Source organism: Pecten maximus, chromosome 14, assembly GCF_902652985.1.
Source record: "Pecten maximus chromosome 14, xPecMax1.1, whole genome shotgun sequence".
In the NCBI taxonomy this organism is placed as follows: Eukaryota; Metazoa; Mollusca; class Bivalvia; order Pectinida; family Pectinidae; genus Pecten; species Pecten maximus.
Window position 1 is genome coordinate 18116816 of NC_047028.1, and position 54443 is coordinate 18171258.

A 54443-nucleotide genomic window follows, 5' to 3' on the forward strand; every position below is an offset into this window, starting at 1 on the left:
ATAGGTTGTGACGTTTGACATTTTCTTTTTTATATTTTTTTATGTATGGCTTTTATTTTACTTCCTGTCATTGCCAGGTGATTGTGTGTGTTTACATGTTTTTAATGACAAATGACAAATCTGTCGGGTAGGCAAGTCTGTATTGTACTGTAACTGTTACAACAGGCCTGTAGGCGTAGTCTGTTTGTTACAGTAACGGAGTTATATGTTCGCTCAGATGAAATGTCTAATCGTTTAACCGTGTAGCCCTATTGATTTACTGCTGATATGATATATATTTATCTAAGAATGTATGTATTTTTATAGTTAAGTCCAACGTTTCAAAACCGACACCGACGATAAGGACTGTCGGATGTGAACACAAGCAGACGACGTTGTGAGAGTTGTCCCCCTTGAACGCAGATTAATCCGCGCGCGTGAAATGCTATGTAAGATAGATTTTTCTCTCATATCTCGCCATGTTGGATAGAGTTTGCCCATGTAAGATAGCTATGTAAGATAAATCTATCTTACATAGCATTTCACGCGCGCGGATTAATCTGCGTTCAAGGGGGACAACTCTCACAACGTCGTCTGCTTGTGTTCACATCCGACAGTCCTTATCGTCGGTGTCGGTTTTGAAACGTTGGACTTAACTATAAAAATACATACATTCTTAGATAAATATATATCATATCAGCAGTAAATCAATAGGGCTACACGGTTAAACGATTAGACATTTCATCTGAGCGAACATATAACTCCGTTACTGTAACAAACAGTTAGACTACGCCTAACGTTACAGGCCTGTTGTAACAGTTACAGTACAATACAGACTTGCCTACCCGACAGATTTGTCATTTGTCATTAAAAACATGTAAACACACACAATCACCTGGCAATGACAGGAAGTAAAATAAAAGCCATACATAAAAAAATATAAAAAAGAAAATGTCAAACGTCACAACCTATGAAATGGTTCCGTTTGCGTCAGCAGGGGGCCCTGGAATTTGTTTACTCTACGGTACTGTCAGTAACTGTTAGGCCTACTCAGTAACCTGTGTATTTGGAAGTTGGGAATTGGCTCTTAAATGAACGAACATTCGGTAAAAATGACACCCCTCGATGTTCATATAAAAAATATTTATTTCAATTGTAACTCAGAGTCTATATTTGTGTAGAGTAACCATGAAAACTAACTGCCATCCTAGCCTTTCAATATGATCATCGTTAGCCTATCGACTGACCTACCTTCGTCATTCCATCAAGACAACCGGTTAAACACATATAATCCTATGTCACAGAAAAGATCGAATACTCGTATAGAGTCACTGTTCGCTGGTTCACACACGAAGTTGCCAAAATCACAGTGAATTTAAAATTACCAGCCACGAAACATCGCCGCGTTATGGCGATCGAGATCGACATCACTCTCATTGAACTATGAATGGAATTCCAATGACAGTCGTGACGTCATGCAGTGACGTAGTATTTTATAAAAAAAAAAATTTGACTTGACATTTAAAAGTACAGTGTGTTCTGTGAAATGATTAAATATGTCGAGGTGCAAATCAAATTATATGTGAAGTTGGGAAACTCATTTCAGCGTTGGCTTTCAGTATTGTTGATAGAACTTCTTTTTCTCGGATGTTGACAATTTGATCACGGCCACGTAAAAGTCGGTCAAGTTACGGTAATTTTTATCGGCGAATTGTTCATTCGTTCATCACTTAACCACAAAATGAATGAAATTTGTGTGCAAACACTGTTTGCCAAAAATAGGGTATGATCTTTCAGAATATCACAAGTATATTTAGTAAAAACGTCAAATAAAGAAATTAAAAAATTGAAGAAAATGGATGGCTGAGGGACACTTTCGCCAGAAATTCGGTAATGATATGAGAGAAAAAGACTCTTTCATTATGTGTGTATGTAGGATAGGGATATTCCACCCTCGGGATCACAAAATGTGGTAAAACCCTCGGCAAGCCTCGGGTTTCACCACATTTTGTGACCCCTCGGGTGGAATGTCCCTATCCTACATATACACATACAATGTATGAAAGAGTCTTATAATCTTACATAGCTATCTTACATGGGCAAACTCTATCCAACATGGCGAGATATGAGAGAACATGACATCTTCGTAGATAAAACGCAACCACATGTTTCCAGTTCCATATCCTTGTATTAACTGACAAATATATCTTTTACATGAAGAGAATTCTAGAAAGGGGGATAACTCATACAATACGAGTTACAAAGTATCTCCCCCTAGACCACACCGTTACAATAATGTAATCTCATCACACCCATACTACCATACATGTACACAACAGCGGACTGCTTTAGGGAAATACCGAAATAGGCTTTTATGAATGATCTATGACTATGTATAACTGAATCTCATATCTCGATACGTTTTACGTGTAAAAGAATATGGATAATAGAAATGTCGCACGAGTCATACAGGGATCATGTCTCCCTTCATTATATGTTGTGAGTGTTGTGCCTGTATATAGTTTGTTTCGTTTTTGTTTGCACTGTATAGATATGCACTGTGCTGATGAAACAAATGGTTTAAAGTAATAATTAAAGAACATGAACATGAACAGGACCCAAATATGAATAATGAAGAAGCAACAAAACTAAGAAGTATTTAAGATGACCATAACATCCCCTCATCTGTAATGGAGGTTTAATGGTATTTCACTGGAATCACGGACTTGCATTAACAAAGTAAGTTCAAGAGGAAGATCTGATTCTATCACTTATTTACTCAATCCATGAAGATGTCTCTTCGGTGTATATAAGACGTTTATTTACAAAATTGTGCCCACATCGTGACATGTGTGTATAGTCAAATACATATTATGAGATTAAGTAGGCCTTAACAAATCTTAATATCAATAGGTCGCGTGCTTAGCATATTGGATTATCATAATTTTCTATATAGTTGTATATCTACGGTGGTGATTTAATCAATCGTACCGATAATAACAAGAATTCAAACCATTATTTTGAATTAAAACAATAGATCTAGTGTGTATTGCAGAAGAATAATGCCGAAGACAAAAGATTAAAATCTGTTGTCCTTAAGCGGCATTTTTTTTTTTTTTTGAAAGGTGGGGTTGGGTAGAGCTGCTGTCGTGGAGACTTTCTTCAGTTATAATCGTTTCGAACCTTCTAGTTGATAAAATGTTCACATGCAATGCCAGTTACCATACGATACAATGATTATGGCACTTTGTTTCGACCTATATGATGATTTGTGGTAGAAGACAACCAAAATAGATCGAGGCCAGAAGTACCAAAACAAAAGCACAGAATACTCAACAGCGTCATGAATAGGCCTACTGCATCATTGATAAAACTTTGTATTGCGTTCTCGCGCAACTTTAATCCGTCAAATGTGATTGGCTAAAATTACGCGACGTTTCAGAACACTCACACGAGCGTGCAATGCGATGCTTTATGTTAAATGGAATAAAACGTGATCAAATGTAGACCAAGCCGCATCTAATAAAATAAAACTGAAAATGCAATAAAAAAATGTTATGATTTCAAATGTTGTTCAACTACTGTTGCAATATAGACAATATAATCATATATTATGTTCAAATAGATCTAGATCTAGCTTAGGCGATCTTCCATTTTTGCGATTTTCGAAGTATGAGAAAGTAGATCTCATTTGCCTTATTTCTGAAAATGATAACCTGTAACAGGTTAAATGTATACAATCATATCAAGTCGTAAAAACACTAAAAAAAACATATTGATTGTCTCAATCAATGTTTTGTTTTTTTATTTTATTTTTTGTTGTTTGGGACGCTTTGTAAAGTACAAACACATTCGGGTCTATAGTTAAGTATGAATTCATTTGAAATACACAGTAAGGTCCTAGTGGTTGAATGCTACGACCAAAAATAAAGACACTCACCCGAGTACGCTTCCGTTTCCTCCTAGAAAAGTAGGCAGCATTTCTGTCACTAATTCCAGACTTATGTTGTTTAACTTGAAAGTTTGTCTCCCTTACATTTCTTTTTCCAACTTTTAACTTTTGTTTATTTCAAAGATGTCTTTGTTGGTAACCTAGTTGATTTTCCTTTTCTCATCCTTGCGCACTTCCCTGTTTAATAAAGTCTGTACCAACAAGGCGCTTAAGAAAAGAAGCACTCGGCGCGCCAATATTTAAGTGTCTCGTAGATATCGATTCTAGCCAAGGTGAGCAAGATGGACGAAATTAAGGAAATGCAGATTGGGATAAACGAAAGTTGTTTTTTTGAAAGGTGGGGTTGGGTAGAGCTGCTGTCGTGGAGACTTTCTTCAGTTATAATCGTTTCGAACCTTCTAGTTGATAAAATGGTCACATGCAATGCCAGTTACCATACGATACAATGATTATGGCACTTTGTTTCGACCGATATGATGATTTGTGGATAGAAGACAACCAAAATAGACCGAGGCCAGAAGTACCCAAACAAAAGCACAGAATACTCAACAGCGTCATGAATAGGCCTACTGCATCTTTGATAAAACTTTGTATTGCGTTCTCGCGCAACTTTAATCCGGCAAATGTGATTGGCTAAAATTACGCGACGTTTCAGAACACTCACACGAGCGTGCAATGCGATGCTTTATGTTCAATGGAATAAAACGTGATCAAATGTAGACCAAGCCGCATCTGATAAAAAAACTAAAGAAAATGCAATACAAAAATGTTATGATTTCAAATATTGTTCAACTACTGTTGCAATATAGACAATATAATCATATATTATGTTCAAATAGATCTAGATCTAGCTTATGCGATCTTCCATTTTTGCGATTTTCGAAGTATGAGAAAGTAGATCTCATTTGCCTTATTTCTGAAAATGATAACCTGTAAATGTATACAATCATATCAAGTCGTAAAAACACTAAAAAAAACCCATATTGATTGTCTCAATCAAAATGTTTTATTTTTTTATTTTATTTTTTGTTGTTTGGGACTCTTTGTTAAGTACGAACACATTCAGATCTATAGTTAAGTATGAATTTATTTGAAATGCACAGTAAGGTCCTAGTGGTTGAATGCTACGACCAAAAATAAAGACACTCACCCGAGTACGCTTCCGTTTCCTCCTAGAAAAGTAGGCAGCATTTCTGTCACTAATTCCAGACTTATGTTGTTTAACTTGAAAGTATGTCTCCTTACATTTCTTTTTCCAACTTTTAACTTTTGTTTATTTCAAAGATGTCTTTGTTGGTAACCTAGTTGATTTTCCTTTTCTCATCCTTGCGCACTTCCCTGTTTAATAAAGTCTGTATCAACGAGGCGCTTAAGAAAAGAAGCACTCGGCGCGCCAATATTTAAGTGTCTCATAGATATCGATTCTAGCCAAGGTGAGCAAGATGGACGAAATTAAGGAAATGCAGATTGGGATAAACGAAAGTCCGAACGAAGTAACAGACCCAGAATTGACTTTGTATGCGGGTAATATTATGAACCAGCCCAACGTCATATTATTGGTAGATTGGTTAAGTGTAAACTTATAAAGCTTTGCTCGAATTCTCAGTATGTCACCTTCTGATAGACCACACGGGCACGTTACAATAATAGGCCGTATCACTATGTATACAGTACAGTACATATATATGAAATGATTAAGAATGTATGAGGGTCAGTATTTTATTTGTTCTTTTTTAGATTATGATTAAGCAAATTTTAAATAAGATGTGCGAAATGTGCCTCGACTAATGCAAACTTGTGGGAGTTCTCTCCCTTAAATTGTTTTAAGTTCACCAGGAACGTTCATATATATATGGCCTATTTTTCATTTATTTTCTCTATTTGCTGAACTGATCATGGACTTCAGAAGCCTTATCTCGGTGAGTACAAAAGTTTCATTAATCTGTTTCTTTACTCCACCACTGTAGCTTTACAAAGTGTGATAACTCAAAGTAAGTTTTGTGGATAGGATAAGGACGCATTTCTTCATAATAACATAACTCTGTAATAAGTGCTCAGCTATGCCTAGCCCGAGTTTCCTCTGGCCCTGACACCATGTCTGGTGTCAGGGCCAGAGGAAACTCGGGCTATATGGTGTCAGGGCCAGAGGAAACTCGGGCTAAGCTTTGCCCAATCATATTAATGTGTTCAATTTCATCAATGCAGCCAGGTAAAAAGCCAGGTTTAACGAAATGTCAATGCCACCGGGTCAAAAGTCGCAATTACATTGTTTAATCAAATTTGTATTTCTTTAAATTCTTACATTAAATGTAATTGACCAATTTCTCAAAAGAGATTAGGGAGGTTTTTTTTATCATTTTGTTGGTAAAAAAATTATCCATTTTCATACGTGGGAAACAATGATTTACCATGGCTCTTTACTTTGGCTTTGTTTCACTTTAATGATTGTGTGCTCTAATTTCATGGTTGAATATAATGGATCCTAATAATAATGATGGAGTTTTTATGAGCTAAGGCGGTTTTTCTTTTAAATTCAAAGCAGATGAAGGAGGGCCTGAGAACCAAGTAATTTATTTTTATTGTGGCCTTGATTGCTTTTTTTTAATTATGGACTAGCTCTAAGATTCACCTAGTTAATATAATTAGTAAATGTTTGATTTTTCGATGAGGTCGATCCATGGATTTGTCAACTTAAGAAAATATTAACTTAAGATAGAAAAGATATGATAATTTAATGATAAAAATGCTTTGTATATAATTATTTTAAACTGTAATAAAGTAATATTGGGAAAAAAACAAACAAAGTTAAAATTTTATATAGAAATAATTTCTGTTAAGAAACTCATGTAACAATGTCCATTTTTAATGTACTTTTTTTTTTAAGTTTGCAAGAAACACTTGATGAGGGCCAAAAGACCAGCAACATTGATGTACAGATGATGTGGCTCAATGTCATCAGGTGTCGACAGATTATCCAGCAGTTATCAGCCTCCGAGAGCAACACATTTTACTCTGTAATCACAATAGAAAATTAATAATTGAAATGTTAATGATGTAATGTACATGCTTACAATTGTCTGTCATTAATTAATTTACATGAGGTACCATCACAGAAACACTTGTTGTTTTGTTTGTTTGTTTGTTTTTTTATTTGAAAATATATAAGACTTTCTAGTAACACACCAGACAAAAATAGGGTAGATGAAATGGATACACAAATTATTTCATCTTGTGTTTTTATATACACTTGTAAAACAATCACCTGGCCATTACTGCACTAGGCCTGAAAATGTAAGTGAAGTGCAAATACCATGTTGATTTTATCTTGTATTTCAAATTTATTAAATTTTATTACCAAAATACATTTTTTTTTTTTTTTGTACATGTATGTGTAGGTCATAGGTGTATGACACATCAGAAATTTACAAATATTTTCATTTTATTTCAGTCAATGTATATATATACAACTACAGATTATAACAATATCCTGCCACTGCTTTTTAGGGCATTTTGCTTCAATTGGAGACATCTTTGGCATCTCATGTAGATGTTCTACAGAAGAAAATCTCCCAGCTCAACTCTGACACTCAGACCGGACATGTAAAATACCCAAGTCTACCAAGTTGTGCTGGGGATGCTGCCTCTATAGGTCGGGCAGAAGCACATACACCTTGTGGTTGGTCAACAATTATTTTTTAGGATAGAGAGTGGAGGCATTAATAAGTTATTCATAACTTTGGCAGATTCATAGAAAACTCTTGTTTTCATACTATCCCTTAGTAAGAGTGAGAGTTTCTCATTAAACGTCTATGTATATTGCATCTCTAATGAAGAAGACTTATATTTCTTTTTCTTTAACTTTGTAGTGTGTTTACTGTTTACCAATTACCATAGAAAATAGTTATATATGCAAAAGAAGTATATTCACTGTATACATTTGCTTTTCAAAAAACCAAAACGTTTTATATTATTTGATTTGATCAGATTTTTTTTATTATTATTATTATGTAGCCAGGGAATATATCTATTAGGACTGTTACTTCTACAATTATTATTTACTTGGAATAGAAAAAAATTATTAAATAAAAATATTTTAAATTCACAATTATGAAATCAAAGCAATGTGAATTCATGTTTTGTTGAAGATGACACTCAGAAACAGCAGCGCCGTATCGCCATCGAGGACACCATCATTACAAAGGGTGGTCTGACATTCCAGGACATTGCAGGACTCAACGATGCCAAGCAGGCTCTCCGCGAGGCCATTATAATGCCGTTACACTTTCCTCATCTCTTCACAGGTCTGGTAGTCATTTTAATAATACTTTAGCTAAAAATCAGTTTCAGAGTGTACTACAGACTGTACAGTGTATCATATACGAAAATACCATTCATTTTCTTCAAAACCCTGAAACCCCTTATCAATAATCATGAATGTTATCCTTTTGTTGTTGTTTTTATGTTTTTGTGTGTTATTTTTTTTGAAATATTAGAAAAAATAATCAAAATTATTTCAGATGTACACTGTATATAATTTTAAAATCTGATATCTGATACAACACCAAGAACACCAGGACAACCTTTTAAATCTAGTTTGTTTTGTGTAGGTGCCATCAAGCCTTGGCGTCGCATCCTTCTGTATGGACCTCCAGGTACTGGAAAGTCACGTCTGGCTCATGCCATCTCATCAGAGATCAACTCCTCATTCTACTGTGTGTCCAGTTCTGACCTCGTGTCCAGTTGGGTTGGAGAAAGTGAAAAGTAATTTAATAGTCCAATTTTAATCCACATGGATGACATCAGGACAATGAATAATTTTAAAATTAAAGGGAAGTCAAGATATAAAATAACATTTTGAATTTGATGATGCCATCTTTTAATGGGATATGAAACATTCATAAAATGCAGCCTCCCTAAAAGCATGTAAGAGTTACCTCCCCTGAGATCACTGATAGATATGCAAAAGTTGTCAGGAGCCATGTTGGTTTGTGACACCAAGAAAATGACAGAACGTATTAAAGTATAAAGGAAAGATAACTCATCTTATGTAATAAAAAGAAAAACGACAATAACATTTTAGTTTTTTGAAAAAAGTATTTAAATTTCGATATTTTCGTGAAATAAAAATGTCCAGAAAAATAGAACTCATACTTGTAGGTTAAGTCTCTCAATTAAAATCTAATTCTCCAGTGCAGTGTAATCACTAACTATTCACACATTTAAATATAATTATGGCATTGTTTCATACTCATTTCTTTTCTATTTCACTCTTAGGTGTGCAACATGACATTTGAAAATGGACATTAGAATATGCATTGTTAGCACTGATGTTCTGATGAACCTGAAAAGTGAGACAATGTGTAAATGAAGATATCACAAGACAAAACGTAACAATTACTAAATTTTCTTCAGGTGTCAGGTTCAGTGTTTATTCCTTGTCCAGTAATATAATATAATGATTATTTTCAGATTAATAAAGGAACTGTTTCAGCATGCTACCACTCAACAAGGAAGATCAGTAAGTACAAATAAAATTCTTCATGGTTTGTAATAAATTTGAAATGGCATATAGGCTAGTACCAGTACACTAAAAACTCATATGGGCTACATCAGCTCAGAGTAAAAAAGTCTGAAATAATACTTCTTAGAATGTTTTCTTAGAATTTTTTTTAAAGGAAACATACAACAACCATGCATATCAGAAAGGTCTGAAATCAGGGCTTTTAAAAAATCATTATGCCCAAGAACCTTGATATCAATTTACCTTAGGAACTTATCTTAAACTACTTTGATTACCAGGAAGATATTCCATTGCACTGTATGCATTAAAATACCAATTTATATGTGTGTTGCTTGTTGCACAGAAGTATGCATATAAATCTGAAATATGCACAGGGTTTATGTAATCAACAAAGCGAAGGAGAAACAAGAAATATCTTTAAAAAAGATAAACAACATAGTTTTAATGCTGGTGGTTATAATGTAAAACTGCTGGTGAAATAAATCAACGAACTAATGCGTTTCAGCACGGATAATAAAATTAGATCAGTTTGAATCATTTTTGGTAATAATAAGACTGCATTTGAATCAGGAATATGATTTTATTAATGTGTCATTTGAAAAGATGCATCCACTTATTTAGCTTGCATTCAATCTGAACTTTGTTTCGTTTTTAACTGCATATCTGCATTTTGCATTGACCGCTACATTGACCAATCATATACTTCATCTTGACCTGTAACGCCACCTGTCGCGTCATATCCAGGGCCAAAACAAAATTAGACGGCTATGCCGAAAAATAGTATCACCACAAGGCTTATTTCTATCCAGATTTATTTGTTCCTTAAAGGTGATATTTATAGATGAGATAGACAGCATCAGTCGTCAGAGGAACTCCAGGGAAGAGGAACACACAAGACGTATAAAGACAGAACTTCTAAAACAGATGGAAGGGGCAGATAACTCTGACAAGGCTGACAAAATATTCCTCCTCTGTGCCACGAACTGCCCATGGGAGTTGGACTCGGCCTTCCTTCGGAGGTTTCAAAAAAGGATTTATATTCCGCTACCAGACAAGTATGTTAAAGATGAATTATGGTGACATGTCATTTATTTAAAGTGGTTTCTTAAGGAATGCTACTACAGCTTGAATAATTGATTGAGAGTTTCCCCAAGTTATCTCCCCTTGTAGAGGAGTGTCTTATCTTTATTATAACCCCTTAGTTGATGAATTAAGAACACAATTCTTAACTTAATTCCATACTTCATATGTTTAGGGAGAGATGTTTAGCGCAGGCATATAACATTTAACTTAACTAGCAATATTGCAACATCAATGCAAAATAATGAAAAAAAAACATAACTGTCACCTGTATCTCATCTCAAGCCAGTCTCCAAGCTGAAAAGAATGTTTAAATGATGAGACTAGCACAATTTATTTCTATAATTCCCGAAAGTGTTTGCCTTTTATCTCCTCTGAGTGACTTTCTATATAATTCATGAGATATAATATATTTCTTACCTGAAGTTAATTGATATTCTACTCTATTAATACCCCTTTGTAAAGATGTCAAATGTTTGCCTTTTATCAGATCTAGACCTGTCAGTGACATGCTGTTGATTTTATGTGACATTATCTCCATTCATTGAATTAATATTTCGTCTATTATCTCCCCTTAGTTACAGACTTGTTAAAATCTTTGTCTCCTATATAACATCTTCCATTAATGAAATTATATTTTGTCAATTATCTCCCCTTAGTCAAAGTCATGTCTAATGTATGTCTATATCACCTGGTATTATTACGTATCTATATATGACATCCCCTTTAATGAGGCTTCATCTATCTGTGTGTACATTGAATTTACCTCGATCCATTCAGACATGCTCGTATAGAGTTAATGAAGATCCACACAAAGGGTAACAAACTTGACTTTACCAAGGAGGAATGGCGAGTCTTGGGCACCAATACCGAAGGCTACTCAGGCAGTGATATTGCCAATATGATGCTGGAGGCTCTTTTTAGGCCAATCAGGGATCTCCAAACATCCAAGTTTTGGAAGCAGCAACCAGGTATAACTGACTGTTCAGTCCAACCAGGTATAACTGACTGTTCAGTCCAACCAGGTATAACTGACTGTTCAGTCCAATCAGGTATAACTGACTGTTCTGTCCAATCAGAATTAAACCTTCACATATGTGACATGTTCATGTTTTTGAAGAATACCCTTGGCAATTAAAAGGTTTAAAAAAAGAAAGAAAAAGACAACCACAACGAGGGATGTTAATGAATAATAGCCTAAGTTTCCTCTGACCCTAACAGCAGAATCAAACAGACTTGGACATTTTATTTTGACAGCTAGCTGTTGGAATGTCTAAGTCTGGTGTTAGGGCCGGAGGAATCTTGGGCTAAATTAATGAAAGTATTTGCATGAAGCAACAATTAAGTCAGATATCCATGTTCGGAAATGATACGCAATGATATGTGGTAGTCCAGAGACCTTCAGATACATGTTAGTGTTATATATAACACTACCTGGCTGCTCATTAACCTGTCAGTAGTGTTACCTAGTAAATAAAAGGTATCATCGGAGACAATTTCGTTTTCATTTGAAAATAAGATTCACTTGCATACTTAACTTTTAATTCACAATCGGTCCCTATATCTTGCTTGATTCATTTTAAATTCAATTATTGCAGTCTATACATGAAACTTCAACATTGTTTACATCTTTTTATTAAATACATGTAGTGTGTGTATTTTTAGACAATTTTAGATTTGGCCATGCAGTTAAATTTCTATCAAGGTCAAAATCTAAAGATAATTGAGGATGAAAATATACTGTAGAAACATATGTATAATCGAAAGTGAATGTGTTGGTCCGAGTGATCTGATCTTGTCTTCCAAAGGTGTCAAGTTTAATGATCTATCAATTCTGTTTTGCTTCATATTTTGCATTTTATTGAAATTCTGAGATGGAAATGAATGTTGTGATTACTCCTACAAAAAAATGTATTTTCTTTGCCAGATGGTAGTTTCATGCCTATTGATGAGGGAACTGAGGGAACCATAGAAGCTAGCATTACAGATCTGCCACCAGACAAGGTAGGACCCATCAGGATTTCACAAGATGATTCTTTTAAACTCTAAATACTAAACAAAGTGATACATGCACTTAAAGATAACATTAGGATAAACCAGTGCTGTGCATCTTGCATAAAAAGAATCCCTTCCAAAATGTATAATGTATGCAGGTATAAAAACTTCTCCCACTCCCCTCCCCTCTTGTTTTTTCAGTAATGTTCACCCCACACAGTTCAATCCTACCAATCCCCCACTCCAGGTTTGGAAAATGTCAAAAATAACTTAATAACTTAATCAATCTTCATATGTGAGGAACTTAAAACCCATACACAGTACATCATTACGCTTTATGCCCTTACCTCAATGTACCCCAGATATTTTTTATCCCTCACCTAAACAGTACTCTCTATTGTATTTTCAGGTTATACCTAGAAATGTAGCGTTGTCTGATTTTATGAAATCAGTGGAGACACACAGAAGGACTGTCACTGCAAAAGAACTTGACAGATTCCAGGACTTCACTAAATTAATGGGAGAAAGTGGATAAACTCTGTATAGATCTGCAGCCAAAGAATCAAATTGATAGAATAGTCAAAAACCAAGGCTTGTTATCTTGAAATATATGAAGTAATCAGAAGTCTAAGATTAAGAGACACATTGTCAATGTGAAGCAGTTCAGATTGTCTCGAGATCCCTCCCAACACCACTTCTAACTATAAACAAAGTGGTTCTAATTGTCCAAAATATTCTGTACTTTTTAATTTAGCTCATGAGGCCATTTAAAATTTCCTATGCTAATGATAGCTGGATATGATCAAAGATTATAAAATTGTAATTTTATTTCCTTATTGGATAGCACCTCCTCTCATCATTCATGACCATTTTTTTCTTATTCAAATCATGGATATTTGGCACTAATTTAAAAACAACCCTCATATTTGCTAATTTAATACATGTTTAAAAGATTTTATTTTGTTGGTTGATTTGATTTTGTAGTTTTGAAACTATGCAAGTAGCAGAGATGATGTAAAAAATCAAAAATGATTTGTTTTGTACAAAGTTGTACATTAGTATGGTTGATAATTCGTTTAAGGTAAATGCCATGTATACTCCTCCTTTTCTCAGTAATTAAAACAATCAGTACCATATTTCAAATAATAAGTGGAATGTGCATTGTCAAAAACACAGGAAGTGTATGCTTAACAAAACCATCTACATTGTATAGGGACAAGTTTCTTTTTATATTTCTCTAGGGCCTAAAAAGATGTAGGATTTTGCAATTAAATAGGGACAGGTGAGCTTATTAGGTCAAATACAACATAGTGTATTATATAAATAAACGCACCTGTTCCAAGTATTACACTCCATAACTTCTTAGCATTTAGGAAATTACCTTAATTTCTTCTGAAAAGATACTGTATTGTATATAATAAATCTACCATAAATATTTTACTTGTTTTTCAATCAACTTTCATTTGTCAAGGGAAATAATATCTCTTAAACAAAGATAAGATTTTAAAGGATGAGAATTTTCCTAAATGTTGAGAAGTTTTGTGTTTTTGGGGTCAAACTGTAAAATACTGTAACTACACCTCATTTACATGCAATGCAATAATACATATCATTTATATTATCAATATGTATTCGAAAATAGAATTTATAAAAACATGAATTCTATACACTGGTACAAAATATTTTATTTCTCTAAATCATTTCAAAAGAAAAACATTGTGAAATATATTTCAAATAACAGCCATTTATAGAAGTATAAATATAATTATATTAATGAGTACAATTGTCCTAACATAGCACTGTGGACTGCCCTATATAAATAGTTTAGTGTATTTTGTCATGCAAAAAGCCCAAGTTGGTAGCCCATAACATCCTTAAATTAGGGGCCAGACAAAGATTGACATTTTTTACTGAACTGCAACAGTAATACAGGAGAGCTTATTACCAAACATGGGATAATTGTTGGATAAAATGTTAAGTTATACTGGTACAATTATAGTATTCAAAACAAGGCACCAAAAATAATTACCATACATGTTTGATATATAATATCATGTTAAGTTTTCATAACTCATACACATTTATTTTATCATGAGACCTATGCAACTGTAGATTCATCTGATTAAGACATAAATTATCTCACTTGTTAATTGTACAAGGATCAAAGGCCGAGATAATTTAACCTGTCTGTGAAAATAATGTTTTCATTGACCTGTATATATATTAAAGTTAAGACTCACAAACCCCCCAAAAATTGTTGTATTTTCAAATTCCAGTATTAAGCAATCTATGTATTCTGTTCCTTATAGATTGAATATCAACTACAGATTTCAGTTTTATTGAAATCCATGTACATGTTACATACTATGGTCAAGTTTTATTTTATGAAATTAAATTTTGAGTTGTATATATTCAGTGTAAACTTTATCTAATGCTCTCATATTAAATATCCGTTGAAGTAAACATACCATTTATCAATCATATCACCCATCCGAGTAACCTCTATGAAGGCAATGTATTCGCCAGAACATATGGTAGTATACTGCCTAAAGACTAAATTTCATTAAGAAAACTAATAATTTCCACATTCTGTGGAAAATAGAAAATCACCAACACTATGGCACATAAAAGATGTTGGTATCAAGTCCTAACTCAAGCTAGTGAGTTGGTGAGATCTACCAGATACTACTCATATAAAGAATACAACAAATGAATTCATTCTCTATGATAAAGATAATGTCAAGTTGTGAACATGCCAGTCAAATTCCCACTTAAACATCCGACAGTGTGAATGTACGTTTGATATATATATACACTTATCACAGCAGAATCCATCTATTGAAGAGACAAAAGAAATATGTACCACAAACAAATAAACATGACATGTATTATCAAAATAAGTAGATCAGATTGTTGAAGAAGAATCCTATCAGGAAATGTGTCTCTATCACATGGACAACTGGTACTTGTGACACACTGAAAACCAGTCTATATAATAAATATAATCCTGTGGTTCGACATTCCCTTGTTGAACTAAGACTGGTGTATTGTTTAAAAAAAATTGCTTTCCGTATTTTCAGCATTTTATGACATTTGCCAACAGCATCATCTCATTTAATACAGGATTCAAAATAAAGTTTGTTCAATACAGATAATGGTGTCCATATCCACTTACAGAGTGAAGCATTGGCACAAGGATCAGGCAAATCTCAAAGTAGAGCTCTATAAATCTCCTTAATGATGAATACAGGCCAGCCCTGGTCTCCTGACCTAGGACCAGTTATTAATGGGGGCAATGATGCTAGTCTGGAAGAGAATGAATACGACCCAGCCGTGGTTACCCGGCCTAGAACCAGTAATTCATGGGGGCAATGATGCTGGTCTTCAAGAGGATGAGGATGAATGTGACCCAGCCCTGGTCTCCTGACCTAGAACCAGTAATTAATGGGGCCTATGATGCTGGTCTGGAAGAGGATGAGGAGGATGAACGCTGTCAGTACCATTATTGAGATAAGATACGACGGCATGATCGGAATGCTGAATATCTTGGCCTGAAATTGTTTGAACAAAACGAAAATTACTTCAAATAAAGATACATGGTATTAGAAGCCAATAATCTAAAATACAGAGGAGCCCACTTATTTGCATATCGCTTATTTGAATAACCCGCTTATTTCCATAAAATTCTCAGGTCCCGATTTTTTTTCTTTATCTTTGTATTTTAATCCTGTGTATTTGCATCGACTAAAACACTGACTCCCGCTTATATGCATATAAAAATTCAAAAAAATCTGATATGACTTTGATCATCTATTCTAAGCTCTGACCTTGATACAGTACCCTTCTGAATGAAATCTTTACAGATGTGAAATTGACTAATCTTAAATCTTTGCATCTAGATCATCTGACCTTGATTATCTACCTTGTTGACCTTGACGATCTGTTTCGTGTGACCTTTACTGTACACTAATTTCAATCCTTTGCCCCTTGAACATCTGACCTTGACTATCTACCCTGTTGACCTTGACCATCCATTACCTATAACCTTCACACTAATTTTAATCTGTTGCCCCTTGATCATCTGACCATGAATATCTACCCTGTTGACCTTGACCATCCATTACCTATAACCTTCACACTAATTTTAATCTGTTGCCCCTTGATCATCTGACCATGAATATCTACCCTGTTGACCTTGACCATCCATTACCTATAACCTTCACACTAATTTTAATCCCTTGCCCCTTGAACATCTGACCTTGACTATCTTCCCCAGTGACCATCTGTTCCCTGTGACCTTGACACTTACCTTTAATCGTACTTGGCCTACAAATCCTAGGAATGAGTCAAGCTCTAGTTGAGATGATCCCTTGTACCCAAAAACTCTCATCTCTACTGCGATCTTTTTTATACCATTACACACAGAGTTCACCTTGGCCGCCTACAATAGAAACGACAGAGTTAGTCATTCCAGAAAAAGACTGCATACCTTTATACAGCTCTATCACAAGAGAGCTCAAGTAATGCACTCTCAGTTAATAAACCTTTCTAATCTGATACTGGGACATAATGAACACAATGAACATGTCGGGCTGACCTGTCTAAACTGACAATTAATGTAATCAATCTATTAAACTGTCTTATTTATAACTGGGACACTATAAACATATTGGTAGGATTAACCTGTCTAATCTGACCCTTGGTTACAATTAAATCATTGGCCAGATGAACCTGTCTTATATGACACCATGTTGGACACAGTGTATTGGTCAGTTTAACCGGTCTAATCTGACACCCTGTTGGATACAACATATTGGTCAGTTTAACCTGTCTAATCTGGCATTCTGTTGGACACAGCATATTGGTCAGTTTAACCTGTCTAATCCGGCAACCTGTTGGACACAGCATATTGGTCAGTTTAACCTGTCTAATCCGGCACCCTGTTGGACACAGCATATTGTTCAGTTTAACCTGTCTAATCCGGCACCCTGTTGGACACAGCATATTGGTCAGTTTAACCTGTCTAATCCGGCACCCTGTTGGACACAGCATATTGTTCAGTTTAACCTGTCTAATCCGGCACCCTGTTGGACACAGCATATTGGTCAGTTTAACCTGTCTAATCTGACACACTGTTGGACACAGCATATTGGTCAGTTTAACCTGTCTAATCTGACACACTGTTGGACACAGCATATTGGTCAGTTTAACCTGTCTAATCTGACGCCCTGTTGGACACAGCATATTGGTCAGTTTAACCTGTCTAATCTGATGCCCTGTTGGACACAGCATATTGGTCAGTTTAACCTGTCTAATCTGACGCCCTCTTGGACACAACATATTGGTCAGTTTAACCTGTCTAATCTGACACCCAGTGGGACACAACATCTTGGTCAGATTAACCTGTCTAATCCGACACCCTCAGGGGTCGACATTAACGCTTGTCCGATTGTCCGGTACCAGACGAAATTGATGTCGGACAAGTGAAATCATTAAAGTACTTGTCCGACGGGACAAGTAACAAATCTGTCATTGTGTTTTATTTATGTTATATTCTGAAGTCAAAACTGATTCAATACTCACTGTAAAATGAGTAAAAACTCCTTTAAATTGTGTTAACCATCGAACGGAAGTGAGTTGCATGCTTATTACAGCTTCATTCGGAACTACATAGAAATGATGGCAGACTTCCGAGGGCTCTCGAAAACATGTAATCGGTATCACTAGTATGTTTGAAACGCATGCGAATGCTGTACATGTGAGAGCATTGATACTATGACAGATACCGTCTGCTGGAATCGTAATAAAAATGAATCAGTTTTGATATAATTAAGGAGGCTACAGATGAAGCAGACTACCGTGCCCTAGAAAACGGTGACATGTTTTAATGTTTTTACAGTAGTAAGTTTGTTTAATAAGTTTAGTCGAACAGTTCTTCAGGAAAGTTAATTATTTTAAAGTACTTCATTCATCTGCTTTTAGGTAAAAAAAGGATGGTTTAGTAAAACTTAATAACTTGTAATAATGCTTTCTAGCTGTTTTATTGTTGTTAGTAATTATTATGAGTCAAAATTATGGCTTGCAGTGCTTACCTCTACACTATAATAAATCATCTCGCTGTTTACACATAACAGATGGAAAGTAGAAACACATGTAGGACAAGTGATTATTTCATTCGGACAAGTGAATTTATCTTATCACTTGTCCGAAGGGACAAGTGCAGAAACAAGAGATCCCAGAGGGATCTTGGCGCCCACCATTGAATGATCTTCATAGGTTCCATGTCAGATTGATCTTTTCTCTACTTTTCCCTTCTTCTAAGTCTTACTAATCTGTGTAAATTCAGAAACAGCCCTCTATAGCTAGTACTTTTCAAACAAGGGGAAGCTATATATAAAATTTAAGATTTAGCGATAATGGCTGTCTGTCGACCATATTGTTTTTGGATTGGTCCCAATATGCAAAACTAGGCACTGAGGGGAACCTACATATGAAATTTGAGAAAGATCCCTTGAGTGCTTTCTGAGAAATAGCGATAACAAACTTCAATTGTCAAAATCCAAGATGGCTGCCTGTCGGCCATGTTGTTTTCTGATTAGATTCAAAATGCAATATGCATAACTAGGCACCAAGGGGAACCTACATATGAAATTTGAGAAAGATCCCTTCAGTACTTTATGAGAAATAGCGATAAGAAACTTCAATTGTCAATATCCAAGATGGCTACCTGTCAGCCATGTTGTTTTCTGATTGGTCTCAAAATGCAATATGCATAACAAGGCACTGAGGGGAACGTATGTATGAAATTTGAGAAAGATCTCTTCATTACTTTCTGAGAAATAGCGATAACAAACTTCAATTGTCAAAATCCAAGATGGCTGCCTGTCAGCCAGGTTGTTTTCCGATTGGTCTCAAAATGCAATATGCATAACTAGGCAACAAGAGGAACCTACGTATGAAATTTGAGAAAGATCCCTTCATCACTTTCTGAGAAATAGCGATAACAAACTTCAATTGTCAAAATCCAAGATGGCTGCCTGTCGGCCATGTTGTTTTCCGATTGGTCTCAAAATGCAATATGCATAACTAGGCAACAAGAGGAACCTACGTATGAAATTTGAGAAAGATCCCTTCATCACTTTCTGAGAAATAGCGATAACAAACTTCAATTGTCAAAATCCAAGATGGCTGCCTGTCGGCCATGTCTCAAAATGCAATATGCATAACTAGGCACCAAGTGGAACCTACATATGAAATTTGAGAAAGATCCCTTGAGTGCTTTCTGAGAAATAGCGATAACAAACTTCAATTGTCAAAATCCAAGATGGCTGCCTGTCGGCCATGTTGTTTTCCGATTGGTCTCAAAATGCAATATGCAAAACTAGGCACTGAGGGGAACCTACATATGAAATTTGAGAAAGATCCCTTGAGTGCTTTCTGAGAAATAGCGATAACAAACTTCAATTGTCAAAATCCAAGATGGCTGCCTGTCGGCCATGTTGTTTTCTGATTGGTCTCAAAATGCAATATGCATAACTAGGCACCAAGGGGAACCTACATATGAAATTTGAGAAAGATCCCTTCATTACTTTATGAGAAATAGTGATAACAAACTTCAATTGTCAAAATCCAAGATGGCTGCCTGTCGGCCATGTTGTTTTCCGATTGGTCTCAAAATGCAATATGCATAACTAGGCACCAAGTGGAACCTACATATGAAATTTGAGAAAGATCCCTTGAGTGCTTTCTGAGAAATAGCGATAACAAACTTCAATTGTCAAAATCCAAGATGGCTGCCTGTCGGCCATGTTGTTTTCCGATTGGTCTCAAAATGCAATATGCATAACTAGGCACCAAGTGGAACCTACATATGGAATTTGAGAGAGATCCCTTCAGTACTTTCTGAGAAATAGCGATAACAAACTTCAATTGTCAAAATCCAAGATGGCTGCCTGTCGGCCATGTTGTTTTCTGATTGGTTTCAAAATGCAATATGCATAACTAGGCACCAAGAGGAACCTACGTATGAAATTTGAGAAAGATCCCTTCATCACTTTCTGAGAAATAGCGATAACAAACTTCAATTGTCAAAATCCAAGATGGCTGCCTGTCGGCCATGTTGTTTTACGATTAGTCTCAACATGCAATATGCATAACTAGGCACCAAGGGGAACCTACATATGAAATTTGAGAAAGACCCCTTCAGTACTTTCTGAGAAATAGCGATAACAAACTTCAATTGTCAAAATCCAAGATGGCTGCCTGTCGGCCATGTTGTTTTACGATTGGTCTCAAAATGCAATATGCATAACTAGGCACCAAGGGGAACCTACATATGAAATTTGAGAAAGATCCCTTCAGTACTTTCTGAGGATTAGCGATAACAAGAATTGTTTACGGACGGACGGAGGGACGGACGGAGGGACGGACGGACGACGGACCACGGACGCAGGGCGATTTGAATAGCCCACCATCTGATGATGGTGGGCTAAAAAGTTAATGTCGACCCCTGACCCTGTGGGACACAACATTTTGGTCAGATTAACCTGTCTAATCCGACACCCTGTCTTAAACAACATATTGGTCAGGTCAACCTGACTAATAAGACACCTTGTGGGTTACAGCATGGCATAATCTGTCTATTCTAACACCATGTGGAACAAAATGTCTTGTTAGATTAATCTGACCCCCTGTTCATGTAGGACACAAACATTTTGATCAGTTTGATATGATATCAGAACAGATGTTCTATTATATGATTCATAAGAAATAAGATTTAAGCAATATATTGGATTAACGAGGATCATGGAATACGAAGTGGTCATATTAGGTTTATTTAAAGTCGCCTTCTTAACGAGATTTACCTGGTAAAGAGGACAGATGATCATACAGGCCCACACACATGGGAAGATACATCTGTAGCACCACACCTTTGGAGAGTCGTTTTTGTTTAGAACTAAAATACTGATGCCTGCAAATTCAAAATAAAAAGAATATTAAAAAAAATATGAAAAATTTAAATTCCCTCTCGCATCCTTTTGATTAAATGCAGGTAAATACAAAACAAATATCTAATTTTGTATGGTCTTCATTATGTATCATCAAATTTCCCTACTTCCATCATATCTTGATTAATGTAGATTATATTCATAATAGCTTGCTTCTATCTTAAACTTTAAAACACTTCCATGATGTAAAATGTTGGAAAGGACCAGTATAGGCTTAGCCTGTTGTCCAATCCATTAATATATATATCTTTATGTAATTGTATGTACTACAAATGTATACATGTAATTGAAAAATAAAATATTTTGGAATGAAAATGTAAAATGTAACACCTTTGAAGTATCTGTACTGTATGTATCTTTGGTTTATCAATAAGGTATTCTGTATACTAACTCAACTATCACACACAATCTGACCCGAGTTTTAAAGTGAAGATGCTAACAGTCTTCAGTCAAGTATTACCTATAATAATCAACTCTGCAAATATCAAAGCTATCAGGGATGTCATTCTAGCGATCGGTCCATTGAGTAGACTCAGATTCTGTTTCACTACAAATAAATCCTGCAAATAGAAAAAGATAACCTTTTGTTAGATTTCAATTATAAAAAGATCCCAATTACTTGTGAGCATAACAAGGTAGATACATGTAATGATTAACTTCCTGAAAATGTTAAATATCAAGAATCAAGCATTCTTATGCATTTGAACTTGTCTTTAGCAAGATAGAGTATACTATTTGCAGGGGAACAATAGAAGAATTAATATATAAAGCAATTCTTCAATTCCTCATACTTATAACTTAACTACATAATGTATATGTAAGAAGCAAAAAGAAGCACACATTCACCAAACACAACTGTCTACAAGCAAATTATCTGATCTTGGCCGAATTTAAGAGACAGCTTCACAGCTTTAAAAGTATTTTATCAAACTGAACATCACCACACCATAGTTAGGGCACCACAAGTGTAATGACCACTGTCGTCGATATACAATGTTTTTCCTGGTGATATTTACCTCCAATTTGGCCTGAGTTTAGGCCCAATTCCCGATTGTGTCTTTTGTTTGTTTTTCCCAATTGAATTATTAGTTATCAAAATTCCCAAAATCTTTAGATCTGTTTTTGTTTTTATGTGAGGGTATGTAATTCAGTGACCTATGTAGTCTACCACATTTACCCTCTAATTTCAGACTTTTTATGTCCTAAAATGTTAAGTAAAAAAAAACAAAAAAACTTCCCTATCACAATATCTAATCAAACAAAACCTGCATTCCATTTCAGGTTATTATAATAAGACAGTACATAAATGCCCACTGCAGTACAGGAAAACAGCATGAATAGCACTAGTTTATTACAAATTCAAGGACCAGTATATTTCAAACCTTAATATTTAAGCATGAAAATTTCACAACTTCATAGAAATTTCAGTATAAACTAACTTCGTAATTTTCCTTATGATTACAAGGTTGCCATAGATACTGGGGACCTTGGACTTCTTACCTTCATGGCTGCCTTTATCTCCGTTGATTTCTCCTGGAGTCGGAGTGCCAGTCCACGTATATAGAACAAGGTCATCTCGCACTGCGTAACATAATTAGCAATGACGGCCAGGGATACGGAATTCAGTACCATGATTCCGAGTAACTCCACAAAGAACAGGATCCAATGTACAACATTCCTGGGTGATAATGAACACAAATTAGAAATAATTTTGACATATACAGGCACCGATTCAATTGAAATATAACAATATCCTGTTCATTTTAATTAACTACAATTTCATTATATATGAATATTGCAATATTTTTTCATGAGTTTCAATTAATTTCAGGTTCCAATCATGGACAAATCTTTGTTTGAATGCTGTCATCCAGCAGCCATACTTACCTAATGATAAAGCAGGTACATTAGAGTCTAGGGTTAAGTAGTCAGTAATATATAAAGTTTATAGAATTTCCACTACATTACATAAGATATACCTACCCTGTTTTACGGAAAAATGCCAGAGCAGGAAAATCAAAAGCCCACTCATACAATCCTTGCATGCCGAGGGTTATCCCTACCCAGATACCTCCTACTGCCAGAAACAGTCTGTAAACAAAAACAACTCTGTCAACAAAAGCTTTCCATGATATAAAAGCTTATAGCACATATTGTTAAACATATTATATAAATCAAACAACACTTCTTGTTTGTGTCTTTCCTAACTACAATGCTACTACAAATTGTTGACCTAAAAGATTCTGATATTTTTTCTAATTACTGTATTTTTCTTCAGGATTTTCAACATTAAAAAAAAATACTATTCTATTCACAATGTGATATTTTTTGTCAATTTATCTATTTTGAAGGAAAATTTGAAAAGCAAATATGACATTGATTTTGACCAATAGCTGTCCCTGATTTATCTCACCAAGTAAAAACAACAGTGATGGCTAAGAATGTTATCAGTTAAAATCAACAAGTTAAAATAAACTGTATTCATCCTGAAATAAGCTCAGGGTGCAAATACACAAAAACTGACTGAAAGTAGGGATATATATGAAAAAGAGTTTGTCAGCATTTCTATTTTATCTTACTGCAATAATAAGAAGTAGGTGGATTACTACAAAACATGGACTTATTGGCAGATAGATACCTTACATAATCAGCTAATATTGTATACAAGACATCCCAGAGGGATCTTGGCGCCCACCATTGAATGATCTTTATAGGTTCCATGTCAGATTGATCTTTTCTCTACTTTTCCCTTCCTCTAAGTCTTACTAATCTGTGTAAATTCAGAAACAGCCCTCTTGTACTTCTCAAACAAGGGGAACCTATGTATAAAATTTAAGATTTAGCGATAATGGCTGTCTGTTGTTTTCGGATTAGTCCCAAAATGCAACACCAGGGACCAAGGGGAACCTACATATGAAATTTGAGAACGATCCCTTCAGTACCTTCTGTAAAATAGCGATAACAAACTTCAATTGTCAAAATACAAGATGGCTGCCTGTCGGGCAGGTTGTTTTCTGACTGATCTCAAAATCCAATATGCATAACTAGGCACAGAGGGCAACCTACAAATGAAATTTCAGAAAGATCCCTTCAGCACTTTCTTAGAAATAGCGATAACAAGTTTCAATTGTCAAAATCTAAGATGGCTGCCTGTCGGGCAGGTTGTTTTACGATTAGTCTCAAAATGCAATATGCATAACTAGGCACCGAGGGGAACCTACATATGAAATTTGAGAAAGATCCCTTCATTACTTTCTGAGAAATAGCGATAACAAACTTCAATTGTCAAAATCCAAGATGGCTGCCAGTTGGCCATGTTGTTTTCCGATAGGTCTCAAAATGCAATATGCATAACAAGGCACAAAGGGGAACCTACATATGAAATTTGAGAAAGATCCCTTCAGTACTTTCTCAGAAATAGCGATAACAAAATTCAATTGTCAAAATCCAAGATGGCTGCCTGTCGGCCATGTTGTTTTCCTATTGGTCTCAAAATGCAATATGCATAACTAGGCACCAAGGGGAATCTACATATGAAATTTGAGAAAGATCCCTTCAGTACTTTCTCAGAAATAGCGATAACAAACTTCAATTATCAAAATCCAAGATGGCTGCCTGTCGGCCATGTTGTTTTCCGATTGGTCTCAAAATGCAATATGCATAACTAGGCACCAAGGGGAGCCTACATATGAAATTTCAGAAAGATCCCTTCAGTACTTTCTCAGAAATAGCGATAACAAGCTTCAATTGTCAAAATCCAAGATGGCTGCCTGTCGGCCATGTTGTTTTCTGATTGGTCTCAAAATGCAATATGCATAACTAGGCACCAAGGGGAGCTTACATATGAAATTTTAGAAAGATCCCTTCAGTACTTTCTCAGAAATAGCGATAACAAACTTCAATTGTCAAAATCCAAGATGGCTGCCTGTCGGCCATGTTGTTTTCCGATTGGTCTCAAAATGCAATATGCATAACTAGGCACCAAGGGGAACCCACATATGAAATTTGAGAAAGATCCCTTTAGTACTTTCTGAGGATTAGCGATAACAAGAATTGTTTACGGACGGACGGACGGACGGACGGACCACGGACGCAGGGCGATTTGAATAGCCCACCATGCTAACAATGTCAACCCTGTCAGTGATTTTCTGTACAAACCTAAGTTTTCTGATCATCTTCTGTTGGGATATTGATCTGTTATATAAAGGTGTAGCTTGTAAAAATACCTGTTAATTAAATAAAAACAAAATCAGCACCACTGACTAATTACATCAGTTAATCCTATCAAAATACTGTCAGTTGAAATTAATTTGTGTTTTATCAAATCTGCTTTAGAACGTAAGGAGCAAATCACTTAACAAATGTTCATCAAATTAGACAGATAGTTGGACAGATACCTTGATTTCAGTATCCTCCTCTTCATAATAAAAAGTTTATTTATAGGATGCATGGCCAAATATGAAATGTGAACCCAAACTTATGTAAATGAAAATATAATTTTTTATCTTAACCATAAAAATAAATCTGGCTTTAAAGGAAAAAAAATATATGAACTAGTTGAATTAGGAATCTGGAACTTTGATGTAGCAAAAAGCCCTTCAATTTTTTAACTACATTTGTAGTTTAAGTCAAGACAGGACTTACTTTTTCCATGAGTGCATACAATTGTTCGTTTTCCTGTATGCGGAAGTGATACATGCCCATGATATAGGCGACGAAGTGGAGTATGTTGGGGATGACGTATGTGGTTATAATGTGCTCGCACGCCTCTGGAGGGTGGGTATGGGCGTGATGGCTTGTGAGATTCTCAACGGGGATGACGCTCTCCGCGGGCGAAAATGTCATTTCATGTATGAAAGGTGGCGTCGTGTTGGATGTTGTGGTTGAAGGAAGTAATGTTGTTGTTGGCACAAACTGAAACAGAAATCTTTATTTAAACAAGAATGTCATTGTGATACAATTTCTCAGAACATAATACATGTATTAAGATAAAATGACATCTCAATATTCGAAAATGGCTTTCTTTTATGTTGTGGTCTAGATCTCAATGACATGTTTTGACCACAAGGCAGCCGTCATCAGGAACTTCTTAGAATGTAATTTGTTCAGGATTTTAATGTCGGTTTCACCACAAATATTTTTCACACTCTTGAAATTGAAATATTATACTATATAATATATGTACAAGCAGTCAAAATTACATTCTGGTTTGAAAACTAGAAAAAAAAGTTTGAAGACAAGTGCAACCGAAGCATTGTATTATTAAACAGCAATATTATTTTCCCCTTTGTTTTATGTTTTAATTTTCTATCAGACCTACCTGTGTATCCTTGTGAATGTTGAGTTTCCACTGACAGGCTACCACCTCATAGACATAGGTATATAACAACAGTATTACTATAAACACTGGGTAAAAAATGTTCAAATAGAACCAGCCGCGGTGGCCCGAGTTTATAGACTCACGCCCAAATCCCCGCCAACCAATCTGGGAGTGAGAAACAACACAATCATGTAGCAGATATATAATCTTTAATTGGTTAAGTTATATTCTTTTAATGGTTATGTCAAACTTGAAAAATATTGGTGTACAAAAACGGCTACAAGTTGTCTTCTTTAGTTGAATGTTAGGAGTGTATTTTCATGAAATTTTCAGAAATAATAATTTTTCAAAATATCCCAATTCTGGTGTATTGTATATCATTATACATAAACATAACATTTCATTGTAAAGATACTAATCATATACATGTATGTGCAACAATATATTTGTGATATTAGACTACATACAGTAGAGTATGGAAATCCTGAAGAACTTACAAACATGAGAAGCCTCCAGTATGGCCTTAACACTTGTCTCTTACACAGTTTGAGTGAGGTGGTGGTCAGGTTCATGCTCTCCTCACCATCCATATCCCCTATCTGTTAAGCAAATATGTGATACATTTGATTACAATTTAATATTTCACAAGCAATGCTACTGAATAGTCATTTTTCAACCTTTTTTTTTTGTTAAGTTTTTACCTCATTTTTTTTTTTTTTTTAGATATTTCTTATTCCACAGGTTTTCTGTTCACGAATAAGGTAAGAGATGATACAGATTTAGGGTAAGAAAACCAAATTAAAGGTACAAAACATATCCTGAACACAAGTACAATGTAGTTAACCTTAACCATCTCCATATTCTACAGGTGTTATATTCTGTATTACCTACAAGCTGTAATGGAAAAATCTATAAGCAGAGTATAATGAAAAAATCTGTAAGCTATAAAAAATGTTACAGTTCAAGGACTGCACTCTGACTGAACCATGTCCTTCATTTTACCTACGTAGTAAACATATCACTGCAACACACCCAGTCTAGCTGGTATGTATCCAACTGATAACTCAATATGATTACAGTACACTTGTACATAGTGAGATTAATTTGGAATGACATTAACTGATCCCCGATAATGCCCCCCCCCCAATTTAAATCCAATGTTCATTATCAGATATAAAATCTTGTTCTTTACATTATATCTAACAAGCACATCTGGCCCAATACCAGTGTATTAATTGTTAATGCATATATATTTATATATTATCATTGGTAGATAGATCATGTTCAAATTCTTCTTAAAAACACTTCTAATCAAGATCATGATTCGTTCAAATTGTTCTTAAATTACACTTGTAATCAAATAATATACACTATGAAAAATGAGTAAAATACATTTTATTTTTAAGCCCAAGAAATACTAGCTAGCATATATTACTGTTTTTAAAAAACTTAAACATACTGTATCTAGAACACCTGAACAGACTAATTTCTGTGACATATCAAATTCAAATGTGATAGTAACCTGAAGACTCCACATGTAACATGTCAAGAACCAAAGTGGCACATAACTTCTAACTAAAAGGGTCAATATAAAAAATTCATATTAATAGGGCCATGACCGCATTAGATCAATATGAGTTGGAGTACGATCGAAAAATATTCTCCGAAACATTTCAACCAAATTCAATTGCACTGTTAAAAATTTAAGCAAAGGACATGTATTCTGTGTTGACAGAAATAAACCTTTAAAACACAAAAGTCCAAAGTTTTAATCTTAACTGTACAGAATCAATTGATTTGATACTGAAATATTTCATTTTTTGAATTTGATTACATGTACACAGAATCAATTGATTTGATACTGAAATATTTCATTTTTAGCTTCCTATCACTATTAATATATAAATGACAAACTTCTTAAAACAAGTTTTGATGGAGAGAAGTATACCAAAAGACAGCACTAGATGGGATCTTGTGGTAGCTAGGGGCGTATATAACACTTACGTCTACCCTGACACAACTTGTGCTAGATCCTGACGACATGGTACTAGCATGCTGCAGTTCCTGGTCGGTGTCGTCAAGGATACATTGTTTATCGGACGACATTATGTACAGGCTGGGACTGTCAGGAGATCTGCTCGGTTTGTCTTTGTCAGGTTCACCATTGTCTTCCTGGATCTGGGGAGGTAAAAGGAACAGCAATGTAGATATGGGCATTTTGGGGGATATTATCAATTATCAGCTTAATTCAGAATGTACTTTAAAAGTCAAACCTAAAAGAGCTGGATACCAGATAAAAACTTATAGTCAATTGAAAACATGAAAAGCCGCCGTATTTTTTTATGAAATCACAAATTCGTTATCATTATTATATAGTTTTTAATGCTATTACAACCATCCAAAAGTCTATTTTTAAGCTTCACTTTTTATCTTTTGAAGTGAAAAAATAATCAATTATATTTCTAAACATGTGTTCAATTTTATCCATTTTTGTTACAAGCAGTGTAATGAATGGATAGATGGCTGGATGGATGGAGACAGTCAGGCAGACAGACAGACAGATAGACAAGCAAATCAAATGTAATAAATGATAAATGAGATCTTACTGTCCTTACATAATAGATATTCCCTCTTATAGGTCTTACTGTGAAAATTCAAGTAATACTAAACAACACCAGTCAGAGCCAAAACTCTAATTCTAATGGAAAAGAACTTGACAGACAGATCAGAACTCAGCATCCATAGTACTCCAATCTCAGGCTTCCATTTTCTCCCTAGAAATCCTAGGTCAGTTATTAACTTCCCTAGTCCTAGATCAACCTTAAAGATGGCATCAGACTTTCTAGAACTCTTGAGTCAGGCATATGCAGATCTTTCCCCTCTAGATCTCCTCCTTAAGACCCTCCTCCAAAAGACCTCCTCCTTAAGACCCTCCTCCAAAAGACCTCCTCCTTCAAACCGTCCTCCACAGATCTCCTCCTTCAGACACCACCCCCCTCCAGATCTCTTCAAACCTCCTTCAAACCCTCCTCCATAGATCTCCAAAAAAACCTCCTCCTTAAGACCCTCCTCCAAAAGACCTCATCCTTCCAACCCTCCTCCATAGATCTCCTCCTTCAAATCCTCCTCTATAATTCTCCTCCTTCAAACCCTCCTCCATAGATCTCCTTCAGACTCTCCTCCTTCAAATGGGTTAACACACCCCCCCCCCCCCCCCCCCCTCCATAGATCGCCTCCTTCAGACCCCCTTCCATATTTCTTCTTCTTTCTTCTTCAGGTCTTCCTCCATAGTTCTCCTTCAGATCTCCACACCAATAGATCCCCTCTACAGACCCTCCCTCCCAACCTAGCTTTCTAACTTGGTTGAGGCCTCAATTTCTACATTATAATAAACTTACCTGTTTTATATTGTAACCAACAATGTAGGAATCCTTTACCATCTCAGATGATACCAGGGTATAATTATAAAGCACACACCATGAATATCAAGCTAAAATTGATATATCCTCACACGTATGACGCTGTAATCAAAGTATGGTATATCCTCACTGAAGCTGTAATCATATATCCTCACTGAAGCTGTAATCAAAGTGTGTTCGTTGATGACAAGTTGAACGTTTTTAGTAGTACTCTATAGTACATTAAACTTGTGGATATCTCGCCATGTCAAAGTACGGGTCACTTATGCTTATACAACGTCCTACAGATCAGTTACTCTGGGTACACTAACCTTTAGTTATCACGGTGTGTATCAAACTGTGCCCATCTCTCTTGTTATCACCACGACATATTGTCGTGTTACTAAATTCACTGTACATTTCAAGCCTCTACTACACTTTGTGCTAGCTAAATTTCAGTTAATTATACTGTAATAGGAGATGAAAAATGCAACAACCAGGCTTTGACTTGACCCTTGGACCTCCAAACTTGGTCTGGGGCTTGAACGGCTGGAACCTCCAGACTCGGTCAGTGGTTTGAACCCCTGGGACCTCCAAACTCGGTCTTGGGCTTGAACCACTGTAAACTCCGACTCGGTCAGGGTTTGAACCCCTGGGACCTCCAAACTCAATTTAGGGCTTGAACCACTGGGATCTTAAAACTTGGTCTGAGGCTTGAACCACTGGAACCTCAGGACTCCGTCAGGGGCTTGAATCCCTGTGACCACCAGTTAGGAGATGAAAAATGCAACAACCAGGCTTTGACTCGACCCTTGGACCTCCAAACTTGGTCTGGGGTTTGAACCCCTGGGACCTCCAAACTTGGTCTGGGGTTTGAACCCCTGGGACCTCCAAACTTGGTCGAAGGGCTTGAACCACTGGGACCTCCAAACTCGGTTAGGGGCTTGAACCACTGGGACTTCCAGACTCGGTTAGGGGCTTGAACCACCGGGACCTCCAAACTGGGTTTAGGGCTTGAACCACTTCAAAACTCGGTCAGGGGCTTGAACCACTGTGGTCTCAAACCTTGGTCTAGGACTTGAACCACTGGAATCTCCAGACTGGAATTTGGGCTTGAACCCCTGTGACCTCCAAACTTGGTCTGGGGCTTGAACCACTGGAACCTCCAGACTTGGTCGAAGGGCTTGAACCACTGGGACCTCCAAACTCGGCTAGGGGCATGAACCACTGGGACCTCCAAACTCGGCTAGGGTCATGAACCCCTGAGACCTCCAAACTTGGTCTGGGGCTTAAACCACTGGAACTTCCAGACTCGGTTTTGGGCTTGAACCACCGGAACCTCCGAACTGGGTTTAGGGCTTGAACCACTTCAAAACTCGGTCAGGGGCTTGAACCACCGTGATCTCAAAACTTGGTCTAGGACTTGAACCACCGTGATCTCAAAACTTGGTCTAGGACTTGAACCACTGGAATCTCAAGACTGGGTTTTGGGCTGGAACCCCTGTGACCTCCAAACTTGGTCTGGGGCTTGAACCCCTGTGACCTCCAAACTTGGTCTGGGGCTTGAACCCCTGTGACCTCCAAACTTGGTCGAAGGGCTTGAACCACTGGGACTTCCAAACTCGGCTAGGGGCATGAACCACTGGGACCTCCAAACTCGGCTAGGGGCATGAACCTGTAACTGGGACCTCCAAACTCGGCTAGGGGCATGAACCTCTGGGACCTCCAAACTCGGCTAGGGGCATGAACCACTGGGACCTCCAAACTCGGCTAGGGGCTTGAACCACTGGGACCTCCAAACTTGGCTAGGGTCATGAACCACTGGGATTTCAAAACTTGGTCTGGGGCTTGAACCACTGGGACCTCCAAGCTTGGTCTGGAACAAATTTTCTGTCTGTACTGCAATACAACTACCTGGTATGTGGGACTAGCAATCACTACAGTTATCTACAAATTTTGTATATGTATGACACTATATGGCTTTGTATAGTTAATCAAGCATTGAACTGTTTTTGTATGGTATTTATGATCTATTTGAACGACAGAGCTTTGCAAGCAAACAACATAATGTGCGCTAGCGCATTATGATTTGTTTGCTTGCAAAGCTCTGTCGTTCAAATAGATCATAAATACCATACAAGAACAGTTCAACGCTTATATTTACATTTTCCAACGATTTGATCTTTTTCCTTTGACAGATCATATTTAAAAAATTCATAATTCCCACGTTACCGACAGGCAACACAAATTTTAGTCGTTAACTGGAACAGCCTTCATGTCTCGTGCAGTTTGTCAAACAAAATCGGCAACAAAATAGTGCTTGAAAAAAACCCACAAAGTATATGGCATGTTTTCTCATAATAAATTATTTGACAAAAATATGTTTTTGCTCAAATTTATCTATAACAATGCTTTCAGTATATTGGCCCGGAACAAAATATTGCGCAGGTCTGTGTTGTATTACTACGCTGATACTGTCGCGTGATGCATGGCACTTAAACAAACATCAATGACACAACTCTCAAAAAGGCTTTATAGTGACAATGCCATACAAATGTAAATATATCACTATGATAAATATTTCATGTTGTGTCTGATCACTTCAGTAGTCATTTCCCTGATTGAGGTGACAAATAAATTCACCAAAACTTCATCCATAAAATCCATATACATATGTATATATGAAAATCTATTCCCATTCATGGATGGACACTTAATCAAATTAGTTTAAATAAGAGGCCCATAGGTTGTAACAGGCATCTGACTCTAAAGGTCTTTCTACTATTGTAGTATATGTACTCAGTAGCAAGTATAGTATTACTGTTGGCAATCAGGCAACCATCTTGGATTTCTAACAAAAATAAAACACTTGGTCAGGACCATCTAAGGATCATTTCGTTTGGTTGGTCTAGCTGTGTCACTTTGTCAGAAACAGACTTAAACTCAAAACCTTAACAAGGGTTTTCTTTTAAGACAAGAAATTACCCAAAAAAAACAAAAATCATATATTAATGAAAGTAAAGAGCTACTAGTGTAATGCATTCAGCTATACAATTATTCCCATGATACACATATAAGCTATATGGTTGCTGTAGCTTTTATAGTTTGTCAGAAACAGCCTTATATGCAAGAGCTAAGCACTAAATCTCCTAAAAATGCAAGAGCTAAATGCAAAACCGTAACATTTATTATCCAGAAATGTGAGATTTTTACTTTGAAAATGTAGAAATCTATGCAATATTTTTAGTGTGATAGGCTCTATACTACCCATGCTACATCTATGGATCGAGGTTTGGTTGGTCTAGCTTTGTCAGAAACAGAGCTAAACGCAAAACATTATCATGGTTGATGCGGCTATCTCCATCGTCGCCAATAGCGCGGGCGGGTAAGCAACGCCTCTGCAACCTCTGTCGTAGGAGACACAAAAATTGTTTTTGTTTATTCATGTATAGGTTCAGTTTGGTTTTCAGTATAAACCAGCTGTACTCCTATAACAATAGAGACTGCTGGTTGGCCATCATATTATCAAACATCATTGTGCCAACTGCAACGTGCCTGTCAAAGGTGATATCATTGTGCCAACTGCAACGTGCCTGTCAAAAGTTTTTCATGCGTTTAACCTCTAACATTGTTGGAGGAAACCAAGCATTTCATGTACCAGTGTGTAACATAGATTTTGATTGGCTCGTGTGATTATCAAGATTATAACCTTAAATAGAGTGTAAAATCTTTTGAGAGCCATTATCTAGAATAAACTGTATTCTAGTGTACATGTGTTGATTTAATCATTCTACTATCCAGAAAAAATAACTTCATGTATTTCAACTATTCAACAGTTAGGGTCCTGATGAGAATGTATGTCTGAAGAACAAATGAATGGATGGAAAATCCAGTGAAATGTTATATAGCCCACTACACTCAGTGACTATAGGGTCCATCAATGAATAATCAAACTTGACACAGTTAAGAATTCAAGCTGACCTACTGGACACCTGACTGACAGCATCAAGTGGTCAACATGCTCACATGATTAGATGTAGATCAAATGTCCACTGTTGGGGGTTTGACCATGCATACAGACATTTGTGTTCAAGGTCAGGCAGAGTGAAACAACCTTGAGACACAGTATAACACATGTACCATATTTATCCTATGATAAGCCCTATCTAAAATTTCCAGGATAGCCTATTGTCATACAGTTCATAAACTCTTATTCAAAATTAGGTGTAGGCAATATTTAGAAGGGGTAGATGATATGGAGGGGGTGGGTAAAATGTAAGAGAGGGTGATGATATCTAGGAGGGGTAGGTGATATTTAAGAAGGGTGGGTGATATTTAGGAAGGGTGGGTGATATTTAGGAGGGGAGGGTGATATCTAGGAGGCGTGGGTGATATTAAGGAGGGGAGGGTGATATCTATGAGGGGAGGGTGATATTCAGGAGGGATGGGTGATATTTAGGAAGGGTGGGTGATATTTAGGAGGTGTGGGTGATATTTAGGAAGGGTGGGTGATAATTAGGAGGAGTGGGTGATATTTAGGAGGGTTGGGTGATATCTAGAAGGGTGGGTGATATTTAGGAGGGCTGGGTGATATTTAGGAAGGGTAGGTGGTATTTAGGAAGGGTGGGTGATATTTAGGAGGTGTGGTTGATATTTAGGAGGGGTGGGGATATTTAGAAGGAGTGGGTGATATTTAGGAGGGTTGGGTGATATCTAGAAGGGTGGGTGATATTTAGGAAGGCTGGGTGATATTTAGGAAGGGTAGGTGGTATTTAGGAAGGGTGGGTGATATTTAGGAGGTGTGGTTGATATTTAGGAGGGGTGGGGATATTTAGGAGGGCTGGGTGATATTTAGACAGAGTGGGTGATATTTTGGAGGGGGTGGGTGATATTTGGGACGGATGGGTGATATTCAGGAGGAGTTGGTGATATTCAGGAGGGGTGGGCGATATCTAGAAGGGTGGGTAATATTTAGGAGGGCTGGGTGATATTTAGGAAGGGTAGGTGGCATTTAGGAAGGGTGGGTGATATTTAGGAGGTGTGGGTAATATTTAGGAAGGGTGGGTGATATTTAGGAGGTGTGGGTGATATCTAGGAGGGGTGGGTGATATCTAGAAGGGTGGATGATATTTAGGAGGAGTGGGTGATATTTAGGAGGGGTGGGTGATATTTAGGACGGATGGGTGATATTCAGGAGGACTTGGTGATATTCAGGAGAGGTGGGTGATATCTAGAAGGGTGGGTGATATTTAGGAGGGCTGGGTGATATTTAGGAAGGGTAGGTGGTATTTAGGAAGGGTGGGTGATATTTAGGAGGTGTGGGTGATATTTAGGAGGGGTGTGGATATTTAGAAGGAGTGGGTGATATTTAGACAGAGTGGGTGATATTTTGGAGGGGGTGGGTGATATTTGGGACGGATGGGTGATATTCAGGAGGAGTTGGTGATATTCAGGAGGAGGTGGTGATATCTAGGAGGGAAGGGTGATATTTAGGAGGGGTGGGGATATTTAGAAGGGATGGGTGATATTTAGAAGGGATGGGTGATATTTGAGAGGGATGGGTGATATTCATGAGGGGTGGGTGATATTAAGGAGGTGTGGGTGATATTCAGGAGGAGGTGGTGATATCTAGGAGGGAAGGGTGATATTTAGGAGGGATGGGTGATATCTAGTGGGATTGAATTATATTCAAGAGGGGTAGGTCATTACATAAATATAGGATAATATTATATGTAGCTTGTTTCGCAACTTTTGTAAAATGAATAAATTAAAACTTTTAGAAGGGAGCTTATTGCAATACAACGAATTAAAAAGTACCTCTAGTATTTGTCAGCAAATGAAATACCAGAAGGCATAATTAGGATTACCCAACTAGACATTAATTTACAGCATTATAATTTGTATGTACAGTACATTCCAGTTAATTGGGTAACGCTTAATAGGGTATTTTGTTTATTGGGGTAAAAATTCAAAAAACCAAAACCATTTTCTCTTGAATCATGTTAAAAAAAATTGGTTTCGGTTATTCGACTACGATAATTTGACAAAAAAAATACATGTACTTATATTTTACATATTACCTGGCATGGGCTTATTAAAAGATGAATGTGGTGCTCCAGAACTAGACAAGAAAGGGTACATGTAATACATATATAGATTTGCTGCCAGCCCCAAAGATTCTTACAATAAGCCTAACACCCCCAACCCCCAACCCCTCCCCCTCCCCCTCCCCCTAGTTTAAAACTAGAAACATCTCACATGCCCCAGTCTCTAGAAGACCAAACTACTCCCTGGAGCTCAATTAGATAATCTTAGCTTTGTTTACTGATGGGATCAGATTACCTGTGATGAAGCAGCCTAGCTGTGGTCAGTGTGTGTACATGTACTTATAATTTATATCTTTCCTTCACCACAAACCTCAACCTTGTTAGAAAGCATAGTCAGCACTACTTTTAGATTTTCAAAACAATTTTTTTATCAATACATATTTTCCTGTTTAAAAAAAACTGGCATTTTCCAGCTGTCTATTCATTGTATAATTATTTCAATTATGATATACCATCAAGGTTATTTATAACAGATACAATGTTTATACAAATTTAACATTTCTTTAGCTGACAAGGCTGATTTCTGACTGTAAGATATCAACACAGGATCTTGTTACAGAATGGAGAACAACTTAAATTTCAAGGGCACAATTTGACAGATGGATGACAGACAATGGAACACCATTACACAAGCTCATCTATCCTTCAGACCAAGGGAGCTAAAATTATATTGAACACATGTACATTTACAATTGGAAGTTCTTATTTAAACTCTGAAATTAATTCCTCAAAATCCAGTTGTCAATATGTTTCAACTGCTAGGCGGCGGACATCAGGATGGCTTTTACTTTGATTTTACATTATTGTATATGCCCTGAAGTACATTTTGGTTGTTCAATCAGATGACAGTTGTTTCATAAACATTGTGATGTCGTATGACGTCATAATTATCCATGAACTACTGTGCTAAACTAAACGACTTTCTGTTTGGGATACATATATGTCTTTAGTATATAGCTGTCACTCTAATGAAAAATGGACTTATTATAATTGCAAAATAGCAAAGTTCAATTAGAATATATATATATAGTATAACCTACATTGTATACAAAATTTAGATTTTTTAATGACCCAAATCTACTTTTATATTAAGTGAAATATCATCGAGTACATAAATTGGACACAAATACACCATATAGACCAAGCAATGTCTGTCCATCAACACACTGTAACATCTGTGTATGCTTTGAACTTGTCTTGAATCTAATCACAATCAATCAATCATACCACTTTGTTTCACACTGTTATAGTTTCCTCACACTGATGACAGAAGAGGACTACAATGACAAAGCAAGCATGCCAGTGCAAACCAAGTCTGACCTATGTTAAACTGAAGAGAATATATGCTGTCATGAAAAAGAGAAAATTTAACTCCTACAAACTCTTTTTAAGTTTATACCCAATATAAGGCAATTAGCAATTCCTTAAGAACACTGTTCCTCATTTTTTCAATTAAGTGCATGATAGGATTTTTATGTCTAAGCATTACAAAATATGTTACAGTACCTGATAGCTACTCCTAATTACAGCAGACTGAAAACCAGACATCTTTCAGTCACCCGAGTCCCCTTTGACCTTTTTAATCGAAGACCTTAATGTGAATATACGGGTAGTGACATTGAACCTAGTGACCTTGAACTAAAGCAGCCACATCATCATTTCATACTCCAAGGATTTTCGGAACTGGCTAGTAATATCCAGATTTTATCGCAGCGATACAGACCGTCGACAAACATTTATGACGGAGATGGTGTGATAAACTTACCTGGATATCACTGATAACGTGTTTACTATACATGCATACCTACTACATAGATATACATAGATATAGATATAGATAATGAATTACATGACAAACATGTCATTACTACACGTGGAACACCCTTTTAGCAGCACATTTAACATCCAAATAAGAAATGATTTTTAGGAAAATAATTTTTTAATAAGATGATCAATCTAATAATTTTGAATAATACATATACGTATATCTAAAATGTATGATTTCTTTATTTCACAAATATTTAGATAAAATACATTATTAGATATAATTAAATATAACCATAATTAATTTGATAATTGATGTCCATTATATCTTATTCTTTTTATAATATAGACTTTTTTAGCTTAGTTTCCTCTAGCCCTGGCTGACCAGACATGGTGTAAGGGTCAGAGGAAACTCGGGCTAAGACTCTTTGTACTCTATCTGCTTACCTCTCATTCCACCGTTACATCAGATTATTATCGATAAAACTATCATAGTCCTTGTTTGCACTGCATACTTTATAAGCAGGCTCATTTTCAGAATAAATGCTTCTGTATAGCTTGAATGGAATTCCCAAAAATCATGGGATCACCCTTAATTTCAATACTTCTAAAACTAGGAACAGCTCTAACTCAAACTCTGCACTGTATACATATATAGCCATGATGACAAATACACATCAAAACATGACGTGTGCAATATTCAAGCTACTTAAAAACTTTTGACAGTCTGTACTCTCTTATGCATCCTACCGGAACAGGAGTCCAGTCCGACATCATACTCCCTACTTGACCTGAAATGAAACAAAAAGTGAAATACAAACCATTACAGGGCTCCTGTCTCGGTTTACCCTCAGTTACAAATGGATGCTTGGGTCATGTATTAAAACAAGGCTAATGATTGGGTTAAGATGGCAAAGGATATATAGACAGTTTACATATTTTATAAAAGAGGCCCAGAGGGCATGTATCGCTCACTTGGATTTCAGCAAATATGACAAAAATTCATGTATAAGTTAAATTACACACACTTTTTCAGTTTGAAATCTGCCACAATAGTAATGTGCCATCATTTGTATAAATTTGAATCCCATCCACGTAGGGATGCTTCCAACCAAACCTCAGTTAAATTCTGATCAGCGGTTAAGAAGAAATCTTCAGATCAGGTGAGCTAGGTGAGAAGTATGATTGGTTGTAGTTAGCAAAAACTTGCAAATTTTGCAGCAATATTCCGGGTGATTATCGATAAGCGGGGGTGGGTGGGGTGAGGGGTGGTTACACATTTTAGCTCATCCACCACGTCATGGTGCTGCATCCAAGGTAAACTTTCTTCTCAATGACCAATAGGTCCAGAGACCTGATAAATTGGGCCTGTAGCTTACTGGAATGAAGGACTACAAAGTTTGTTCAAAATAAATTATCTTGACTAACTTTCAAGGTCATATGGTTTAAATGATTTAAAGTATTTAAACAACTCTCTTTAAATGGGTCTTTTGTTAATAGAAAATTTCGACTTCTGATAGTTGTTGGTTTTTTCACAACAATATTATAATGACTTCCTGTTCTGTCGACTATTTCCGGTATAATTGTGAGTGGTGTGAGCCTCCTTAAAATTGTTTTAATTTTTTTTCTTCTTTCAATCTATATTTAACATATAAAATGTGCCTTATTATTTACCTGTAATCCAGCACGGAACTATATTACTTGTAAGGCATATCAAACGTTTCTATCCACGCTGTTTACGCCGCATCAGCCTCGAGCTCATGACAGTCATGTCTTTGTGTGGAACCCGGAAGTGCTCCTAGTCGCAAAAGCATCGGAACCCAAATACGGACTCCAGATACGTACAGTCCTAGTCTTATTTTTAGAAAAAGCCAGAGATACCTATAGATAAAGTCTTTTATATGTATAGGTATTTCTGGCTTTTTGTTTTTAAATATAAGGCTAGACATGCCCCTATGATTGAAGCATATACGTTATAATTTATAATCTAAGAAACATTATTAATTCTGTTGCAGTTTGAGCCAACGCGATGGAATAAACAAAAACATATGCCAAAAACACAGCATTCTAGAATTTTGTTTAATTTTCACAGTCCAATAGGTTTGGGAAAATGTGATTTTATATTCAGAAACAAAGAGAGCTGTACCACAGGGACTTGAGAACTGTATGACGTTGTGGAGGGGGGAGGGGCTAGATTAAAATTCGGTAAAAATGATACACCGAGGCTAGTGTTGATAGCTAATTTGTTTACGACGTTCAGATAAAAGTTCCCATCCTGTCTCAAAATAAAGTGACTCTCTGGTGCATATATGAGTAGACCAGTAATTTTCAAGTTTTTATAATGTTGTTAAGATCAACCAACCCAGTCTATCATACTCCAATATGGGACGAATGTAATATATGTTTTATATAGAAAATGTCTAGACACTATAAATATTGTTTTTTTTAAAGTAATACTATTTTTTTTGTATGCCGACTTCGCAATACAGTCAATATGATATGACCAGCTGCCATCACTGGAGAAATTAGACCTAGATGTTTGTTATGTTGAACAAATGGTAAAGTATTGTTTTGAAATACAATACCAGGTAATGTAGTATTACGTCTCTTTGAAACAAAGATGCAATGAATTGCATTAATCATTTCTTTTACCAATTTTCCAAAATACAGATAGATTATGATTTAATAAAGTTTACATATATAATTTATAATATAAGACATGACCGAGTATTGACCCCTACGGGCACTCCTGCAGATAGAAGAGTTTGATTGTCAAGATTTATGAACAACTCTTTGTTGTTATATCTAATAAGTAATGGATTTGACCTCGGTTACCTTGAAGGATTTCAATGGCATTAATTGGTCATTTATTTGATACACTTGGTATCCCCTAAGCTTCATCTCACAACGATATTGACCCAATCATATTCGCAGTCTACAACGATCTCTGTAGATATATGCATTATTTCGTCACACTATGGCGAAAATAATTCAGTCAATTTAGCGATTTATTGAATGCATTTTCAAATTATTGTTTTCACTACACCGCCAACAACAGAACTAAGAATACGCTACAATTTATACGCATGTTATAAAACACAGGGGCTTAGCACAAATTCCAAGCCGACAGTCAATGTAATATGCATATTATATGGACCGTGGGTTGGAAATTCGTGTCAAGTCCCTGTGTTACAAAATTCAGAACAGCAAGTCAATACACTTTGTGAAAATCAAAGGATCACACGATGATCAAAATCTGATTTTATCCCTAAAACTATAAGTTAAAGTCGATCGTGTACGTGTTGAAGTTTGTACATTTTCATCTTTATTTTCTATACATGCGGGGGGTATACCAGAGACATATCTCTGGGTATACGTAGTAAGACATTGTTTCGCTCGATTTTATTGTAAAATACCAATCCATGAAGTCCTCTCCTTGTAAACAGTACCAGTACTAGGTACAGATTTTTTTCAGATTTGTGTAAGAGGTCGCATATAAAAAGCAAATTTTACAAATGGCGGACACAACACATTTCATGCACTCTTCAGAATTATCAAGTCTTTCAACAAACTTACTAAAATTTGAGAGCATACGAACATTAGAGAACAGAGAGAAACTAAACCTTTTTTTTAATTATTTTTGTCAGGTTAGAATATGAACACTAATAGTATGGAATGTATAAATTTCTAATTGGCATACTAATTCATAATTACAAACAAATACATAATAATACTCGTTACCAACAGCATTAGAACACAAAGTAACAGTTCGATCATTACAAGATCTACCAGCCCATCGTCCCGTTTCTCTGGGAGGTTGGGTGGGTTTTTTTCACAATAGTAAATTGATATAACTTTTAAATTTTACTTTGATTTGAACTTTTCCCATCGTTTTCATGGAATATCATGGCTGATTAAGTTTACAACGTAGTCCAGCGCTGTACTAATTACCTTTGATTAATCAATATGTCAAATTAGCCATGCTTAATTGCCCTCTCGTACTCATTAGGCTATCGTACCATTATATGTATGTCAGCCACATCATGCTGTTTACCTGATCACCGAGACAAACAAACAATACCTAAACGTCAACGAGAGGTTGAGCATCACGCGGCTTGTTAAAAATTCATAAAATAAACACAACCTTGTTAATTTGCGTTGGAGTATACTTATCATACATAAGTAAACACACCTATCATTGGTATGATTTTAACTGATGCTTTTTTGAGTGGAGGTATTTGAGTTTTAAAAAACAACATTTCACAGGAAAATATACTCCATATCTATATAAGCGATACTTGAATGTTCTTTGGTATCCAAGTCATATCGCTGAATTTGAAGACAACAGAAGGAAAATTCAGTAAGGTAAGATAAGTAAGTATCATGGCTGTCGAGAAGAAATGGACAACACTGACGGAGTTCTTCCAGATCAATTGCAAAGTGAGTACTGTAAAATAGTATTAACTTTATTTGGTGTTTTTTCGTTTATAATGCATTGTGAAAGCTGTGAAATAATGTTTTCACCTTATTCTTTATTGTACGGCTTTGTTATGAACAATAATGTGGAATTTCTTTCTACATTTTGATAAACTATGTATAAAATGTATTGCAGACGATTATAGAATAATTTTTATTAGCACCATTTTTTTACCCTACAAAATAAATCTGTTTCTTAAGTGTATTTTATCGCGGATTTGTTATGAAATACACCATTCACGGTGAGGAATGATCGTGTTAACGTCATCGATTTTTTTCTCTCTCTAATATGAAATTTGCAGTTAAATCCTAAATATTTAAGAAAGATTAAGAGAAGATAACAAATAAAGAATATTTCAATACATTTATTTTTCTCTATTTTCCTTACTTTTTCTGCGATTTGTTAAATATTCGTCTGTTCTTTTTTCTCCATATGAGGAAAATAAAGAATTGACGCTAAAATATGTTTCTATGACAGATACATCACGATCCCGTCCCGTACGCCAGTAAAGGCGGGGAGTGTAACAAACGTCTTCGGTATGTCCTCACCACCCCCAACCCTAAGCGGACTGCTGTCTTTGGTCCACGAGATATCACTAATGTAAGTACTACACAGCACGTGGCTATTTCGTCAAGAAACAAATTTATCATGAAGATGAAGGGTACTCCTAATGTTAATTAAACAAAACGGGATTATATTTTAATTTCCTTTAAGAAAAACAGTACCTAAATTTCTTATAGATTGAATAATTGAATGTTAGCAATTATCCCACACCGATAAGTTTGAAAATTACACTTAATTTTTTTTCTATTTATTTTTTCTCTAATACTCCGGTTTTAATATTGTATGCATAATTGATTATAATTTCGATACCTTAAACACACTTAAACAAAATTCGAACATTTATCTATTTGATTTTACGATTTTAACTGAATTATTTTTTACGTGACACAATGATAATGGTATTTTACTCTTTCTGTTATCTAGGAATTTAGTGTCGCAAAGCCGCAAGCTCAGAAAAAAGACAGGAAGTCAAAAATTCCTTTGAAAGTTCCTGTCGTGACCGAGTCAAGGAGACAAATATCCAAAATCAGGACAAAGACACAGCGAACTAAGAATCAGTCTAAAATTCCAAATTTTGTGAAAAACAAGGAAGATGTCCTCCAACCTCAGCAGAATGCTTCATTACAAGCCTCGCACGCAATGGTCTCTACCGCTACAACTACAACGAGAAAATGGACATCACTGAAACAATTTTTCGAAATGAACAACTTGGTAAGAATAACTTTTTATTTTCGCTTTCACGTAGAATCTAGTTCCAGAGTACCTTAGTGGACAAGTTGGCTTTCGGAGTGCAAGAGTAGCTTCCCTTTACTCATTATTGTCCGCTAGATGGCCAATGCTTGTATTTTTATTCTGACCAATCAGAGCGCTTGGCATTGGGACAAAATTCAAACATTCGAACAAGCTGATGGCGATAGCACAAGTTTGTTTACATTTATAATTTTGTACCTAGCATTGCATTTACAATTGGAACGTGGAAAAAAACGTCAAGTCCTATTAGGAGAGGAAAGTTCTGGAATTGACTGTTGACTTTTATGATATGTGTGTGTGATTTTTATTAGAAACACATTCGTACACAGCCAGCTGTACCAAAGCAACATCCACTCGGTGTTTTCTAAAAAATCGTAAAAATGTTGAACGCACGGAAGCAGAAGACCTCTCAGCAGAATGGCGATGTTAAAAAGGGGAAATCAGTCGCTAAAGTGAGTTTTTATTCGATTTGGTATCGTTCCCCATTCATTTCCTCAATCATCTTTGTAAGAAAAGCTAGTAGTAGTACAGCCAGCCGGCCCCAGCCAGCTGCCCACGCCAAACATTGTAGATTCTATGTATTGTGATGTGGCATGTGGTTTGTCACGCGTTCGTAGTTTGATGTATTGAATTCAAATAAAACCTGTTGTTGAATTTACACATTTTGAAATGTTATTTAATGCAATATTTATGCAAGATATTGCTATAATTATATAAGTTAATGATATTCAATTGCTAGAGAATTGGTCTATATTTCTGAATGTTCCATATTTAGACATTGGAAACATATGACTGAAAATAAAGCACAAGCGTTTGAAATTCTGACAATTCAGCATATGAGATTATGTTGAAAAATCAGAGTATTACTATTTCTTGATTTATTATTGATTTTTCTATCTCAATTAACCGTCAAATGGTTCAATTTCAAACGCTTGTGATCATGCAGAAAGGGCTAGCCTTGGTAGGTTTTAAGAAAATATAAGCCTATATAACTATAAACTTATTGAATATCATTAAATGATCTGTCATATTTTGTATTTTATCTGTTATGTAAATGTTAAGTTTAAATAAATTTGTATTTGACTACATATTATAATCTGCCTCATTTCCAACATTTCAGATCCATCATGATGCAGTTTCACAAGCCCAGGTGGGAGGTTTCAAAAGGCATGATGACACTACCCAAAAGAGGAGGGCAGCATTTGGAGATATAACAAATGTAAGTAGAATGATGACACCAAATCAGTTTTCAAGCATTTATTTAAAGATCACATTATTTAGTGGCATGGTTGCTTCACATTCAGAGTGTTCTTAATTGGCCTGATACAACATTTTTTTACATGAAACATTTACCAACCAACCATTCAGACTCAGAGAAAGATCATGTTGTCACCTTACACTATAAACTTGTGTGTGAAAAGGAATATATGAGACTAAATTCAAGTATCTGCATTTGAAACAGTAGATTTAAGGGACACAGATCTAGAAACAATGAAATAATACTTCAAATCACATTTTGCAGGCCTTGAATGAAAAGACACAGCAACAGAAAAAGGATTTGAAGAAATCAAAACTCCCACTGAAAGCTGTTGTGGAAACAACAAGTAAACCAGTTCGACCACCAAAAGCGACGAAAGAGCCGAAGCAGAAGATACGCCCAGAGAAAAAGAGGCAAAGGCAATCAAAGGATGTTTTGGAGCTTGATGAAAATGTTATCCAGTTGTCACAGGAAAGTCGATCTCTCACCAGTTCACAAGAATCCACATGCTCCTCCTATACCAGTTCACAAGAATCCACAAGCTCCTCAAGCTCTCTATCCTCAAGTCTTTCATCATCAAAAGTCAGGTATAAAAAAAACCACAAGATTTTTATGAAATTTTCAAAATCCATTATCCAAACAAGAAAGTCAAAACAGGATCTTGCCAAACCATCTATTGCTGTAAACCAGTAGATAGTAGTCCAGTATCAGGTTTTCCTCTGACAGGTGTACTCCTTTATAATGATTCTTGATTTAGATTAAGAAATGAAAACATTTTCTTTTAGTAAGCTACACTGATTAATTGATTACAGTATAGCATTTATTCATTTTTGCCAGTAAAGTACAGAAATTCATCAAACTAATAAAATTTGTATTTTCACTGCAGTGAAGAGCAGTGAAAATTTAAGATTTTGCAATGAAAATATAAGTTTTCCATTTTTAACCAATCAGAGGTACTACAACAGTGTTGGTTCACCATAAATATAATCATTATCAACTCAAAAAGCGCACTTTTAAAAGACATCATCCTTTCTAAATGCAATGGTTAAATATATTCATTTTCTTTGTTGCAGTCTTGACGATATAGAAGTTTTGAATGAAACGTACACTAAAGAAGAAGTTCTTGCTGCCCCTCCAGATGTAAGTGTTTGTATGGTCATGAGATCCATGTTGTATCAAATTTGCTTACTTTCTATTAATAACATCAGTGTTGTTACATGTCAGACATATAATACCGGTATTTCTGAAATGGCCATGTTAAACATTAGAAGGACCAGTGAAAACTATATTTTAAATGTGTTCTACAGATACTATCCGCCAGTGTAATACACTGACCTACTGTGTTGTTTATTTGTAGGGAGTGGATGATGTGGACAAGGAGAACATGACAGATATTGCCCAGGTTGCCCTTTATGCCTCTTTCATCTTTGAGTACTACAAGGAAAGGGAGGTAAGTCACTTGAATTAAGTTCATATATTGTCTACATGTAACACTGCAATTTAAACATGAAATTAAATTTATTCTCCCTTTTCATAATGCAGAGCTATGTGATCTTGTGAGCATGTATTGCTTGTTATGTCATTCATTTGTGATGGTAACATAATGCATTTGTGAGAAAACAACATAATTTTTTAATGCTGACCAATGACCAACGGTCAATACCTGATTACTAAAAGATGGAACAAATCCAGAGGGATAAATGTGATGTCTTCCTAGCTACATTGATTTAATGTAATATATAGTAAAATGATGTTTTGAATTATATACATACACAATTTGTTCATTATTATTATTATATAACAAACAGACAAGATTACAAAACCAAATATTCAAAACAATTTAAATAAAATTTCTTTTTATGTAGAATTACAGTGAAAATAACACTTTCCCCTTTGTCTTTCACAGTTGAAATTCATGGTACCTACATACATGGAAAAGCAGACATCCTTGACGACCAATATGAGGGCTATACTGGTTGACTGGCTGGTGGAAGTCCAAGAGAACTTTGAGCTCAACCATGAAACGCTTTACCTAGCTGTGAAGTTGGTGGACTTGTACCTCACAACCAAGAATGTGTCTAAGGAACGACTACAGCTGGTTGGGGCTGCAGCTCTCTTCATCTCATGTAAATTTGATGTAAGTATTTTTTCTAATGAAAGGTAAACACGGTTTAAATCTACAATTCTCCTTATAGATGTTTTAATTATACAAATATTTCTGACAAAAAAAGTGATCTACTATTCTTTTGGGAGTAATAATCATCCATATCATAAACTGTTACCATAGGTTTAGTATGATAATTGTTTGATTAATTATTACTGTATGAACTAGATACTGCATTCTAAATATTTTTGTGTATATATGAAATATTTCCATCTTTTATAGGAGAGATGCCCTCCCATGGTAGCTGACTTCCTGTACATCTGTGACGATGCCTACACTAAGAACGACTTCCTTGCCATGGAGCGTTCTGTCTTGAAGACAATTGGCTTTGACATTGGGATGCCACTGTCTTACAGATTCCTTCGCAGATATGCCAAGGTAGGTCAAGTCATGCTCATTTAATCAGTTCAAGTTGTCACCCTTTAAAAATATCATAATTCACAGTTCAGAAAACACAAAAAAAAAATAGAATGAATCTCTGTTGGGAAATGCTGTCCATTGTACATAATTTGGTTATAAATAATGTTCTCATGTTCATTCTCTGAAGTCGTAACTCATGTTGGTCTTTTAGGTAATAGGTCACCAGATGTATTGAATATGCATTCTAATTGTCATGGAAGACAATAATATTCCGGTGAATTTATGTATTTTGATACAATATTGTTAAACTGGGGTGAGATTGATGTGATAAGTTCATTTTGCAGTATAGTTTTTCAGTTGTTGTCAGTTTTGAATATCAGCAGTAGGTCTTCAGGACTTGAACATTTAGAAATCTCTTCAAGTTACAATGTCAGATTTTCCTGCAAAGAATAGTCTGTGCTGGTCGGTATTTGGTAGAAAGAAAGAAAGGTATTCTGTATTATTTGCTTATGTTAGTCCATTTCTAATCAAGTAAGTGAAAATATTTTATTCTGTATTGATTTCCAGGAATGTCTAATTTATCTACAAATAGTACGGTTGAATTCTTTTCTTCATTTTTGAGAAACAGATGTTTAACATTTTCAGATGCCTATCTGGGATTCCCAATGATCATATCCATGTGTCATCAAGCATTGAAGATATTATATACATATGTAATATTTCAAAAGTGTTCGTTTTAGGCCCTGGTATCTTGAAACAATCTTAAGATTAAGATTATAAGTTTGGCTTGAATTTTTCTCCTAAAATAGCTTGTGTGCATGAAAGATTTCATGTTTTAATAACTTTTCTTTAATATGTAGTTTTTTTTTTTTAATTTGTTTGAGATTCAATATTTTTTATTGCAATATTTCAGTGAGATGGTCGCTATGTAATTTCTGTTTATAACTATTTTCTCCCACAGTGTGCCCGGGCTTCCATGGAGACTTTGACACTGGCTCGATACGTTCTGGAGATGTCACTCATGGAGTATGACTTTCTGAAGTACCGTGAATCTGAGATGGCATCTGCCTGTTTATGTCTGGCATTCAGGATGAAGAAGTGTGGCGATTGGGTAAGGACAAGTCTCACCTTTCAGACCAAAGTCATTTTTGGATACAAGCAGTTGTTTCTCTGAAATAATGACTGGTCACCCTTTGAATAGCATTTAACAGGAAATACTGTTATTGCAAAAGTAAATTTCTGTAATGTTGAATGTTGATATAAATGTTTAAACTGAATTTCTTTTTTATAAATATGCTGAAACAAAATATTGATAAGTCTGTTTTGATGTGGTTTTTATATACATTCACTTGGATTACAGAACAGGACTCTGGAGTACTACACCGGCTATCAGACTGAACAACTGCTCCCCTTGATGCAGGAACTGAACACCATGTTAGCGTCTCCCTCTCGACAACTCACAACCATCAAGTCGAAATACTCACACAGGTACTACATTTCCTTCATAAACAATGCTCAAAGAGGTATTTTTCATGACAGGTTCAGTGTCAAAGCCACAATCAATTAAGGAAATAGGTGCTAGAAAAAATGTTCTGTCAGGGAAACAATATCACCATTGAAAATGTACTGGATCAGTATCCTTCAGCACTGTATAAATTCTGCATACTCTATAAGGTATAAAAGCAGGTATTTACCCATGTGATATTGCCAAAACAAGTTTAGGTACAGTAATAAGAGTAAATAGAGTAATTTGAAATAATCCAATTTAACTTTGTTTGAATCAGTTACTAATGGTCTTTACTTGCTCATGTTGATTGGAATAAAATGGTTATATTAATTTTTTTCTTTTTTTTTTCAGGGTATTTTATGAAGTTGCAAAGCTGCCGACCTTGAAAAGTGATGAGCTGACGAGTTGAGAAGAGTTGTGATACAGGATTGTAATGTGTTTTGTGACTGTTTTGGATGATGACTGTGTGAAGAAAAGAAAGAGTTGTGTTGAAAATGTGTGTAAATAGCATTTGTATGAGTGTGAAGCATATCACTATTTATAATCATGATGTCTACATGTGTTCAATGAACAAAACCCAAATCAACATTTAAGAGAAAATCTACCAGGAATAGGAAGAATGCTACTTGTTAAGTTACAAAGGAGAATTGTCCAAGTCTTCATTCTCAAACATACTCAATGATTAAGGTTTACTTTTTAAGATTTTATGCAAGAATGTATTATCATTGGTTCACTTGTTAGAACTATGAACATTTAGCTGTGTCCCTTTTAGAGCAGAAATCCCCAACTGTGAGGTTTATTAGTTTGTTCTAGGAGATCTTGCTGTGTGGATAGACTATCAACATTTCACAAACTTATCATGGAGATTTATCTGAAGTGCAGTAAATCATTGAGTTATTGACTTGTAAATCTCCTCATGAACGTTGTGTGAATTTTATTGTATAGTTATAATTGCTTCACTCATCACCTTTCTCAGGAAAGTGGTTGAGTGAATCGTCATTCTGTTGTATTTCTTGGGTGTAATTTTGTCAAATATTGCAGATCATAGTGCCACTTATAATAAATCATGAATTGCTCTTACCTAATTTGATTTGTTTTAATTTGAGCTTTGATATTTTACCCAGAATTATTTCGTTGCGGTAAATTTTGAGTTTTTTGTCTGGCGTGAAGCAGAACATTAATCATGAACTCTTGGAAAAAAATGATGGAATAGATTAAATTGTATAGGGTTAATAGAATCATGAGTCTGTTACTATTAAATTCTGAGATTTTAGAAACTTAACAAGTGAAACATTTTTAAACATTTTAATTTTTTGATACAAATTTATCTATTCTTAATCCTTTTATAAAGTGATTTATATATTCCATCACATGTTACTGTACTATGACTGTCATATCAAGCCTCGCTGTGTTAAGGATTACACAGTTTGGCCTGGTATGATTCTCATATACTTTTCAACAATACAACAGGACAGTATGCATGGATCTAGACCTGTCTTTTGTCTGATGTCAGAGCAACACATATAACAACATGACATTTTTGTAAACCCCCAGTAAATATACACGGTAGGTGAAACAGGGTTCCTAAATGTTTTGTAAAGTTCTTTAAATATTTTTAAGAGAAACAAAATGATGATTTATATTTTGTGTGGAAACCATTAACTCTTGATATATATTTAAAGGAATTGAACTGAAAATGCAGTGGAAAAATTGTCAATAATTATCATATAGTGTATATGTGTTGACATTAACAAGCTGAAAGTATAAAGTGTGAGTTTGTGTGATTATGTAAGAACTGATCAAAGCTGAGTGCCATATTTCCTAAAATCTATGAGTAGATCTTAGAATGCAGATTTGTTTAGGTGTTATTTCAAGCATAAAATATTTGATGGCAAATAGCAAATGTAAATAACATAGCCGAAAAAATATCAATTGCTATATAATTTCACTGAAGTTGCTTTCTATTGTTTCAACTTGGCTTGGACTATATAAAATTACTGACTGTAGATTTATGGTTTTTGAATACAGTTATAAAGGTCACTTTTTTCACAATTTTTTTTCCAAAAACCTTCAATTTATTGCTTGCTGACATTTGTATACAGATTGCAATAAGATCTTTCTCAGATATCTACATAGACTATAATGATATCATTCTCCCTGTTAAATATTTGTTGATCGATTCAAAAGCAGAAAGGTAACTCTTTAATTATCCAATACAAGTATATCATTTGTATGGTTAATAAGAAGGCAACCTTTTACTGATAATCATATACCATTTGTATATTAAATCACAATATTTTACCAGCTTGATAACATGTTCCTAGTCTTAGATGTTAAAATGTACATAGGTAATAGACTTTGTAAATAATTAGAGTAGTTAATCAAAATGCTGCAAGGAGTGTAAGTGGTCAAAACAGTATACGCATATAGATGTGAACTTACCCTTGATAATATTGATAACTCCTAAATGAAACACATTTTGGGAGTGCAAAGTATGTAGGAAAAGACAAAATGGATTCCACTTAACCTACATTCCTTACTAATGTCTTTGTCTCCATTTTGAAATGAGGGTGTTTGTTGGTCCTTAAATACAGTCTGGTCTTGAACCATAACTTTATCAAGATACCTTGACAAAACTAGTGCACTGGATTGAGGTCATTGCTAACTTGACCTTGATGTAAGAGGTCAAATAGCTGCAAATATTTTGATACAATTCTGACTTATAAGGTTTTGCTTTTTAATTTCACTATCGCTACATACTTTTATAATGTGGCTAAATTAATTCTAGATATGCACATTTAAAGTCTATATTGCAGTCTATGTATGACTTTGCAATGTTGCATTTGAGCAAGTTTTACATACCTACTTGCCTAAATAGTTTTGGAACCAAAACCAGACACACAACACATATTTTGTCAGGGTTATGATAATGAATGTGCAATGTGTCTTGTGAGAGTATGTGTGAGGTCATCAATTGTGAGTGTTCTTGTTTGTGGTGTTTTGCCATGTAAGAATGGGAGTGGACGTTCGCCTGAATCAGTGTGTGGAGTCTCGCTTGTGGTTGTTTGTGAAGTGTTGATGAAAAAATGGAGAAACAGTTCATTTCATCTGTTAACCAGTGGTGTGTTTGGACATGACAGAAGAGTTTATAAGTCTGCCATAGACAAATGGAAAACCAGGACATTTTCTTTTCAAACTAGTGGTGTGTTTCGACATGGCAGTGTGTTGGCAGTATGTAGTTAATTACCAGCAAATAAGTATGAGAGGTAGAGTTTTAAAGAGTGATGTGTCTTAGAAGAAGCAAGTATTTTCACCTGAGCCATTGACATGTGAGTATGTAGTATAAGAACTCGAGACATGTGAGTATGTAGTATAAGAACTCGAGACATGCGAGAATGTAGTATAAGGACTCGAGACATGCGAGTATGTAGTATAAGGACTCGAGACATGCGAGTATGTAGTATAAGAACTCGAGACATGCGAGTATGTAGTATAAGAACTCGAGACATGCGAGTATGTAGTATAAGAACTCGAGACATGCGAGTATGTAGTATAAGGACTCGAGACATGCGAGTATGTAGTATAAGAACTCGAGACATGTGAGTATGTAGTATAAGAACTCGAGACATGCGAGTATGTAGTATAAGAACTCGAGACATGCGAGTATGTAGTATAAGAACTCGAGACATGTGAGTATGTAGTATAAGGACTCAACACCTGTGTATATCAGAAGAGAACCCACAAATTTCGAAGAATAATGATTCATGATTAACCGTATTTCTCATAAATGGTTGAGGGAAGGTTGATAGTTTCAGATACTATATCATAGAAATTTTGAATGAACTTTGCATTCTGTTTGTCACTTCCAAAAATCTTTCCTACAACATATTATTTCCCAAACTTCCTCCATACAGTTCAATTTATAATCTGTATATTGAAATGGAAGAATGTTTAACTATCCTTTCTCTGTGTCCTTCTCTTTTCCTGTCTTCATCTTCTCCTTTGCCTTTCTCTCATTCCTTGTTGTCACAGTCCCACTAAAATCAAAACTTTCGATTTTTCCTTGATAACTAATCTACTCAGAAATGCAAACTCATTAATTCAAAGGAAAATATATATAAAAAAAAAAATTGGCATTCTACATTTGTGTATATGTCAAAAGATGATATCCAACAATCTGCTAAAATAACTCTTTTGGCTAGGAAGAGAGGTGGTCTCAAATCTGCCAAGCAAGTGAAAATTATTTTTGAAAATGTTTTTAAATATTGTTTGCAATATGTACAAGAACTTCTATTTTTATAACTTTAGATCTTTTATCAGTAAATTTATTATGCGCTACATTTGATATCTATTAATTTTAAGTGTTTTCAGCACCTGAAAACATTTCTGTACTGTTTTACTTGAAGCATTTTTTCCAAATGGTCATCAACATTTTCAGCATGTTCTATCCTGTAACACAGGTACTATTTTATTGTGACTTCTGTCATGGCATTTAATGAATATACCTTGTGTTTTTTAAATAAATGTCTTTATTATGATTATGAAGAATATTTAAAAATAAAAATGTTTTGAATAATAAATTCTTGTTTTGGATACTAATCCTGTACAGTTTTGTATGTGCATGCTGACATTATCATTGTTGTCAACTTGATGTCCTTAATCCTGTGTGCAAGTGGTAGCTGCAACATAAAAATCAAAAGGCTTGCGAGGCCTGTATCCCTACCAGGTCATGTATGAAAGGTCTTGATCATTCAATTAGGAAAGCCCTGTTCTGTCAAAGTGATATACTGATATTGTACTTATATGTCCTAGAAGAAAATCAATTTCAGATCAGTACTTCATACCCACCAAATATTTGTAAAAGAAACTCGCGTTTAATGTTGTGTAGATCAAAAAAAATAATTTAATGTAATTGCCATAATGCACAGTATACATCATCTTGTATTGTAGTCAGAGGCCAACTCGATTTGCACCCTTCTAGGAAGAGAAGCCTTCTGAGGAGATCTCAGAAGATTCTGTTATATGTTTATCGAGTAAACCGGAAGAACATAACCCCCCAAAAAAAGATTTTTTAAAAGTTTTCTTAAACACTGTAAAACAAACATGTGCATGTATGTGTCATAAATCCTTCTCTTGTGAAACTCATCACTCCGCATGATGCACACTTAAAACATGGTTGCCGCCATCTTGGAAGATAAATCTTCCAGCTTCGAGATGGAGAGGTAGAAGATCTTCCAGA

The 54443-nt window shown here is 35.5% G+C and overlaps 3 protein-coding genes across 4 annotated transcripts; 2 read left to right on the top strand and 1 right to left on the bottom strand.

Moving 5' to 3' along the window:
- The first annotated feature begins 5337 nt into the window (after positions 1 to 5337).
- Positions 5338 to 15357, top strand: LOC117342309 (vacuolar protein sorting-associated protein 4-like). The gene is made up of 11 exons (XM_033904428.1): positions 5338 to 5455; positions 5838 to 5850; positions 6816 to 6945; positions 7436 to 7607; positions 8077 to 8232; positions 8539 to 8692; positions 9401 to 9449; positions 10281 to 10507; positions 11313 to 11503; positions 12460 to 12536; positions 12937 to 15357. Exons 1-11 carry the CDS (start codon positions 5374 to 5376, stop codon positions 13060 to 13062), a joined length of 1377 nt encoding a protein of 458 aa, XP_033760319.1. The 5' UTR covers positions 5338 to 5373; the 3' UTR covers positions 13063 to 15357.
- On the bottom strand, positions 13618 to 39914 carry LOC117342308. 2 transcript variants are annotated; one of them, XM_033904427.1, is made up of 13 exons: positions 39799 to 39914; positions 38875 to 38915; positions 28860 to 29033; positions 27353 to 27454; positions 26856 to 27020; positions 26180 to 26449; positions 25694 to 25761; positions 23519 to 23626; positions 23036 to 23213; positions 21996 to 22095; positions 21392 to 21498; positions 16837 to 16968; positions 13618 to 16078 (listed from the first exon to the last, which is right to left on the bottom strand). In XM_033904427.1, the coding sequence occupies exons 2-13, from the start codon at positions 38899 to 38901 to the stop codon at positions 15956 to 15958; spliced, it is 1554 nt and encodes a 517-aa protein (XP_033760318.1). In that variant the 5' UTR covers positions 38902 to 38915; positions 39799 to 39914; the 3' UTR covers positions 13618 to 15955. The 2 variants fall into 2 exon arrangements, with proteins under 2 accessions (XP_033760318.1, XP_033760317.1); XM_033904426.1 differs by lacking the exons at positions 38875 to 38915; positions 39799 to 39914 and adding an exon at positions 30254 to 31700.
- Positions 39915 to 44042: 4128 nt separating this feature from the next.
- LOC117342061 (G2/mitotic-specific cyclin-B3-like) lies at positions 44043 to 53803 on the top strand. Its single transcript, XM_033904035.1, has 10 exons — positions 44043 to 44367; positions 45036 to 45134; positions 45438 to 45760; positions 46247 to 46313; positions 46531 to 46623; positions 47080 to 47310; positions 47560 to 47715; positions 48659 to 48808; positions 49058 to 49185; positions 49556 to 53803. The coding sequence occupies exons 1-10, from the start codon at positions 44296 to 44298 to the stop codon at positions 49611 to 49613; spliced, it is 1377 nt and encodes a 458-aa protein (XP_033759926.1). The 5' UTR covers positions 44043 to 44295; the 3' UTR covers positions 49614 to 53803.
- Positions 53804 to 54443: the final 640 nt, after the last annotated feature.

Excerpts from the sequence above, each read along its gene's own strand:
- LOC117342309 (XM_033904428.1), top strand. The coding sequence starts at position 5,374 with ATGGACGAAATTAAGGAAATGCAGATTGGGATAAACGAAAGTCCGAAC. Across the intron at positions 6,946-7,435 it reads AGAGCAACACATTTTACTCT|GGCATTTTGCTTCAATTGGA; the intron begins GTAATCACAATA and ends ACTGCTTTTTAG. Across the intron at positions 7,608-8,076 it reads AGAAGCACATACACCTTGTG|ATGACACTCAGAAACAGCAG; the intron begins GTTGGTCAACAA and ends GTTTTGTTGAAG.
- LOC117342308 (XM_033904426.1), bottom strand. The coding sequence starts at position 30,295 with ATGGTAAAGGATTCCTACATTGTTGGTTACAATATAAAACAG. Across the intron at positions 27,021-27,352 it reads ACTGGAGGCTTCTCATGTTT|ATTGGTTGGCGGGGATTTGG; the intron begins GTAAGTTCTTCA and ends TCTCACTCCCAG. Across the intron at positions 16,969-21,391 it reads TCATCTGTCCTCTTTACCAG|GCGGCCAAGGTGAACTCTGT; the intron begins GTAAATCTCGTT and ends TTTCTATTGTAG.
- LOC117342061 (XM_033904035.1), top strand. The coding sequence starts at position 44,296 with ATGTTGAACGCACGGAAGCAGAAGACCTCTCAGCAGAATGGCGATGTT. Across the intron at positions 46,314-46,530 it reads TTCTTGCTGCCCCTCCAGAT|GGAGTGGATGATGTGGACAA; the intron begins GTAAGTGTTTGT and ends GTTTATTTGTAG. Across the intron at positions 49,186-49,555 it reads AAGTCGAAATACTCACACAG|GGTATTTTATGAAGTTGCAA; the intron begins GTACTACATTTC and ends TTTTTTTTTCAG.